The 72,089-nt window shown below is 34.9% G+C and overlaps 2 protein-coding genes across 9 annotated transcripts in view; both read left to right on the top strand.

Moving 5' to 3' along the window:
• The first annotated feature begins 35,974 nt into the window (after positions 1 to 35,974).
• On the top strand, positions 35,975 to 62,018 carry Eip74EF (Ecdysone-induced protein E74). The gene is made up of 5 exons (XM_036360389.2): positions 35,975 to 38,368; positions 55,013 to 55,402; positions 55,549 to 55,764; positions 58,724 to 59,534; positions 59,631 to 62,018. The coding sequence occupies exons 1-4, from the start codon at positions 37,249 to 37,251 to the stop codon at positions 59,452 to 59,454; spliced, it is 2,457 nt and encodes an 818-aa protein (XP_036216282.1). The 5' UTR covers positions 35,975 to 37,248; the 3' UTR covers positions 59,455 to 59,534; positions 59,631 to 62,018.
• Positions 62,019 to 69,503: 7,485 nt separating this feature from the next.
• Positions 69,504 to 72,089, top strand: part of CycT (Cyclin T) — an 11,447-nt gene continuing 8,861 nt past the window's right edge. For 3 of the 8 annotated variants that reach the window (XR_011397201.1, XM_014237214.3, XM_014237215.3), the window contains exons 1-6: positions 69,504 to 69,945; positions 70,015 to 70,252; positions 70,365 to 70,693; positions 70,755 to 70,800; positions 70,916 to 71,006; positions 71,071 to 71,539. Coding sequence is in view for 7 of the 8 variants with exons in the window: in XM_014237214.3 (XP_014092689.2) it covers positions 70,065 to 70,252; positions 70,365 to 70,693; positions 70,755 to 70,800; positions 70,916 to 71,006; positions 71,071 to 71,539 (1,123 nt within the window). In the remaining variant the exon portion in view is untranslated. The remainder of the gene's footprint in view (positions 69,946 to 70,014; positions 70,253 to 70,364; positions 70,694 to 70,754; positions 70,801 to 70,915; positions 71,007 to 71,070; positions 71,540 to 72,089) is intronic. The other 5 variants (XM_014237217.3, XM_014237219.3, XM_036360392.2 and 2 more) reach the window with 4 other exon arrangements.

Genomic DNA, 72,089 nt, shown 5'->3' with positions numbered 1-72,089 from the left:
TCCTAATATGTGCACAGTGTATCTTTGTCGACAGCGACACAGCGCTACGTCTGGGATGGCACCTAGCCGCTTTCCAATTAGTAGACCCTCTTCTGCCGTACGCCTATGATTTCGCAGCCGTTCTCCTTGCTATTGATTATACATAACCGTGTGTGTGTATGCCTAGGGTAGCACCTAATCATCCTACGATGTCTTTTATTGTGTGCGTTTCTGTCGGTGTGTTTTTACGATTTCGTGTGCGTGCCGTCATCGCTGGTGTGGGTGTGTCAGACAGCAGAACCTAAAAATGAAATTGTGTCCTTTTTATACCAGTATACTTAGACATGCCGACGATGACGACGACGACGACGACGCTTGTCGGTATTGTGGGCTGTTTACCCGATGTGCGTGTACTACCCTACGCATCCACAAATAGCTGTATGTAATATGCCCTTACGTATGTGCGAGTGTAAACGTCTGTCTGGGCTACGTTTTGTTCAATTTTCGGGCGGGTGTTTAAGTATAGGATATTCTACGTCAAAAAAAAAAATGAGGAATCATTGAACGGCTGCCTTGGAGTTTTCCGTAGGCAGGGCGTCGCTTAACCTTGAACTTGAAATTTAGTATTTCAGTCAACAAAACACAAAAACAACAAACTTGAGTTCTGTACAAGTGTGTGTTTTGATGCGTGTTACACTATATACATATTTTCGTGTGTTTTGGGTGCAAGTGTTCAGACTTTCGGATAACTGTATATGTACTTGTGCTAACAAATCGATGTCTGTGTTTTTTTAACGCCGCGCATGATGGCGTACATTGGCACCAGCTGGGCGGTGGCCGACAAGTTTGGCCTAGTCGGAGAATGGTTGATGTTGCTGAACCTTTGAGCCTTTATAATGTGTAATTTGTAAAGCAAACCTAATATGAACACAAGGAAGATTTTCTTTGTTGGCAATAGAATTGAGTTTAAGTTGGAGGCATTCGATTTTTCTAGGGTAATATTTTAAAATAAATGGACCTTATTTGTATAATAGACTTCAGTACTTTACCGGTATATGTATTTATTTATAGATATAGCTTTGTAAAGGGTTATCAATTTTCTAGGATATTATCCTGAAATTTTATAATTGGTCCGAGGTCGGATAATGCTATTACCCAAATCCGTAAGTTTTCTCAAAACCTTCTGGTTTGTTTAGACTTATTTACCTAGTTCGCGAAGCCACAGAATTTTTCTGTAAGCAACTGGCAGCGAAGTCAGCTCGTAGACTGAGGGAATAGCTAGTTTCCGTTCCTACCTAATACCCCGGATCTTCGAAATCCTTTAGAATTAAACTTAAATTCCGCAATATTTCCTTCCCTTTCAGAGAAGATTGAGGATAAGTTGTACGGATGGGTCCAAGCTAGATAATGGGAGGTGGTATAATTTCAGCAAATTAGATACCAGAATAACCTTCCGACTACCAGACCACTGCAGTGTCTTGCAAGCGAAGGGCACAGCAATTAAAGAAAGCCTTCTTGTTCTGACAAAGAGCGCGCTCAAAAGAAAAAATGTATTTATACTCATATATACAGATCACCAAGCGGCTTTGAAATCTCTAGAGTCTCTTAGAGTTTCGTCGAAGATAGTGAAAGAAGTGAAGTGCATTGCACTCTTAGTGGATCTAACATCCTATATCACGATAAACCTACAATTGGTTCCAGAATATAGTGATACTCCTGGCAACTGTGAAGCAGATGAACTAGCTAGAGCAGGCACCACCTTACAATTAGACTCCGATAAAGAGGAAATATATGTATATGTCTCTGGCTACTTGTAGATATTTAATCGACAAACATGTAATAGATATAGATGAGTCTTTGTGGAGAGGATCCATAACTTAATCAACAAGCCACATTTGTCGCATGAATGGAATATGGGCCGTACATGCCGTCTATTGTAATTCCAAAAGAATTACCTAAAAACTCTAGGAAGAGTGATAACAGACCACTGTCTTATTGGCAGAAATGCCAAGGGGCTGGTGATACCATAAAAAGCATATTGTAGAAGCTTTCAAGTGGTAGAAGAAGAAGAAGTTATGAAACATCTACTATGCGAATGCAAGGCTCTGTATAGGAAGAGAATCGCAACTATCGGTCGACGGTTTCTTAGCGATGCACATACTTGTATAAAACTTTTTGTATTGAAGAACTTCATCAGGAGCACATAGTTGTTTAGAGAGTACATAATAGAGGGAGGGGATTTTAGTCCAGGTGGTTTTACAACAGGCCTCGTAAAGGGCTAGTTGCTTTGTCAGACATCCACCCTATCTACCAACCTACCATAATATACAATACGTAAGACTTGAGAATTTCAGTGTATTCGGAAAAAGAATTTCGCCACGTGTGCAGAGTACCACTGTGTGTTATTTTAAATTGCTTATTGATAAATTGGCTTATAATTAATTTTTTTTTTCAATATTCTTTCAATGCAATAAATAAAATAAAACGCTTCAATTCCAGGTATATGTTTGTGTACACTAAATGCCTACATATATGTAAGACATTCTAAAGACCGAGCACAAATTGACCTATTTTAACTCAATTTTCTCAGTATGAAATAGGCTGAGTACTGAATACAAGTGTGCAATTTTAAAAATTCTGACTCTGATTTTAGATTTAATTCGGGTTGCACTGTAGAAAAGAGAGATTTAGCAATGTAAATAAGGTTGTATCTCGATATTATAAAATTAGGTCGAAAACACAGACATGCTCTCTGCTGAGGAATTGTTGTTTGTGAAACGGTAATTTTTCCAATTCAATACAACTGCTCTAGAGAATGTTCCTCCTAAAAAACAAATGCATAAGACATTTATATCCTCATCGGACTTAGTATTGTCCCGGTCACCGCCAAATCTGAAGCTTCAAAATGCAGTTTGTATGTATTAGTCAATGCCTAATAAACAATGCCAAATTTCGAGAAAGTTTCTGACGGGAAATTACATGCAAAAAAATCTTAAAATCGTTCTGGGACTTGTCCGAGCTTCCATTTATCATATACGTATTCCTTCTACACATATGTACTTATACATATATATATTATACATTTGGGCGACTAAGTCAGTATATAAACTTCGCTATATTTCTAATGACTATTGATACGACACATCAGTGCCCGGAGTGTTTTGTGAATGTATGTACTTGTAGATATGATTTAAATTTCTAACATATGTATGTGTGTATATGCATTAATCATGTACGAGAATAATATTAAAATAACAATAATATGTATGAATGTACATATGTCGACTTGTAGATGGTGATTTGTATGTGTAAGTAGTCGTCAAAGGACACACACATGTGTGTGCATGCGAAAATGTAAATTCTAACGGCTGTACTTGAAAGCGGCTAATAACCTCCTCATCCGTGCGTACGTACGTACATATGTAGATGTAAGTGTCGCCAAGCGACTGTGCAATGCGAATAGGCGAAAAGGCGTATTTAGCGAATGCGAATGCTCTCGTGCAATGTTATTCTATGAAAGTTGATATTTTCAAGGGCAATTTGATTATATTTAGTTGTAAAAAAGCGTATCAATGCTCGCATACAAATGTTTGTGCATGCATACATATATATGGTACATGTGTACATATTTATTTATTTATATTGTATGTATGTTGAGAAGTGTTCTATGAAATGCATTTTATCACAATAAAAACTAAATCACAAATTGTCTATTGTCCCGATTTTCCAAAGTTTCTTCTGAAAATTTACATTTGTTTTGTACTATTGCAACAAATGGAGAAATTGTTGTAGAAAGATTTGCAGATTTGATTACCTTGATGATTTGACAGCATTGATAAATTGTTAAGAGAGAAATTTTTGAAGCCCGATTCATATCGCGACTATGGTGAAATATCTTTAAAGTAATTAGGGTTTGTTCAAATCTTGCATTAACCGCCTTAATGTATGTGCGTATAAATTAAGAATTTTATTATTTTTACTATGAATATCACGTTCCGGATTATTAAAAAACAGTTTCGATTGTGGTTTCATGTCCATCGAAACTTTCGCCTGTTTAGGGCAATACCTCTAAAAGACGGATGTGGCTCCTCATATTTCGCCTAAGAATAAAAACTGAAAAGTTTTCCCAGTAAGCAAACTCATGCTTCGTATAAAGGCAAGGAAATCTATTCGGTTCTCAATTATACTTGTAGTTGCTAGTAGAAGTTTTAAAAAGATAGAGGAAGTAACAAGTAAGAAGGGGCTAAGTTCGGATGTAACATAACCGAACATTTTATACTCTCGCAACAATCAAAGCCGGGAAAATACTTTAGGTTGTTAACAAAACTTTGTATTAAAAAAATGTGCGTAAGAATTTAACAAAAATTATTCGACGAGAACGTGAGTTGAATACAATCGTATTTGGTATTTTTTTTTTTTTTTTACAATAATTTGCTTCATGTTTCAGATATTTATATTAAAATCAACCTAATTAACCCAAATAATATATGTATGTAATATAAAGGCTACCAAAGGAACGAAATTTAATATAGAGAATATGTGAGGAAAAAGTTAAGTAGAGAATCCAAAATTCATTAGAGATATGTAAAACGTGTAACGTGTCATCAATAACACATTTTGACTAACTTAAATGGTTTAAAGCCACCTGGAAAGTGGAAAACCACTATATTAAGTTCATTGGAGTTAGAAAAATCATTATATGCAGTATATGAGAGCTAGCGTAATTCGCAGACCCCTTTCTCATAAACATAAACTATAAAATATTCAGTATTACATGTGAACTTAATTTTGCTGTGATATCTTACATATTGACCGATGTATAAAGCCAATCGGAAGCTTGAAATTCTTATATGATATGCATATTGAGGCTAAGGGTAATATTGACCCGATAGTATATTTGGCATCAACATAATTTTCTACATAAAGATGCTATCTGAGTTTCTGGTCAATAACCAGTATATACGGTATAAAGTCAACCGGAAATTCAAAACTTTCTATATTGGATATATAGAAGTTAGAAGACGTGTTGACCCAATTTTAACCTTTTTTGACGCAAGGGCACATTTTATCGATAAAAATTCCCTCTAAATTTTAACAACATATTTCAGATATCTCAGAGTATAACCAATATTTTTAGTAAAAAATCAACTATAGAGTACACATATTCGTTATCTGGGAGGCACTGTTTGTGTAAGGTTTTATTCCAATAACTTATTGCTGCTCGATTTATAATTTTATTCTGTAAAATAAAATAATCATCTGAAATTCACAGTTTTGATATAAGGGAAGTTCCTCTTCTCTTTAAATTGTTATTTACAATTTGTAAAAAATCAATTTTTATAGCTTAATAAGAAAAATGCTACCTTTCTCCGTTGCTTGCAACTAAATTTGTCACTTGGGCACTTCTAATAAAGTTATTTCTAGCCTGTATTTCTAACATTTGTGCATGTGGTTCTCGTATTTGATACATTTGATTTACAAATATGTATTGAATACATAATCTGCTGTGAACTTCCATATTATTCTTAAACATAACGCGGGTATATTCGGGTTATTGGAGCTTGAGAAGATTAAAATTCAAGGCACATTTACGTTATATAAAAAGGGTATGTGTATAATCATGTTTTGATATAAATTAGAAACCGACCAAGTCATATAAAACCTTATTATTTCCATATAACTTTGAATGGCTTTTTAATACTCTGTATAGTTTGCCACGAAGTTTATAACATTCAGAAGAAAACGTCGCAGACCCAATAATATATATATGCATAAATGATCATCATTTCGAGTTGAGTCATTTGTTTGTATCACGTAAAACTAATCGAGATAGATATAGGGTTATACATATATTTATATAAATGATCAAGATGACGAGACGAGTTGAAATCCGGGGACTGTCTGTCTGCCCGTCCGTCCGTGCAAGCAGTAAGTTGAGTAAAAATTAAGATATCTTGATGAAACTTGGTACACATGTTCCTTGGCTCCACAAGAAGTTTGGTATTGTAGATGAGCGTGGGTGGTGGGATGCCATTAATCTAAAACTTTTCAAATGCTATAACTAAGCACTAAACCTGTAATTTGGTACAGGGAATCGCATTACGGAGGGCCATTGAGGGTTGAAAAAATATTAACATTAAGTTTGATGTATATATCTTCTAAAGAAATTATGTGTTGTTAAATATATTATATAAAGTGCGATAAATCAATAAAAAAGGTCGTCAGAGACATTAAATTTTACATCCGGGATTTTACAAGGAGGTTTTATAAAAGCCGATGTCGAAATAGGTAGGTTGGTGAAATCATATACCTCCGGAACTACTTAACCAATTTTAATCAAATGGTACACAGGATTACTTACCATGTTACAGTGTGAAAATGGGAGAAAGCGGACTACAGCCACGCCTACTTTCTATATAGCACAATTTTAGATTCCATATGATTCTTACACTTTCCAATATGCATATGAAGCACCCAAAAATATGTCGGAACAAAACTTTGCACAAATAGTGCCTTTGAGGTATACCATCTCAAGTTTAAAAATTATCAAAATCGGACCATAACTGTTCAAGCCCCCAGTTACCGAATATGGGGACCTGATGTTCACTTTCTATCGAAATTAACGGTCAATTTGAGAGATATATTATTGCAATTCGGGGAGAGTCTTTTTCTGATAATAGTTTGCATGTGTGTCAAAAATGGATTGAATCGGTTTAATACTTAGCCCCCATATACCTTATCGAAAGATTTTAATTAATAAAATTAAGTGGTTGTATTTTTCTTATAATGAAGCATTTTTATGTCTAAAAGGAGTAAAATCGAGTGAAAACTTGCCCTAACCCCCATATAACTAATCACGGAATTTTGGTTGATTTTACTCCATATATATGTGTTGGTGACGATATGTGAGGTACTTTAATGAGACTCAGGCAGCATTTTATTCTGTTAATAGTATGTTGTTGCCATAAATCGATAAAATCGGGTCTTAGTATGACATTATCTCTCATATACCTAACATAAGCTTTTCAAACTTCCGGTAGGCCTTAGGTATACCATATATGTATATCAGTCAATATGAAGATATCTTGGAAAAATTAACTGAACTTATAATATTGGATATACTATATGTGCTCTTGTTTAATGCCGAAAATATATGAAGTTAGTCTACTCTCAAGTATTACATACATTGATTTTCGTTATTCTAACAAACCTTATGCCGAACGTGTTATTCAATGTATGAGTTACATATTTATAAAGTTGCTTGAAAATATTGTCTGTATGATAATTAACGACTTTCCATCTGACAAAATGTGTGATACTTTAATGAAATGAAATGAACAGTTTTCTTAAAAATTGTGTGGGAAAGTGAATGAAATTAGGTTAGACTTTGATCCCAACCTTATATCCCTAAAATAAAGAATTCCGATCCTCTGTTAACGTTTTCACATCAACTGATTATCTTAAATTTAGCATCTTCAGTTGAGTTTTATCCCGTATATCTTATTTGATGATGATTTTAATACAATTTTAGCTGACGGGAAGTAAAATAGAGCAATAAAACTAAGTGAGTCTGTGACCTATAATATAACTTAATAAAATACCAAATTTGATTGTAATCCATTTATTATTTCGTCGAATAATGAATGTTGAGTTGTTTCGCAACATTTTTATACTCCCGCAATCTGCTGCTACAGAGTATAATAGTTTTGTTCACCTAACGGTTATTTGTATCACCTAAAACCAATCAAAAACAAATAAATTGCCATAACTAAGCTCCGCAATAAGATACAAGACTGTTATTTGGTACACAGAATCACATTAGGGAGGGGCATCTGCAGTTAAAATTTTTGTTTTTAAAGTGGGCGTGGTCTCGCCCTTACTAGGTTTAATGTGCATATCTCCTAAACCGCTAATGCTATAATAATAAAATTCACTGGGAGCAAATGTTTTTAGAACTTCTACCTACAGTGTGAAAATGGGTGAAATCGGGTGGAAACTCCGCCCACTCCCCATATAACGGTACTGTTAACAACTACTTAAAGCTCCACAACAAGATACAAGACTCTTATTTGGTATACAGGGTCACAATAGGGAAGGGCATCTGCAGTTAAAATTTTTTTAAAGTGGGCGTGGTCCCGCCCCTACTAGGTTTAATGTGCATATCCTCTAAACCGCTAATGCTATAATAACAAAATTCACTGGAAGCAAACATAAAAATTAGAACCTCTATTGACGGTGTGAAAATGGGTGAAAGCGGGGGACAAGCCCGCCAACTCCCCATATAACGGTACTGTTAAAAAATACTAAAAGCGCGATATTATCTCTGGGATGGTATGAGATGACTTTATAGGAACCGCGTTCAAAATTAGTCAGTGGGCGTGGTACTGCCCACTTTTAGGTGAAACCCCATATCTTGAGATCTGCTTAACCGATTTCAACCAAATTCGGTGCATAACGTTTTTTATGTTATAGTGCGAAAATGGGCGAAACCGGATTACAACCACGCCTATTTCCCATATAACACCATTTTCCATTCCATCTGATTCTTTCACTTTCCACTATGCACATCAAGCAACAACGATTATATCGGGGTAAAACTTTGCGTGAATAATACGTTTAAAGTATGCCACCTTGTGACCAAAAATTGTCTAAATCGAACCAAAACTGTTCAAGCCCCTAAGTACTAAATATGTGGACCCTATAGTTGACCTTCTACCGAAAATATCATTCAATCCACAAAGAAATCTCAAACGAGTATACCATTTGACTTTGCGAGAATATAAAATGTTCGGTTACATCCGAACTTAGCCCTTCCTTACTTGTTTAATATAAAGTTTTCCTAACACCTTATGGTATTTTGCTGCTTTGGTCGGTGCAAGTTGCAAGAGTATAAAATATTCGGTTATACTCGAATTTAGTGCTTCCATACTTGTTTTCGAATCATACTATCTTCTAAATAGCAAATTGATGACGTATGAGTAATGTTATCATCTGTTATGGAGGAACAATAGGCTTCCACTCCGTTCTTACTATTATATATCTGTTTTCTTTTTATTCAAATCAGGGTAACTTTCATTAGCTTTATTTCTTATTCACGTAAAAAATACTAAAATCAAACGAAATTGGGAAATATGTACCAATCGATACTCTTTCGAGATAGAATATCTCACAAATTGAACTCCAGGTGGGAATTATTACATTCGGTATACAGAAGCGAAGGGACGTTTTTTACCAAGTCTATCCGTATTTCTTAAAATCACATTATGCTGAAAGAAAATTTGGTTTCGCAATTATAAGATTATAGGATTGGATTATTAATCCTGAGGAGCTGAATGTATTAATTTTCATACATTTATGCAGCAAAGCCATATTTTTAAACTATACCTAGTGTTTACTAGAATTGGAAAATATTATCTCCTATTTTTTGTGTGAAATGGAATTTAAGATAACGGTTGCATGTCCTGCCACTATAATATCAAATTAAAGAAAATCTTTTTTTGAACAAAGGAAGTGGTTATAGGCAAAACTCAAACGCTGTAAAATATTATATTATGTGGTAATGGTATGGAAGTTGATTATGAGCTTTGATCTTTGGGTGAATTAGGCTATTGGTATTTTCAAATTGTCAAATGTCAAAAACTGTAGTCAACGAAAGTTATTGTGCTTTTAAGCATTACATACCATACAATCTCTAATACATTTGTTTTACGATTATGCAAAAATATTAGACTACTATTGTTAATAATATATATATATATTGAATAACATTTGGTCAAGTAAAATAAAACTTTTGCCAATAAAAGCTCACCATTCTGCGAATTTGGTTTAATATGTTTTGCATAAGAAGTGCAAGAATGAACAATATTTCCACTATTTTTATACTTTGTTCTACATACTAAATAGATAACTACACAAAATCAATTGCAGACTAAAATTGCATTTTTGCACACTTCCTGGGTTTTACCCATCTCTCAAATTATGCAGATGTGAGTACCACAAGAACAACCAGTTGTGTGGCTGCAGTGAACAACTTATAAATTTGTTTGGGATTTCCAAAACTGGCCACATCGGAATGTTTTTTCTACAATATAGCGTTTAAGCTCTGATCAGAGTTTTAGAGCTAAAACATTTTTTGCATCCGTACCTAGATCCGAAATGTGTGTGCATCACCCACAGATCTCAAACTTAGCCGCGTCAAACAGCCGCAAAGCAAGTAAAAAAAACAAAACAAAGCAAGAAAAGGTGTCTGAGAATCTTAGCTGATTTAATGAATAAACTATTGAATGCATGCATTTACTCGCAGTTTTTGTTTTTGTTTTAACTACTTATACTTAGACACATGTACACTCACTCACATGCATACATATGAACATGCACATGCAGTCAAATGCATGTACACAAAAGCAACAAGCAACTTAGGCTCTAACACTGATTGGTGTCAAGGTGTACCGCATAATTTATAAGTGCGTTTTGATTATTATTAAACTCAAAACTGAGTTGAATTCAGTTCGGCGAACACCCGAACACCCCGCATGGTGTAATGCAAGGAACGCAAGCAAGCATATGTGTGCTTGTGTGTGTGACTACCTGTATGTACTGTCGTTATGTGTATTTTTCTGCGTATGTTACATTCAAATTCGCAAACGGAGCATTAGATAAGTAAAGCCGGGGCAACATTAGATTCTATTTTCAGTGCCGATGCTGCCTTCATATTGTCGATATTCATTTTGCGTAGACCCAGGACTACTAATCAGCTTCTTTAATGTGTGTTACTTTGAAATTTCATTAATTTTGAATTTTTATACCCTAAAAATGGTATATTAAGTTTGCCATGAAGTTTGTAACACCCAGGAGAAAACGTCGGAGACCCTATCAAAACTATATGTATGTGATCAGCGTGACGTATTGAGTCGATTTAGCAATGCCCGTCTGTCTATCCCTAAGGCTGTGTGTATTCAAGTATAGGAGGGACAGTTCTCGGACAACTATGGCATATAGCAGCCATACAAACTGAACGATCAAAAGCATGTCTTTGTAAGGAAAACGAAATTTGCCAAGAGATATTATTTAAGACAATAGGGCAATTTCCAAAGAAATTGTTTAGATCGGAGCGCTACAGCATATAGCTTTCATACAAACTGAACGATCGGAATCAAGTTTTCGTTAGGAACCTTTTGTATTTGTGAAGGGTTAACGAAGTTAACGTTTTTTCTTGCTTTACTGACACTTATCCACACAACATTCGCTATTTCAAAACGTTTACGCTTCTAGCATTTTTACGCTATACTATATCCGTATTTAAATATAGCAGTCGTAATATCTTCTCAGAGCATTGTTTTAAGTTTCCGATTGTCACTGTCGACAATCTGTGAAAAGAAATGGGTAACAATTTGACTATCCTGTTAGCTTCGTCGCATTTCTTTCGCCATATATTTAATCAATATCATTAAATTTGAAACCAGTCGTCAGGAAATAAGCGCATACAAATTGTTCTAAATTTTGAAGATAATTGATAATACCCGATAATGTGGTAAGTAACTCCTATGAAGTTATAACCATCATACGCTGCACGTTTTAAGCCGAACCCCAATTGGTTTTTCATGTCAGAATTACGGTTGAAGATTTGTCATTCGTTGCGAGAGGAGGTCAATGAATTGAAATATTATTTGTATTGGATAATTAACTATATTCGTACCAAGAGATGGCGACTTGAATATTATTCCTTTGTTCCAATATTGCGAACATGCGTTGGAAAGATAATATCTTTGTGCGTCACAATAACTTTCGCTCAAATACGTCGAAGTGTTTTTGGGAATTTCTTCTTAATCTTCGATTTAAAAGTGGTCATTTTGGCTTGGACGACCAAGAATGTTCTGGGTGGACAAAAAAGTTTGATTAGAAATGGGATCAACAAATTGCCAGAGAGATGGAAAGTTATAGCTTCAGATGGGCAAGGGTTTTTTAAATAGAGAGTCTTCTGAAAAATGCTTATATCTAGTTATAGCCCCAACGGCTTTTCGCGATTCATCAAAAATGTTACTTTTTATGCAAAGCTTTAGAATTTTTACGGCCAAACGAATAAGGAAATACTCTAGTAATTATATTAAACTTTAACTGAGTAGACGTGTGATCTTTTTTAACTCAGTCACTGATATATTAAAGATGGTTGTGATATTCTCCTCTTTGTGTTCAAAGTCGCATATTTTGTTTTACGCACTTTTGTGACTAAGACGAAATGTTCGCTTATGGCTACATACATATTTCTGTATTAGGGTGTTTATTATTATTAAATTAGACAGAAATTAGGAAGAAACATTAAAAAACTAACGTTTTAAAAGTAGTAAATTACAATCTTAACAACAGAAGAGAAATTACAATTTTAAAAACCTCATCTTGACTAATTGGAAATTGAATCCTCGAGTATCCTAAGTTGAAGAATCAAGAGTCTGTTTCATATGGTTCTACGCACTGTGCGTACTTATGCCTTAGAGAGAGGAGCGGTACTTGGCTCTTATTGCGGCATTGTTAACCAAACTATAGCTGCTGCCCACGGATGTGCGTGTGATCCGCCGTGTGTGTGGTGTGGCAGCACAGCAATGAACGCAATATTCTAACCACTGCAATATATTTATGCGTGCAATGCGGCACACATGTATGTACATACTGATACATTTTGAATTCCATTATGTATAGGCTTTAGTATGTCTATTTGGAAAGCGTGCGCAACATTATTGCTGGTTTTAGAATTTTGGTTTGAATTTATTAGAACTTTACGAGTTTCGTTCGTAATTGTGGCAACAGCTTCAGGATGTCCTTGAATATTCGCATAATGCCTAGCCCAATGACCAACTGATCGCAACATTCAACTAAACTCTGCGTCGAAGCTGTGAGCTATCAGACGACAATAATTGATTGTTGTTGAACTTTTTCATTGTAAAAGTTGTAGTTGAAGGCTTTAAAATATGATTTTTGATTACAGAATACGGATTTAAGTGTATTTCGATGCTCTACATATGTGCAAATAGTTTATATTTTTCAGCTTTATATATGTATTGTGGATTTGAGATTAGTTCTATATACTTTTTCTATTGCCACATTTCCAGATTTGTTCTCGTAACTGCGACAAGCCTATCCCAGTATGAAAACCTAGGAGACTAAATTTTAATCTTAAATTAATAAACAATATATTTTCAATGCCGGTTGTTTATTGACTAGCGATGTTAATCCTCCGATTGCATTTAGTAATATCTATCAGTTACACACGTAATAGGATAGCAGAATCTTGTTTGGAGCAGGATTGCGAATTTTTAAATTAAAAAACAAGAAAAAACGTTAACTTCGGTTGCGCCGAAGCTATAATACCCTTCACAAATACAAAGGCCCCTTACAAGAACTTGATTCCGAACGTTCAATTTGTATGGCAGCTATATGATATAGTGATCTGATCTGACCAATTTCTGTGGAGAATAATTTGTTGCCTTAAGCAATAACTCGTGCCTAATTTCGTGAAGATACCTCGTCAAATAAAAAAAATTTCCATGCAAGCACTTTACTCCGATCGTTCAGTTAATATGGCAGCTATATGCTATAGTCATCCGATCTATACAATTTCTTCGGAGATTAGATTAATGCCTTTAATAATAATACATGCTAAATTTCGTGAAGATACTTCGTCAAATGAAAGAGTTTTCCATACAAGCCTAATTATATGCTTGAGATAAAAATTTTTCGATTTTATTTTTCAGACCGGTAGTTGGGAAAAAGCGGGAAAAAGAATACGGGTATACGGGAACAAAATATTCCTAAAAATTATAACAATAAATGTGTTTTTTCATGTTTCTATGATAATTTGTAAAACAAATCTTAAACACTTCTAATAAAATAAGAACTGGTTTATTTGGAAAAGTATTAGAATTTTTTTTTAATAAAACATTTTATTAACTATTTGATTAAAACAGAAAGTCTTACTTACAAAATGATGTAATTTGAAATTAATATCAGCGTTTTAATTGATTTGGATAATGAGAACCATAGCAACTGGGGCCGAATTTCGACGTCTACACAGTGGCGAATCCATCGGAATATGAAAGTTCGGTAATAATAAATGATTTTTGATTATTTAGGAGAAGTATCAATAACAAGGATTCCTGAGCTTAGTTTACGGTCACTTGCTTGAGGAAATTGATAAGAATTATTGCATGTGCGAAGTAGATCGATTTTTAAAGCATACTGTCATAAAATCAGATCGCGGAAAAGAATTTTAATTAAAATTCAGAAGGATTTACGAAGTATCATTGATATTAAAAATATGTAGAATTCCCACCCAGAAAGAAATTCTGAATCCGCCACTGCGTCTAAATATTTAATATCTCTTCCATTTTAGTCCGAATATAAAGATTCATTCGAAATTCTGCTTGGCAAGTTCAATTAGATAATTTTATTATAAATGTTCATGTCAACGTGGACCGAATCCTCGATTAGACTGAGTAAGTATTCGGGATGCAAATTATTTAAAGAAATTAATTCGTTAGTTACAAGAACAAGTTCTTCCACAACCGATTGTGCTGGGATAGAATCTTCTTAGTCATAACATATTTTGCAAATACCTAATTATTGATACTTATATTAAGCAGTTGGTGATGTTCGACGTTCGCATTTTACAATTAAAAGCTATTAATGTAAATAATAGAATTATCCAAGTCGAATCATGAAATTCCCAACGCCCCACTAAAAAGTTTGAAAAACCCCCGCCATTACAATATTTGTTTAGTTGAAAAAATCCAAATGTCCCTCTGATTGTTACAGTATCACGGATGGGAGAACTAAAACTACAGTGAGCGCTATAAAGTGTTCGGCCCAACAAAATCACGTTTGGTGCATTCGGCATTTTCAGCTAAAATAGTCACTCAAACAACACAGCTAGCACATGACGCGGCAGCGTATGCCAATCGACTAATTGGTCACGTTAAAACGGCAATAGAGTGTCGCAGCTGAAGTCAAGACGAAAGAGAGTCAATAGAGAATAGCGAATTACGAAAGCGCCAACCGTGAGCAAATGCAAGTCGGCGTGCGAGCGAAAATTGCTTGGCGGCGAGAAATGCGATTTGGCTATGCGCGATGAACTTGTGTTCGAATACAGGCATCCACAGGCACACACACGCAAACAACTGCACGGCAAAAGAAGTGTGTCTAACCCGCGCTGCCCTCATCTCTAACGCAACACAGCGGCGGTCTCAGCGACTGTTGCTGCGACTACTCGCCATTAGCCCCTCAGTGTACATGCAAACATGTACTCCATTCCACATATACACACATGCAATCTCTATTAAATACTCATGCATTTCACATTGCTTCAAATACACATGTCTGTATGTTTGGATGTGAGTTTGTATGTATGGCGGTATGTACCCGGTAGCCCCATCGACTAATGCACACGCACACTAGCGCATTGCGGATTGTTGTTGACTATTGCCTCTCAAGATACAGCACATAATTCACATGCATACATATGAACCAAATGCAACAACAATTCGTATGGTATGCGCAGCCTTGAATTAGTTCGCTGCACTCGCGTGACGATATATAGCAAACGGCGATTGGTGGAGGAAGAAGCGGGTGCGAATGAGTGGCGGTATCGGCAACCAGCCGCACACACAATCTCCGCTCCTCCCAGCACCGACCCCCATTTATACAAACTGCCGGCCTGCATTGCCCATATGTATACGTGTGAGTACAAGTATGTAGGCATCTATGTACGTGGTTTACTTCTTCTTTCCTTTTGCTTTTCGTGCCTTTCCTCACCTTTCGCCATATATTGTACAGTTGGCGTCGCTGCTTGCTGCACAGCAATGAGTGGATGCGCGACGCATGCATCGTTGCGATTCGTTGGCTTTGTTTTGTTCGGACTGGGTTGACTTGTTAATAGCAGTGACTGAGCGACTGTTGCAGTCGCGTTCAGTTGCGGCAGAATCAAGTTAGGCGATTACAATCAAAAGTTTTGTGACTATTACTACTATTGTTGTTTCGCTGAAGTTGGATTTCAAAGTGTAGTGTTGGCGCTAAAACATGCGTTGACAAAGGGGCTGCTTAACTGTTGCGACTCCGCACAACAAATAGCATCATCGTTCTTCACTGCAACCGAACTACTCTGCTGATAGCTTGGTACAATAGGACAACCGAAATGCACACCAACAACAATAACAATCTTCTTTAGAAGGTAATCAATAATTTTATTTTTGGTAATTTTGCATTTCACAGGACGATTGTAATATTTTGATGAATGTTAACACGATAATATGTAAAAGTATATAATGAGTAGATCATCTATTTAAATTTATTTTATTAATTTCTGTTGCCACCCGTCTCAAAAATATCTTTTTGTCTTTTTGCAATATTCACTTGTGTTTCTGTATTTAATTAATTCAAAACTTTCGAAAACTTTAAAAAAAATATTTTAAATTAAATACTCGTTAATTTACTTTAACTTGTAATACAATTTCATAAAATGATCTACTAAATAATTATTATAAATCGCAGCTTTTTAAAAATATCTGCCACAGAAGTCTTTCCTAAACAAATTTATGTTTCATATATATTCTGACTATGTAAAGTTATAGCTTTTTCATAAATTTAATTAAATAAATAGTGTTAGAAGTTGGTAACCCTTTTCGCAAATATTTTTAATTGCTTGCTTTAGTCTAAGGCAAATCTGCAGAGCCTTCCATCGAATTATACAAAAAATAGTTTATTTCAGGACCCGGGTAGATCCCCCAATCTCAACCCCTCTCTCGTTCACTGAATCTGAATGTTTGGTATGGACGTGTTTTATATACTGAGATACAAAAATTTGAGATAAACTTGTTAATTCTGATATGTAGTACAAAATATTGATCAATTATGTATGGACGATCGAAAAACGATCTGATAATTAATAGTTTTACAGCTGCAGAATGTAGTGAAAAATTTCTAATGTCGAATGCTTCCAGCAATGATTATCTGCATATAATCATCACAATATATTATATTAGAAAGTTATGTTGACAATTTTGAGACAAAGTTATGTACTCATTATGGAGTCTGTCCCGCGACCACACCACATCTGAAATTAAATTTCCAAAATTTTTCATTCCATATATTATATGACTTTTTTTGAACGAAAAGTTTGTGTTTTTGAAATACTATAATCCACCGAACTACATTAAAATAAAATTTTTATTTACCAACATTACCTTGTAAGACAAAACGTTTTTGTTTTAGTTATTCTCTTAAAAAATCTGGTAACTTTAGAGTGGATTTTGTTTGGGTTCTTCGAATAGTTAACTTCTAAAGAGTGGCAGAAACGATTTTTATTTAAGGAAGCAGATTTATATTTATCGAAGGCATTTTTTTCAAATAACCATTAGATGACTAAGATATTCTTATAAGCAATAATTATGTTCAAGATAAAGTTAAGCTATTGCATATCATTTTTTCTCTCTGTAAGAAGTTTAAGGAGTTTTATACCAGATATGGAGAGCCGACTATACTTATTGGATATTAGAAGCACATTCGTCCGGCGTACGCTCTTGAAAGTATTTTAACTTCATCCATACATAGAAACTTAGAACTAAAAGAATTATACGAGAATATATTATGCAGAATAAAAATGCGCGTAAAGAGCAAATCTATATCATGTATGCATACATATATACACCAAAACAGAGAATTTTTAGAATGTGATTGTGCATCTGGCCTAGACCTAGAAAAGGAAATTTTGCTACCGTTGTTGCTAAAAGCTTTTTCTGTTCAACAATTCAGCGATTTATGCGACTGTCGATGTGGTGGTTGTTGTTTTGGTTTGAGTTGTTGCTCTTTGCATTTGCAATGCAATTCATTATTTATTCTCCTTCCTCGCAATTTAAAAATATGCCTAAGAAAACATTAAATTTGCGCGAGCAAGTGAATACAGGTCGGACGCTTGGTGGGTGGACGGAAGGTTGTTGGTGTGAGCTTCACTGCTTGTGCGACTGATTTGGCTCTGCACTTCATTAGTAATATTGTCGACGCGACAACACAGGGTGTGCAAATATTAGCGTATTCTCTAACACCTCGTCAACCCACTCGAACAAATAATTGATAAAGCTGCGACCTACCGCAACATAAGCAATCGAAACTGAAAGTTTCTACTAAATGTATTAAATGCACACAGTAAACTGGAATGATAGACACTCTTATCGCAATCAGTCGCTATTACAATCGAAGTATGGCTTCGTCAGAAATAATAAGTGATATGTGACAGTGAGCATAGCTTTTATAAACCTTACGACTAAGAGTTATGCTGATAGATACTGATTTATGTACATCCAAATTTCCTAAATCAATAAAAAACCTTTAATTTTTATGTATATGGGACATTCCATCGAAAATTTACATCCAAAAATTTTTCTCGTACAAAAATTTTTTTTTTTTCTTTGAGTTAAAATATTGGACACGTATTTTTATTTTTATTTCAACTCAATATGAAAAATGTTAGAATTATCAATTTTCAACGCTGGAATAAAGTACTTTCAAAAACTTGCGTATACGAAGAAAAGTGTTTCAATATAAAAATAACTAGTCAGCCTAGTATTCACGGTTTCTTCTTAGCTTTCCAATGAGATACAGGGTGGCACACGAAACAAACCGTAATAACTTTTTTTTTGATCAATTTTTTCTATTGTATAGCAAATATAATTTTATTGTATAGCAAATTTTATTTTATTTTATATAATTAATTATTTTTAAAAATTATGGACCGTAAATGCTCAGCCACGCATATGCGACACCTAATTAGAAAATTATTCATTGAGGCCTGAAGGGTAGAAGTCGGGATGTACTCAATTATCGATTTCCGCCTTCGGCGGACTGCTGGGTAAAAAAACTCATTCAACATCTTTAAATAACGGTGCTCATTGATAGTTGCTGTTACACTATCCAAACTATCTTATCGGTATCCCAAACATTCATTTTTAAAAAATTTAAATAATAACCGGCCAAATAAAAAAAAGTACGTCGATTACTCACACAGGAAAAAGTTAGTACGGTTTGCGTTTGTAGCACGATTCGTGAACCACCAGGGTTGAATTTTTTTAACTTCTTTTTTATAAACGAAAGATAATTTATTTGTTTATAAATTTTTTTTTTTTTAAAGCTATATTTATTAAGTTTTTTTTAAAGAAAAAAGTACTTCAGGCTCTGCAGTCACGACTGTATAAATTTGAGAATAAAAAAACAGCTCACTGCGCTATTCGCAAACGCGAGAGGCATAGTTTCAAAAAATTGTCAAAATTACAATTTCGTACGATCCACTCCGAAATTCATAAGCTAATTATGATCTAATTCAGTGTTATCCACCGAACCGAACTGACGATATTCCACCATTTTTACTAAACGCGGCACTGAAATCTAATAAAATACACGTGTAAAGGCATGCAACTGCAGAAGGATACTAAGATTCTACGAAATTCAAAGAAATCTGATTGCAAACTTCAAGTCTCTTATCTCTTATCCAAAGAAACTACTTAATTACTCAAAATGGAAAAAAACGTATCATCAAAGAATTCCAAATTGAACTTTTTATTGGTTACGATTCTTCTTCTTTCTTAAAATTTCTTTCGAAACGTTAACTTTGGTTCACCGAAGCTGTAATACCCTTCACAAATACAAAAGATTACTTGCAAAAAGTTTGATCGGTCAGCTTGTATGGCAACTATGCTATAGTGACTCGCTCTGAACAATTTCTTCGGAGATTACATTGTTGCCTTAGACAATAACCCATGCCAATTGTTCTATATAAGCACTTGACTCCGATCGTTCAGAATCTAGAGACTAGTTTGTATATAAGGTGCGTACCAAAGTAAACGGTAAAAAAGGAACAATGTAAACTCTAGTGGCGCCATCTATATGTCGACTAGTGCGTTAGAATCTGCTATCCTTTATCGACTTCCAGTAAAAATTTCATGACATTTCATCTACTGGAAGTGAAGGTATTGCGTTTTAAGTGTCAGTATGTTTTGGTCATCGGTGCGAAAATGAGCTTCGAACAAAGAGCCAACATTAAATTTTGTTTTAAAATTGGTAAAACTTTTTCCGAAGCGTTTCAATTGATGAAACAAGTTTATGGCGATAAATTCCTATCCCGTAGCAGAGTGTACGAGTGGTTTCAACGTTTTGGTCGTGAGGACATAAATGAGAAATGAGCCGAAACCCCAAAAATCGCGCCTGGAGAAGTCAAAAGTGAAGACAATACTGATTTGTTTTTATGATTCCAAGGGTATTGTCCACAAAGAGTTTGTTCCACCCGACCAAAACGTTAAGGCGGTATTCTACCTTGGAGTTTTAAAGCGTTTGGTGCGCCATATTCGATGTGTTCGGCCCGAATATCGCGAAGATGAAAGTTGGCGTTCGTTGCACGATAATGCGCCGTCTCATCGATCGACGCTTGTGCGCACCTGATATGGCACCGTGCGACTTCTATCTTTCTAGGGGCAACGAGCTAAAACAATCTGTATTAAATCAGAAGGAGACTCTTTTGAATAAAATTAATTGATTTTGCCGATAAAACCATTTGTTCTGTCGTTTTTTTTAAAGTCCTTTTTACTTTGGAACGCACCTTGTATACTCGTATACAGACGGACGAAAAGACAGACGAACATGACTAAATCAACTGATCATTAATGTAGATTTGAGCTTCTAAATGTAAATTTGAGGCGTAATACAAAGCCTCGAACTTTATTGTAGTATTTTCGATGAGATACAAAAACAAATGGAATGTACAAAATAAAAATTACAAGAGTGGTTGATGCCTGACAGTGGACTGACTGCCCGTTCATATTCTTTTCTGTTCGTTCATTTTCTTCGTCATATGTCGTCTAGTGCCTGATTGAAGCTTCTTTTTTAATCAACAAAATCGCGGCTTCAAGATAGTTTTTGCACATTTTCGAGAACAAACCAACAGTTAATTGTTTATAAAACGCGAGATAAAAAAGCTCTTTGACCAGGCACTAGTTTTTAATGTTTTGTATTATTATAATTACAGAACTTTTATCTCATATAGTTTCCATAACTGAAAGCAGTTATGTAAAAATAATACTTGTTCTTGCGATACCAAAATAGATACTCGTAGTGACTCAAGACGCAAACCTAAAAGAAAGGGTTTCATTGAAATGTTTTAATTATATTTAGTCGAACTTTTTTGTCTTTGGTCCAAGATTCCGTTGCTACACATGCACAAAAATGCTTCAAGATTTTGATTTCATTACATACATACATAAAACGAAGGCGGGATAGAGGCGAAGTCGGGGACGGGCTCCCAGTCCTGGAGTTCTCAGGATGGCCAGATGTTTTGCCACAATATTTTGCAGATCTTTTTCTCCAACAATTCACTGCAATACATATATATTTGTATTGGGTTGTTCTTTAACTAAAAGCGAGAAAACTGAAAAAATAGTTGGCTTTGAATTATTGTTTCACAAAACTAATAAATATATCATTTTGTTTGTTTCCCAAATATTTCGTTGCTTCAGTGTGGATCTTTTTATTTACATGAATACCTCAGTTGAGCTGAGAGAACAAAAACTTGACTTGCAAAGAGAAAACGAACTTTTGTAAAGGGGGACTGTAAAAACCTGGAAACGCAACTTTTTATTTTAGCAAAACACACCCTGCCCTACGCAACAGTAAGGAAAACTTGATGTTTGTACATAGCACATCATTCACTTCCTCTCAGTCGATGATTCGCTTTACATGTCGACCAATAGTGATATAAATTATATAAATATTATTATTAAATAGCGGAATTTTCTTATGTTGTTGTTGTGTATTTTATAAAATAATTTGTAATTATTACCAAAGGTCACATTTTCCCTGAACATTTATTTTGTCTTTGCTTGTTTGGTTTGCAAGATAACATTTATATGGATAAGTGCTATTTTAGACCTAAAACGAAATATGCACTCAGTTGTAGCGGCTAGTTTGCTAAATCGTTAGATAGTTTTAAATAAATAATTTTGAATTTGCTTTCACACACACAAATTATAACACCTAATTCTCTAATATTTTCCTGAAAGAAATACCCTCTGTGAACCACATAACCAACGGCCGACACTCACGTCAAATGCACAGCAAATGCAGCAATGAATTTGTTTTTTAAAATTGTTCAGCCTTGATCTCATTCGAACTTCCGAGTGGTACCACTGCACCATAACAAACCACGTCGCTAATGGTCACCCTGTATGCCGACTATGCGTTGCGAGTCGACAATTTGTAATATTTTAGCATGCAAACCGTTTATTAACATGGCGATGGCGCTGGCGGTTGAGGGGAACGCTGTAGTGTGCACCATATTATACGGGCATACACACCTTAACACTTCAACGCGCGTCAATGTGCGCTGCCTGCCGCTGCGTAACTGCAGCAAATAAAAAGCACCAAAACACAAGCTGCAAAAACGCACAATGAATTCGAAAAGCGCAAACGTCAATGCACAAACACAGCAACCAAACCAAAAGCACTGAAAAATGAACGAAAATGTGCAATTGAAAAATGTTTTTCTATCGAGTGTAATATTAGAATGCACAAACATTGCATGGGTGGTGATCGGGGGACGCGGCGCCGTCAACATAGAAAACTTAACGCACAAGCAGACGAACCAACATTCTGTCAGCCGAACCGACGTGTGAACGAGCCGACGGCTGGACGTGTAGACAAATGGGGGAATGGCTGTTGTGTTCGAATATGAGCGTACGGGGGTGGGTGGTGAATTGGAAGGCCGTCCGAAACGAGCAGTCGTTAGTCGTTTCGATGACTGCTTTGGCATGCACCGATAGCCCACTTACATATTAACAAACACACATACACATGTAGAAACAATGCATGCGATTTACGTGGCTGCCACACCAACTGCCCGACTGCCTGGTTGGGTGACTGTCGACGGTCGGCTAACGAAGCGGGACCGGCGGTACAAACGGAGCGCATGTTGTCCATGTCCCCATTTGAGTCAAGTGACGTGCTATCTGTTGCCTTCTCTCAGAACTTTGACTCTATCAGTTGAATGTCGTCGCTGCTGCCGGCTGCGACGGTGACTACTTCTGATGGAGGCGCCGGCGGTGGTGGCGGTGTCGGTGCAGGCGCTGGCGCGGCAACGAGCTATGGTCGCGTCTAATGCCAATACCCCAAAGCACTGCCATTGCCATGTATTCATGCATTGTTGTTGTTGCAACTTGTTGTTTGTTTTGTGGATGTGCGTATGCATGTTGTTGCATTTATTGCTTGAATTGTTTTTACTGTGATAATAGTTGCTATTGTATTTGTTGCAATTTGTTGTCACATTTTACGAATTCACTAGTAAGATCACTAATTGATCTCACTATGCGGCTCGTGAATCCCGCCCGCCCTTCGACGGTCCGTTCAACCGCGTGCATATGTATTCTCCAATTATGCAGATATATACACATACATACATGCACATGTGTGCAATAATAGTGTTTATGCACATACAAATCACCATATGCTTGTCATTGTTGCCGTTGTTGCCGTCACTGCATGACATTCAGTGTCACTGTGTCTATTATTATTATTTTTATATTTTTATAGCTTTGCCACTTCTCCGCGTTTGCTGTAGTTTCACTGAATGCTTGCCACAAACAATATCAGCAACAGCAACTGCAACAAAAACAAAAACATTAAACAAACTGTACATACGTATATTTGCCTGCATTGTTGCTACTGCTATTTATGTTGCTATTTCTAATAATCACACATGTATACACATGCCTGTATGTGTGCGCCTTGAAAATGAAAATGCAGCCAACAAACTTTACAATTTTACAATTAATAGTAGATCTACATATGTACATGAATGAATGTGTGCAAAAAGTCGATGGCTTAGACACAACAGCCAGTGGAAACGCCTGACTGGTTGAATTTCTACTACGTTTCTCCTTCGAGACACCCCACCCAACCGCCTTTCATAGTAGTTAGCGGCTTGGACAGATGGTTAGCTGCTTGACTGCTTGTTTTATTGCTTGGCTTCGTTGGATTTGCAAGATGTCCGCGTGTTGGGCACTTTCCCTCTCATTGCTTTCCATTCCGTGCTACTACAAGTTTTTGCTCTTCACTAAAACGCCAAGTAAGATGCTGACTGCCAATCGCATTTTTAACTGTGATAAGTATCTACACATATGCACATATGTACATATGTAATAACTACATAAATGTATAATACGATGTACATTTTTTGCTCGCTGGCTCAGTTGCCGCTAGTCTGCAATCTTCATTTGCCGCTATGAAGTTTTTTGGGGAAACTCGTCGCAATATTTGTGTGAAGCCGTTTCGCTAGAGGTTACTCATACGCAGCGTTTCCCTCAAATATTATATTTAAGAGACTTATGAGTTACATATGCGGTGTAAGCCTCAAATAATTATTTCCTTTATATTGTTATAGTTCAAAAACTATTTATTACATATTTATGTTTAGATGTTAGTATAATGATATTTGATTAAAACTGTTACTGGTTAATACCTGAGGAGGTAAAGTATAATATTTTTACTGGAGAATCAAATAAGCAATAAGAAGGAAATTGGTATCTTAAGTTTTGCATGCGATTTACAATTTTCGGTCTTCAAAGGGCTGGTGGACTCTTTTTCAAATATATGACAATTCCACTATCAATCTATTCCCAAGTTAATGATTTATTTTATCAATTTGAAAAAGTGAAAGATAAATTGCACCAAAATCTAAGTTTGGAGATCAAGCGCAGAATAACTCTTGTTAGTAGGTGTTACTTTGAAATCGGTAGGCAATTGAGAAGCAGATCACTCTCTCAATGAACAGAAATTACGCTCTTTAAGTCTGTTATCATTCCCGTCCTAGTTTACGGCGCAGAAACATACAGATATCGAACAGAGATAAGAAATCCCTTGAAGTATTCGATGGTACTGTTCTCTGTAAGGCCTTTGGAGCCGTCCGCATGAGCAAAGAGTGTCGAAGAAGATGGCACCACGAACTCCATGAGCTCCACGACGGCATAGATAACTATTAAACGCATAAAAACCAACAAAATCGACTGTTTATGTCATGCCGTACTCATGGAAGACGATGCTGTAGCGAAAAGTCCCTTCAATTCGAGACCCATGTATGATCAACGGAAGCATGGGCGCCCACGCATCTAATGGAAGAACCAAGTGCATAAGGACCTGCCCGCACATTGGACGTGCAACCAGCGTGGCCTCGCAAAGTATAGACCGACCCACGGCTCTATCGTCAGAGAAGAAAAAGAAGAAGATGGAATACCTCAAATTTGTTCGTTGTTTGGATATTTACCTACTTCAATATACTGAATGTTCATAATTAAACCAAATGCGAGTGCAAACTATATACATATAAACATATCTACTCGTATATGAAAAGCTAGCCAAGCATGAATACAAAGTAGCATGAGCCCCAAATATACTTGTGTAGAAATGAAAAACGGGTCAGTAGATCATCCTGATTTTAAGTGTGTTTAATAAAATTAAATTAAAAGCCAATTTGACTTTTCAATAAGCTCACATATATAGACTTGTGGGTCCAATTGTTGTCTGAGTGGAGTTTCATTGTAACTTTCCGAAGACATTTGCCCGGCCACCTATTCGGCCGACTAGGCTAAGAGGCCGCCAAGCGCACTCGCTTGTTTATTTACTGCGGTTGTTGTTGAAGAGTTTTGCATTTCTATTTTCCAATAATTTCTCGAAAAAAATGTTTGCATCACTTTTAGTTTCGCTTTTTTATTGGAAACAAAAAAGTTTACGATTTCATGTGGAGTATTTTAGTTGCACAGATTTTGTTGCTGGCAACGCTATTGTTTACAACTAACTAGCTGGCTTGCTGGCTATTTGGCTGATGACTCGCTGGCAGGTTTATGTTTTCCATTTCCACTTTGGTATGCGAGCGTGTGCGCGAAATTCACTTCACTTTCATTATGAAGCGATGCGATGCAACCGGTTGCAATTCTACTTTGGCGCTAACTGTCTGTTGCTGTTGTTTTCTGCTGTCTGGCTGCAGTTTAGTACGGTGTAACAATTTCAATACTGTCCCCTTCCCGCTGCCGCTCCTAGTCCACACTCCACTCTGTTGGCATAGTCATCAACAGCGTCATTGCCATATCTGGGCGGCGATGAGTCGGTGAGTTTTCATGCCACGTTAGCTTGTTACCAACAAAAACAACAACAACGTAAAAAGCAATGATAATAACGTCAACAATCAGCAATGAAAAGTTGTTACACAGCAGCATAGCAAAAGCAAAAGCAAAAATTCACTATCGCTATCACTTCAGCGCCTCTTTCGTCGCCTCAATCATCTTAGCTAATTTTCATGCAATTTTACTTTTATTTTGCTTTTACCGCCGTTACTTGTGCGGCATTGTTGCTTTTCTTTTTCATACTCGTTGCATTGTACTCGAATCGCAAAACACCAATGGCAACAGCTGCAACAACAACAATTGTAATAGCACAACGTTACAACGAAGAAAATGTTGCTGTTGCTGCTGCAGCAGCAGAGAAAAACGAAAGTTTTCTAGTCCATAATGTAAATAGAAAGTGCAAGTGCAGTAACCAATTGAAGTCACAGTTAACCTATAAAAATAACTAGTCATTATATACAAACACATGCTTGTGTATATATGTATGTAAATATGATATAAATGTATTTGGTATGTGTTGGGTTCGACTTTGCACATGCAGCTGGAGGCAGGCTCACACGGATGCACACAGAAATGCCGCTACGAATATGAGGGAAACTTTAGTTCATAACTAGACCTGTGCAGATCAGCAATCTGAAACAAGTGTGGCCATTAAAGCGCCTAACTCGTATTTCTCATTCCAAAAATGCATAAAATTGCATTTTTTATGGAAAAAACTAATATATTGGTAAAAAATCAAACTTTTATATTAAGTTTGGCACGAAGACTGTATAAAATATAAATTATCAGCAAGACGAGTTGAGTCGATTTAGCCATTTTCATCTGTCTGTCTGTCTGTTCGTCTGTATACACGCAAATTAGTCGCTTAGTTTTTCAGATATCGATCAGAAATTTTGCGCACGTCCTTTTCTTTCTCAGAAGCTGTTAAATTGTCAGAATCGGACTGCGATATCGGACCACTATAGCATATAGCTGCCATACAAACTGAATTACCACAATCAAGTCTTGTATGAACAACTTTTTCATTTGAGGAGATATCTATATAAATTTTTTATGAAACCGACCAATCAAAATCAAGTTCAAGTCTAAGGAATCTTTTGAAATTTTCTTAAGGGTAGCTTGGGTGCAACGGAAATTAATGTTTTTTCTGCTTTTTATGAACTTTGATCAGGTCGAATGAAATCGTAACATATATTCGAGAGTAATTTATACCCTTGTTTGAAATTAATAATAATTTATTTTCACTTCTGCATTATTTGTTAAATTTTTTTATTATTTGCGTTAATAACGGGCGACTGGGAGTATGTATATAGCAATTAGTAGAAAATAAACGGCAACAAAGGCATTTTTATAAACCTTCGCTCTCAAGTATATTAAAAGGTTAGTACGACCCGATGACCCGTTTTTCAATCGGGATATCTTTAGGAATCCTCGTTTGCAGGTAAATCTCGAAACGAAATAAATGTTTAGACTACAGAACAGTTTTTTCGAAAGCATTCACAGCTCAGCAATTCGGTGGCAAAAACCAAAAACATCCAACTTGTAAGTAGTGACATTATGAAACTTATTAGAAAACATCTTATATCACCACTTTTATGTTATTGATACTTGAAACTTTGGACCATTTTATTGTAGTTAAACCAACCTTAAAAAAACTTAGCAGACGCTAATTACCATTTCGACTTTCAACAATTTACTTGACAATTGATTCAAACACTAATATGGTAAATACGCTTTTAAAGCACTTCAAACTAAAAAGTGAAAATAATTCCTTATATAAACTGACAGTATGTTAATATTGACCGAAAAATACTATTTTTATTGTGAGAAAAGTGTGATATGCTAGATATACGAAAAATATGGCACAAACCATCCCACGCTTTTCTCACAATAAAACAATATATACAATTTTTGACTTTTTACACCTCCTCATGTATAATAGCTCTGATTTTCCTCACAGCGTATGGCAAATTTGGTTGAGTTAGCTTTAGCGGTTTGGAAGATATGCATGTACATTAAACCATTTAGGAAACGGAGCTACGCCCACTTTAAAAAAACTTTCGGTAAATAGGTGTCGCTTGTTACCGCGAGATCCCCTGTACCAAATGACACTTTGGTATCTTATTTAAGTGTCTAGTTATGACACTTTATAGGTTTTCTTTTAATGGCGTTTTGTAGGTGTGACAGTGGTGAACATACACACATACAAACACACAGGTGAAGCTAATAAAAGCGTTATAAAAGGAGCTTTAAAACAAAACTCCTTACGTATGGTATCTCCGATACTTCATAAAAAATATATCACCGTGTTCTAAGCAATTTGATTAATAGGTATCTCAGGCAAGTAATTGTTCCAGTGGCAGAAAACCTTCACCAAAAAATTTTGGGGAACGCTGTCAAGTTGACAGTCCTTAGCGTGATAAAAACGCACGTTCATTTCGGTTACCTAGACCTGACTGTCGTTGAAAAATTCGCAGATTTCTGTTCTAGCAAATTCACTGCTGTATTTTACTGAGACTAAATAGAATTGAACTGGAATGTGTTAGAACTAAATTTGCAAGATGTTTTGATTAGCTGATTCGTCAGACTGGAAGCTACCTCTATTGAAATACCTTCGGACATGTCCTTGTTTATATAATAATTGTAAAAGTTTCTATAAAATACTGTTGACTGTTGCATTTTCGATGGTTTTTGTTTTGCTTTCTCCAATTTCGCTGTGGTTTCTTTGAGCTCACAATCGTATTTCAAAGGTCTTCTACGCAGACGATATTAAACAGCTTGAACAAATACAAAAATACATTTATAATATTCGTTGGAATAGAGATGTAAAGCCATTTTGGAAATAGCTACGTATTTTTTACAGTTATCTTTGAGTCTACACAAGCAAATTTTGCTTTTGTTTTTAAATGAGTCGGTGCCGGATGGCGGTCAACTGTTTTCGATTTTTGTGGTAAACACGGTTGCGAATTACCAAGCTCTACAAATTGCAAGTAGCAATGTCATTGGTAAATGCATATGCGAATAGAGAAGTGAAGTTACATTGGCATTGTCTTGCAAAGCTGCAAAATCATCAAAAAATTAACCTTTCAACAAAAACCAAATAGTACGATATTTTCGTTTTATTTTTTTTTTTTTTATATATAATTATACTTACTCTTTATAGGCATATTATCTGTATGAGGGGCGCTATGATCAAACTTTTTTATCTAATTCTGACTATCATATACCCTAAAAATATATTTACAGACATTGATAAAATATTGGAGGTTCAACTTTCAAAAAGAAGAACCTACCATCAGTGTACTCAAGAGGAACATAGCGAAGCCCAAAAGGGTTAAACACTATATTGATCTAAATTAGTTTTAAATACATATAGTTAAGATTTTGTTACTTATCTTTACCCTTTGGAGATTTTTTCACAAACCTTGCCCCGTTGGTTAACATTTGGTACTTATTAGACTATGTTCACACGAGGCACAGGTCTATTGTCGCACAAACAACTTGGCTACAAAAAGTGGACGATGAGAAAAAACGAAAAGACCGTGCCGCTTATGTTCGGGTGGCACGCTTCGAGTTGTTATTCTTAACAGTTTGCTGCTCGGTGCATTAAATGGAAATTTAACTAAAAAAAACAAGTTACTTGAAGCATAAAATAATGGGTTATGAAAGAAGACGAAACTCGTAACTACTCCAGACCCTAAAATAATGGTGTGTTCACTGTTGTTAAGAATGGTGTGGACTACTAAAATTTGAAAAAAATATATATCTGAATGTTTATTTTAATATCTGTAATAAACTCGCTCCACTCTTAAAACATTAATTTATCACAAGTGACACAACCGACTTGATTAAAGTATTCAATCGACAGTAGAGTGTGGACAGACAAAAAGCAACAAGATGTGTTATTCCAGTAATCAATTCTAACAATACTTTTATTTAAGAAATATTTGTGACTACAAGTACTTCTATACTTTTCCTAAAATGTTATGTAGTATATAGACGGCGATAGCCCTCTACTTTCTTATATACTTGTAGTAAAGTTTAATTAACTAAATTATTAGCAATATCCAAAAACCGTACAGTTGTAAATACTGTCTGGCCTTTACTGAGTTGATTCTAATGACTTTTGCTGCATTCTATTATTTGTATCTCTACACATGTATATTTCGTTAATATATATTTACATATAAATATTTGACAACATGGTAGAAAGAGAACTAAGCGTGTGTTATATCGTAACAGGTCATTCACTGCTAAATGTTGTCTCGTTCATGACTCACCTATATAATTTCTTCTCAAATCTAAACACCCAAAATACGAGTCAAAAAATTGTCGTATTCATCGACCGTATACGTATGTATGTATGCGTTAAAGTGTGAATACTACAAGCTTGTAAATACGAGTTCGTATGTGTACAAACAAAGTCGAGCGCAGCCAAGCCAATAAGAGCTGTTAAGACATTCAACCGGAAAGGGAATTGGGGAATGAGTAGGAGATGTCTGTCTGTTAACTAACGTCTACGCAAACAATTTTAAAACGGCAATTTATGCGCTTGTGTTTCCATTCTAACTTGTGTTTATGTATGCATATATAAACATGACAATCTAAAGATACAAACCTGGGTAAGCTTACGAATATGGTACGTTTAAGCATTTTCGAAATGGTTGGGTACTTCGAAATAATATTGCAAACTGCGATCAGTAGGAAGGAATTGGATGAAAATCGGGGGGAAACCTTATAAATATTGATTTTTTTTCAGAAAATATTATAAAATTACGTCATTTGCTTAGCAATAAAGTGGTCAATAATGATATTTATAACTTAGACAGGTTCTTTAGGTTGAATCGAATCAATATATGAAATTTGAAATTACCATAGATTGTAAGATTTTAGTACTAGATTTAAATTATTTAAAAGGCGTGTACACTTAAAAAAATTAGCTTGTTATTTTTGGCTTGCAATTATCTTAATTCCACTTACTCGTCTTGTTGTATATATGGTATTTGACTCCATATACACGAACATCCCTTTCTTAAACAGTAGTATTTATTGGGGTCGCTGGTTCGTTGATGGTCATCTGTCTGTCACCCTAGTTCTGTTCAACTTTCTTTATATTTTATTTTATGCTTTATATTTCGCATTTCGGCATTTGCACGACTACAACAAAGGAAGTTGAACTAGTCAATCGCCGATGTGTATGTGTGTACATATGTATTGCATTATTTCTTATAATATTTATCAATGCACTGGGCTATCGTCCCACTAGTGTTGAAATAACGTCCAATTCGCGTTGGAACCTCTCAGGTCAACCAAGTTACAAAGGCAAATACACATATACATATGTAAATAGATATTTGCACCCAACTGAAGGCAACTTTATGGATGCGGCCGAATCGAAAGTGAGGGTAAGGAAGAGAACATTGCGTGTTTGAAAGCCGAACTAATCTCTACTCGGGCGCTAGTCACTCGTTAACGGAAAGTGAAAATTTTCGCAACGCTTCGGTCGTCTCCGTCGTCGGTCTGCGCTAGCGCAATGATGCAGCAACAGCAGAGACTGCGGAGCTTAGACATAAAGACACACTTACATACATTGTTGGTAGCCCCAAACATGCCGCACTTGCCGATGTGGATGGTATAGCACAGCACAACTGGTAATCACAGCAATAACATCATCATCCTCACACACATACATATGTAATGAAAAGGGTACCCTGCAACAGCGCCATTAATAAGAGAAAGACAAATACGTAGTACAATTCGGGCTTCCTTAAATTTTTGTTGTTTTTCACTTAGATTGATATTTCATGTACATTTGTATCTGCCTTTTAGGGCTTCGTCTGCTAGACTACGACAAGCCAGCAACAACAATGAGAACAGGAACTCTAAAATTGAGAGGAAATACCAGGTGGTCTAGCTGCAGAACTAATTTTCAAAAGTCAAGAGCTATTAGCCGACCCAATAACCTTACTTCCAGCATCAGTAATCTTTTATTATATTATCGCTAGGAAATAAGCTAGCTATAAAAATACAGCTAAATAAGTAACTATAAAAATACAGTTTCGCGTAACTAAACACTCGTTACTTCGGCCTTGTCACTGGTCACGAAGTACACCGCTGATGAATGAAGTATGACAATGTTTAATGCTACTCCAAATTATCATCTTCAAACATCTAAGTAGTGAAGGTAAATTATGGTTGTTTGGCTCTGTTTTCCAATTTTATTTATATTCAGATTCAGTTATTATTTACTAAAATTTCTTTTATGAGAACAATGCTCTCTCACCTCTAATCCTTTGCATAGCGCAATGCTCGATGTATTTATACTCTCGCAACCTGTTGCTACAGAGTATAATAGTTTTGTTCACCTAACGGTTGTTTGTATCACCTAAAATTAATCGAATTAGATATAGGGTTATATATATATAAATGATCAGGATGAAGAGACGAGTTGAAATCCGGGTGACTGTCTGTCCGTCCGTCCGTCCGTGCAAGCTCTAACTTGAGTAAAAATTGAGATATCTTTATGAAACTTGGTAGACATGTTTCATGGTACCGTGAGACGGTTGGTATTGCAGATGGGCGTAATCGGACCACTGCCACGCCCACAAAACGCCATTAATCAAAAACAAATAACTTGCCATAACTAAGCTCCGCAATAAGATACAAGACTGTTATTTGGTACACAGGATCACATTAGGGAGGGGCATCTGCAGTTAAAATTTTTTTTTTAAAAGTGGGCGTGGTCCCGCCTCTAATAGGTTTAATGTGCATATCTCCTAAACCGCTAATGCTATAATAACAAAATTCACTGGAAGCAAATATTTTTAGCACTTCTATTGACGGTGTGAAAATAGTTGAAATCGGGTGGCAACTCCGCCCACTCCCCATATAACGTTACTGTTAAAAACTACTAAAATCGCGATAAATCAAGCACTAAACACGCCAGAGACATTAAATTTTATCTCTGAGATGGTATAAGATGACTTTATAGGAACCGCGTTCAAAATTAGACAGTGGGCGTGGCACAGCCCACTTTTAGGTGAAAACCCATATCTTGAGATCTGCTCAACCGATTTCGGTGCATAACGTTCTTTTCATGTTTCTATGTCATAGTGCGAAAATGGGCGAAATCGGACTACAACCACGCTTACTTCTCATGTAACACCATTTTCAATTCCATCTGATTCTTTCACATTCCACTATGCAAATCAGGTAAAAATGATTATATCGGAGTAAAACTTTGCGTGAATAATGCAATTAAAGTATGCCACCTTGCGGCCAAAAATTGTCTAAATCGAACCAAAACTGTTCAAACCCCTAAGTACTAAATATGTGGACCCCAGTGCCTATAGTTGACCTTCTACCGAAAATATCAGTCAATCCACAAAGAAATCTCAAACGAGTATACCATTTGACCTTGCGAGAGTATAAAATGTTCGGTTACATCCGAACTTAGCCCTTCCTTACTTGTTCCTATATATTTCCTTTGGGTGTGAAATCGACGCAATATTTCCGAGTGCATAAACCAAACTTCCGCCTCTACCTCAAATGTAGCCGGTTGTTGCAAGTTCTGCTGAACCTGTTCCCAAAGTGCATGCGCGTTTCCTCTGCCTTTCCTTTTGAGTGGCGTGCGCTTCACACACCCATCTAGAATGTAATCGGATGAAGTGGCAGCAGTAATGAACCAACAAATACACAAAAGTACTTTATAGTGTTAATCCATATGTACATGCCTTCGTATATATGAGTACATACATATTTATTCGCATTTGTTTACACACAAATGCAAAATCATTTAAATATAAAATACCAAACACTGAGGTGCATATCGTTGTACTATATCTGTATATATGTACGTATCTACATGCATATACAAGTCGCATACAGTGGCTTCAGCGCAGTGGGTCTGGGTCGCTTTAGTGGCACTGCCGCCTTACGCTGTGCGCTTGCGACTTCGTTTATGTTGTCGGTTTTTCTAAATATACATATATGTTGCTTTCAGTTTGTGTGTACATGTGTTTGACTAACGTCGTCCACGACTGGCGGTGACAGATATGGCATGCATTCAAATAAATTTAAAGCTGTGAAACCAATAAAAACAAGGAACAGCAGGCAGCAACGGCAAATGGCAAGAGCGAACAAGACAAATTTGCACTTGTACTCTGATGTTTAGCGGATGTATTCCCCCTGCGCTCTTCACAGCTCCAATTTACGATTTCCTCTCACATTTATTTCTATGTACATTAGTATTCGTATGATCCCCCTCCCTCCATTTTATCAATATATGAATTCTCTCTCACAAGAAGTTATGATTTTTCTGTCTCTCTCTCTCTCTCTCAAATCCTCAATATCAGCTGTCATTGTTGAACAGTGGTACAAACAATAGAGTCATCAAAATAAATGCACAATTTTATTTTTAATTCATTTGTCAAACTGTATTGAAATAAAAGCCCTCACGGCCCTCACGTTTAACTTACGAAACCTTTGTTGCACTTGCCACACAGTTTGGCTGTTAAAGTAGGTATATAGGTAGGATAGTCATTGTATTGAATAGCAATATGACTTTTTAACATGGTAACTAGCATATATGTATAGTATTCACAAACATTCATATTTTAACAGTGAAGCGAAGAAATCATAGGGTAGAGTTCTTTGGAAAATGGATGGTTGCAAATCTAGTGAAAAAGTTTTAAAGTATAAAAAGACAATGATTGTTTAACTTCAATCATTACTGGACAGGTGAAAAAAGGTTTACAGGATTATAAAGGAATAACTTATACAGTATTAAAACATTCTTCACAGTAATTAAGTTAAGAAGTCTATATGTAACTAACTATATTCAGAAATGTCAAAAGTCAACTTTATGTTAGTAATGGATTTTAGAACGTTTATCAGCTCTCTTAATTTTTAGAAGGCCTGTTTTATTATTTAGAAAACCAAAAAACAAGATTGCATAGAACAGCGGAATATACTCTCAACCTCAAATAAAATAAAATAAATTCATAACCTCTGTTCTATTCTAAAAAAATAATATGAGTTCACATTATTTACATACAAATTTACAGTAATTGTTTGGTTTGGTACTATTGTATGTGTAAATGCATTTGCCGCGTCTGATAATTTTAGAGCATTTTACTCCGACTAGGTCTCCTGTATTCGAATTTGTTTTCTGTGCTCCCCATTTCCTCATCGAATTCTCCATCATTTAAACTCTTACTGCGCTCTCAACACAAATATGCAAACCCACATTTATATATGAATGCCGCTGCTTGGACATTCTGATCGGGGTTTGCAACACATACCTAGTCATGAAGACCACAAAAGTCGACACTGCTCTGGCGCTCATCGCTTGCTGTGCTACGAAAATGCATGCGTGTGAGACTGGTGGAGCGCTAATACGAGTGTGTCTAGACTTTACCGTGTTAGCAGTAAATAAAGGTATGCAAAAGTATGTTTCTATATTTTAGTTATTTACGCATGTGTATGTGTGTATACATATATTGCTCGCGCAAATCGGAAAGCTTCGTCGTTGATGTTGGCGCTGTCGTTGGCGTCGTTGTCGTCATCATCCCCAACACATGAGTGCTGTTGTTGTCTGAAATGCGACTGCGTCTATATGTGCCACTGAGTATACACGAAGTGTTTCCTTTGCTCTGTTGCTGTTGTTGTTGTCATTACCATTGCTGCTTTCTGTTGCTGTTTTCGTTGTCGTCGTCGGTGAATCGTAGCAGTTGCTTGCTTGCTGCTCGCTAGCTACAGCGTTACTTCGACTGTAATCGACTTAGAGTTTAAACTACAATTTCAGTTTCGCTGATACCGTAAGAGATAACCGACGTTTGCGTTCGACATAACAATAATAACAGAAAAATTGCAATACGCGTATGGTATCTCAACAAACTTGCCAGCAAACAAACTGAACTATTTGCAACTCGCAAATTGCGATATACAATAAATACATATATGTATATACGTCTTTAAAACTAGTTGTATTTGAAAAACAACACAACAACATATGTGAAATGAAAGATTGAAAGAGATTTGTTTAAGTTGAAGAATTGTGTCTGCATTCTAATTTGATATGGATTCTATCGCGGAAATAAAAGTGACCTATAGCATGCTACTCAGTTGTAGCTGAATTATAAAGTGACTTGCTTAGTTATCGAGTCAATTTAATTCCACGTAAGAATTCCGGCTAGCAGTGTGTGCATTCTACAATTGATGGAGTGCATCCTTCCCAATTAGGCTGCGCCAGCTGGGCAAGGAGCTACTACTGACATACTACAGTGAAATTAATAGCGCCAACTGAGACATGCATTCCGAGCAAAAGACAGCAAATTGGATTAGCGCTCGAGCAAGGATGCAACAACTTTTACATTAAGTGTTATATACATTTTTGTGCATAGAATATGCTTTAAAATGTGACAATTCCGCTAAATAACTGCTTGACTATCGTGTATGTATATTTTATCCTCAAAAATGAAATTTGGCGTTGTTTAAAGGTTCAACACGTAAACAAGAATAATTTTTCAGAATTATACATACGTCCTATCCAAATGTACAAAACTAACAAAATACCTCAAAAATTGTAAATGTTGACAACGCTCAGGTACAAAATTTGTAGAAGTAACAACAGTGACACAAAACAGTGCAACACAAATTTTAAAGTAACATAATGCAACGGGAACTCATATTCGAACATGTGATGATGTTAAATCGTTAAAAATTATCTTTAAAAAAATAAAACAATTGGAAATTGTCAACCTTAAGTGTATGCTACTAAATTTTTAAACGGTTACAGTTCAAAACTCTTAAAAAATATCCGAGCAAAAAAACTTGTTATATTAGATAACGGTGCTTAAGCGCGACCTTTGAATGGAGAATCATCACAACATCACCACAACATATTGATTGTATTCAATGGAAAAATTGAACAGTGTAGACCATTGCTTAGAAAAGAACACCACAACACAGTTATAGATAACAGAAAAACCCGCTAATAAATAGAGAAATTTTAGTTAAAGAAGTGGTAACGAAATTCGCAGCTAGTGGGACGCAGTTCAATTCAAGTTTCATAATGATTATGGTGCAACATCTGGTCACAGCCAACGCAGCGCACACGCTCGTCAGCCAGGCAGCATTATCCTCTGCTGGTTCCTCATCGCCCATACCATCATCACCACAATCCACGCACAATGTATCTTCCTCAGTGTCATCGCTATCATCGTCAGCCTCTCTAGCGTCGAATGCGTTGTCTTCACCTACACGTTCACCCTCTCCGGTGGCATTGTCCCAACAGAGTGTTTCCCCATTGGCATCGCCCACCATCGCCACTACTAACGCCAGTACAAGAAGCAGCTCGAATGATAAGAAGTTATTAAACTGCTGCATTCCACTTGCAAAAGAGGACAAGGAGGACCGAAGTTTCGAACGCAATGAGCAAACTTGGCGCTCGCCCAGCAACAGAGGCGGGGACCAAATAATAATTCGTGCCATAGAATCACATAAGTCCACAACGCAAATGCGGGAAAGTCCTCTGCCAGAATCAACATCACCTGCCACCAACGAAAATAACGATAGCAACGTTTCCACTGCATCCAGCCCGCAGGTTTCGCCTCCACTAGCTATCGCTGAATCTACTACCGAAAACAATAGGCGGCTATTTAGTTGTCCTGAGAAATTTACGGTACTTTACAATCATTTGCGCCAACATAAATATTCCACTACAAGCACGGAGCGCACGTCTACCGCATACGAGCGTAATCGTCATAGTAGTTCACCAACTGCTAAGGAACGTGAGACTTTGGGCGAGTTGGGTCAGCAGGTGCGTCGCACGGTAATCACAAGCAAGTGTCAAAGTGATGAGGAAGCTTTGGCAACGCGTGTATGTGATACGCCCAAACGTAGAAAAAGCTTAAAAGCAATAGATGCGATGCAGGAGGAGGATGAAGACGAGAATATTGTTGCGGAAGAGGATGGCATAGCCTCCATGGATAACTATAGCGAGGAGGAAGAAGAGGATGATACTGATTGTCCATTGGATCTTTCGGTAAACGCAACGACGCTACGCAATCGCGATCGTACCTACTCAGAAACAGAATCGGAAGATTCGGGCTCTGGTGTAACGGAAGGAGAGCATGCTCAACTTAAAGCAGAACAAAGATCAGCATACAAGAAGAATTTAATGAAACGATATTGTAAGTGAAAAAAGTGACAATCAAATATTGATTTAAGAACTTGTATATAATTTCTACTAATGTATCGATATATGAATAGGAGTATAATATTATATTAAACTTGGATGCCATATATTCAACAGCCTTTTTGAATTAATTACTAAAATATTAACAAAATACCCCTTCCATCACTCATATAATAGGTTTTAATGGATACAAAAAGACCTTCTCTAATTTTTATGAGCCCATGTAAAATATAAAATGCTCTTTTACGTGTGCTAAACATAAATTATGCACAAAAAGCATCTTGACTTGAATATTGACCAGAAGAGAGAATGATCGTTTAAATTATCTGACAAGTCGAATCCTTAATATCAACTCGTTTGAACATATTCCATCTAATGATGCACTCAGGGTGGTAATCTAACGCAAATATTGTGTAAGACTATACTAGCGCCTATACCAAATTACATTATACTTGGCCAACCGGTAAACGGTTTGCATCCAAACGGAAACGTCTTGAAAGTTCTTTTTAATCATGTTTTTTGATATAAGTCTAATTAAGGTTACCCAATAGGAAAAAAGATCTTTACATTGATATTGATCAGTAAGTTTGTTCGGCAGCTATATGCTATATCGATCCGATAATGGCGGTTCCGATAAATGAGCAGCCTCTTGGGGAGAAAGGACGTTTGCAAAATTTCTTTAAGAGACTGAAACCCCCACTGAAACTGAGGGAACAGGCAGGTATGGCATCGACTCAGCACGTCACACTGATCATTTATATATACACTTTATAGGGCCTCCGAAGTTTTCTTCGTGGGAAACTTAATATACCCTATGCAGGGTTTAAATATGTAACCTTTATTTTTTGTTTATTTGCGATCGTTTCCAACGGAATCATAAATAATTTGCCAAAATTACTGTCAATTGAAAGCTTTGTAAAATTTTCAAATAATATTTATATCGTTTCATAGCTTTCATAATTGGGAAATATTTGTATCTGCGTTTTTAAGTATACTGGCATCAGTAGCCATACGCCAAGCAAATCCTGCCATAGTTGTCAGGCAAATAGAACGACAACTATACTTTAGTAGCCTTACCCAAAAGAGGTGTAAGTTTTCTGGAATAAATATTTTGTTTAAAGAAGTGCCAGTGTAGTTGACTCAAACTATATCGAATATACTTCAAAATTATAAATTTTATAAAAATAATTATTTATTATTACTAAGTTATGTTATCGCAAACATTATCAATTACTTCTAGTTTTAGTTTATAAGGGTTTAAGTGGTGTTAGTATTATATTTTAACATTACTACATCCGCTAGATCGTTATCAATGCCTTTGATATCCTTAGCACTACTCCTAAGAAGGCAAAATCACTTTCTCTCCTTATAAAACATTAATTTTTACTTATTTCTCTTTAATTTCGATTTCGTACTGTACCTAAGACAACTTACTACATTTTTAAAGCTTTCAAGATTTCGAAATACTGCTCATATGAACGTTCAAATGTAGGCATATCGTACAATAGTTGCTAAATTTAAAGTTTTTCTGCACTTCCAACATTGTATTCATTCAACACCGTGACTAAAGCATGAATGGGAAAATAAATAAATAAGTGAATCGAAAATTTTCCAGCTAAGCAGGAAAATATGACGAAACCACTGAATTTGCCAACCACCGACCGACGAATTACCGTACCCAACAGCCAGCTAACCCAACAGCCAGCTAACCCAACAGCCAGCTAACCCAACAGCGAAATATACGGGCAGACCGACATCCAGACTATCAGCCAGTCAACAGACCAACTAACCAGCAACAATTTCGTACTTTTTGTGTAAAATAAAACGACGAACTGTAGGAAAAAGCACATACAAAACAAAGTAAAAAAAAATATAACAAACAAAATTATAGTTTGAAATATCGTAATTTCCGCTGCGAAACTAAGACTTGCCGCCGCATTTTTAATAGTCACATACGTACTCGCACTTTTGCATGTAGTAAATATTTAGCCATGTATACGTATGTGTATCTATAACACATAGATCTCTATTCAGTTTTACTTTTGGTGGCATTCGCAACTGAGCCGCATTAAACGAAAGCAGCGTGCGCCTCTCTTAACTACACTGAGCGTGGCCGTTATTCATATATATGCACATATATTTCTATATATATATGTACATATATGTATATGCATGTAAAGCTTATGAACATACATTCATACATAAATTAATTGGTATGTGTTGATTCGTTTCGTACTCGTAACAGTTTCCTAACCCACCTCAACAATTTTATCGATTATTTTAGGTAGTAAACAAAAATGTTGCCAGTCTTCTTGGGTATTTATGTATACTTTTAAGTCGTGTTTATGGTAGTGTCAGAAGGTTGGGCAGTGGGTTAGCTGGTGCACAGGCCGTCAAAATACTGACTTTATATACAAATGTATATATGGTATATGTATATATGTTCTAAGAAATTCATTTGGATATATTCCATAACTGCTTGGCACATTTCAGTGAAAACTTCGGCAGTTATTTTGGCGTGGGCGCGGATGAAGCTAAAAGTATTCAGAAAATCATAATTTGTCGGGCACATTGTATTTATCTGGAAAAATAAATCAGTCTGCCATTTGATTTGTAAGAAATTTCTGATGAATCAGGAATGATAATTCAACATATTTTTGAAATTTTCTAACTAGTAATACTTAAACGATCATATTTTGTCGATTTCGAAGTGAATGAGGTCAAAGCCATTGTCGAAACAGTAATGTATGTTAGGTCTTATTTATTTTTATGAAGTATCTCCAAAAATCAGTATTGTAATATTTTTGTGTTATCAAACAAAGATCATTATAAACGATTTTGGCACTTTTTCGGACAAAACATATGTATGTATGTAAGTGCAATTTAATATTACAGATATGCAACAAGAAGCTGTCCTAAAATCATTGAACTCGTATATTTAAATAAGGGTATACCTGAATACAAATATTATTTTTTATCTTCCTAAAAATTTATATATAATACCAGTTTGAAATCATCTTTTGCCAAGGTAATATCTCATTACAAGGTATGTTTTTATTATCACAACAAGAAAAAGCGTTAATTTCGGCTGCATCGAAGCTATAAAACCCTTCCCAGAAACATTTTTTATAGCATAAAAGGGTTTTAAAAGATCTTTATCTTGATTTTGATCGATCAGTTTGCATTGCAACTATATGCATCAGTGGTCCGACTGTTCGGGAATTATAAGGTTACCTTGTACAATAATTCATGCTGAATTTCCTGAAGATATCTTGTCAAATTTTTCCTTACAAGGACGATTTAAGCAATTTGTGTGGAGATAGTTTATATACATATGTATATACCTTATAGGGTCGCCGACGATCCCTCTTGGGCAAGAGACATTTGTACAAACTTCGTGGCAAACTTAATATACCCTGTATAGAAAATAAAGATTTGAAAAGCAGATCATCAGATTAGATCAGAATTGTTGACCGGTACAAGTAAATACGTCATTTACGGCATATAAGCAATAATTACTCCACTGACAAGTCGTTCTCAAAATAACTGAAATGACTTTGCAATTATATGAAAGAATTATTTTGTATTTATTATTATCAGCATTAAAAGCTTATTAAATATTGTAGATTGCTTAAATATTTAGCATATTCATACAAGTTAGACTTAAAAATGGAGATATCCTAATGTTTGTACGTATGTATGTACATCTCGTGTGCTTATTTCCATCGGCATTTTCCCTCCGAAGTTTAACTAGATAAATATGCTCTCGGTCACGTGTGTGTATTTCTGTGTGTATTTCATTCTGGCCAAAACGAAGGCAGTAGAAGTTTGTGCCCCACTTGCCAGGGCATATTATATCCAGAAAACTGTGTTCGTTGTATGTACTCATATACATATGTATGTATGGATATACTAGCAAAGTTACGCTGAAACTGAAAGGAAATGCGCACAGGGAAAGTATCAACTAACACACGAATGACACATACACACACACAATCTTATATACGTAGTATTTACCATCATCTGCAGAATATGTAAAATGACACTAACAACACAAAGTTACACAAATATAACAACAAATAGCACATTTCAGTTCACGACACCATCAACGTCGGCGGCGACTGCGCTGCTATAAATGGTGGACTTGATCCATATAACAAATCAAAAAGCGGGCTAAGAAGACAACCAGCCAACCGACGCTCTGAAAGCCTACCAGCCAGTCGGCTCATCAGTCTGAGGCCCAGTGATTGCGCATACAAGTGTATGTGTGTATGCATATGTAGTTCGCGAAAAGAATAAGAGAAAAATAAAAGCAAATGAAAACAGACTTTGCGGTGTAATCGTTTGGTGTGTGTTTGTGCGCCTGCAAAGTGAGAAAGTGAAAAAGGCCTACAACCAGTCAACAACAAACACTTTACAAGAGCAGCAATAGCAATTGCAACAACTACCAATACACTATATACATAAATACATACATGCATACTCTATATAGATGAGTTTATGTACAAGCTGGTAGTTGGCTGAAAGGTACTTTGGGTTAGAGTGGGCTTGATGCCTTCCTGACGCGACTTCGGCATTTTATTGTAGTGAACGTCTGTGTCGCACTGCCGGTACTCACAAAGCAGAGATGGTTGGGGAAAAGTACTGAGTAATATTTTCATCAGAGTATAGCAAAGTCAGCTAGTCAGACAGAAATTTCGCTGCCAACTTAAAAGCTGAACGACTAATACCCAAACATAACAAAAATTTTCTTGAGGTAGGTTGGGAGCATTATATACACTTTTACTTTTGTGATATGATGTGTGTATGTATTTATGTATTTATTTATTGTTTAATATAGTTATTTGATAGTACGGAATATATTGTTTGTAGACAAGATAGTTGGCAGTTCAATGTTGTTTCTTACTTCTTATTATACTTTTAGTCATCAGCTACTGCAATATTTTTGTGACTGCGACTAACATTGTTGCTAGCTAAGTCTAATTGTTAAATATTTTAGATTCTTGCTATTTTCATGTTACCAAATATGGCCAAAAAAATTATTTAATAACACATGACTTAATTTAACAATTTTTTTTTTAAACATCAGTCAGTGTTTTAGTGTTTTGACAGCGTTATTATGAATACTCATTCAACCAAACGTTTATACACACATGCATATATACATACATTTTAAGCTTACATTCAATATTCAAAATTTATTAATTTTAATTCAAATTTTTTGGATTAAAAATTAGATTTTCAATTTTTTATATTTATATTTTTAATTTAATACTAAAAGTTTAAATTTGAAAATTAAATTTTTAGTTCCCAACGTCTTGGTACAGAGTATAATAGTTAACTAATCGAGATAGATATAAGGTCATGTATATATAAACGGTCTGAATGACGAGAAGAGTTGAAATCCGGTTATGTACGTCTGTCCGTCCGTCTGTCTGTGCAAGATGTAACTTGAGTAAAAATTAGGATAACATAATGTAACTTGGCACACGTAAAAGTAAGTTAACGAAAACCTATAAATTGCCATAACTAAGCACTACATTAAGATACAAAACTTTAATTTGGGCGCGGTTCCGCCCTCCATAAGGTTTAATGTACACATCTCCCAAACCATTCAAGCTTAAATAACCAAATGGGCTCAGGACAAATTCCTTGAGCACCCCTATCGACGCTTTAAAATAAATAAAATCTTATGAAATACCCGCCCACACTCCATATATCGGTACAGTTATAAACTACTTAAAGCGCGATAAATCAATAACAAAATACTCAAGAGACATTAAATTTTATCCCGGAATTAAATTTTATGCGGACCCCAGTACATATAGTTGAATTTTTACTGAAAATATCGGTCAATGTGTGAGATATATAATTGAAATTCAGAGAGGATCCTTCCCTTATAATAGTATGTCTGTGTGTCAAAAATGAGTTGAATCCGGTCAATATGTCACTTAGCTCTTCCCATATACCTAGTATAAAGATGTTCGAACTTCCGGAGCCTCAATGAAATTGAGAAAACGTGTTTTACTAAACACAGTGTATATTTGTGCCTAAAATGGATAAAATTGGGCGCAAACTTGACCTAATCCCATATAACTAATACCAGGATTTTCGAACATCCGGCTGACTTTACTCCATACTGGGAGCATTAGTCTGTGGTATGTGGTATTGGCACAAATTGATAAAATCGGGTGGGTAGTATTGACCAACCAACCTCCATATACTACTTATAATGATTAAAAATATGTTCTCGCCCATCCCTTTCTCTATCCCCAATATGCCCCACTTAATTATTTCCGTCTTTCCACCTGAGTTTGAATCATTCAGGTTGGTCAAAATGTAATATTTTAATAAAATTAAATGGACAAGTTTTCTTAAAAATATGTAGTTTAGCGCTGAGTTACAATGGAATTGATCTATACTTTGGTCTAAAGCTCATATTCCTAATATAATGAATTCCGATCCTCTGGTTGACGTTTTCCACATCAACTCAATATATTAAATTTAGCCTCTTCGGTCGAGTTAATATCACATACATATATCTCATTTCAAGTGGTTTTTAATATAATTTTAGTTGACGCGAACTAAAATATAGCAATAAAACTAAGTAATTTGTAAGTGGTCTGTAATTTATTCACGATTTCATCAAATAATGGATATTTAATTCTTTCGCAACGTTTTTTAATATAAAGTTTTGCCTCGGCTTTCATTCTTGCAAGGTGCAAGAGTATAAAATGTTCGGTTACACCCAAACTTAGCTCTTCCTTACTTGTTTAATTTAAAAATTGGAGTAACAAAGTCCAAATGAAATGCTGAAATAAAAAAGTATAAAAAGTCAAGATTTACATGTTTCTAACTGAAGCACTACAGTTAAAAGAACAGAAATATAAATACGACAAAAAGAATTTTACTATGTTAATTTTTTTTTAATAACCCTGCATACATGTGTACATATACAGTGATTTGTTCTCTTCAAATTACTACCTCGAATTCGTTTGTTTCAACGCAAATTCATAACAACAGCTCTTTATTATACAAAGATATACTATAAACATGTAAGCAAATATACATTTATACAAACGTGCATATGTATGAATATGTATTGTATATAGCTTTCTTGATTTCATGATTTTATCTCCTGTAACTGTATCTTCACCAAATACAACTTTTTGCGCACGAATATTTGGCAAATCGCATTATTAACAACGCTAAACGCCATTTAAACCTGAATTTTTTTTGGTTCAATTTAATGCATATATATGTACATACACATAACAAATAACTAAGTAAAGTTAATTAATTATGAGTTAAATTTTCATTCCTTAAATGCGACTTTCTTAGAAACTTTACTCATAATGCTAGAGAAGGTGTAATCGAGTGCTGGTTATTAATATGTATTTATACATACACATATGTATATAGTAAAGTATTAAGTCGGAATCAGAAATTATACGTGGAAATTGAGTACGTATGTACATACGAATATCCAAATACAAATTCTTGATACAACAAATTTTTTTCAAATCGTATAGGATGAGATATTTACAGGAGGAGTACATATGTATGTACATATATACGGCAAATATAGTACATATTTGTATGTATATAAAAAGTATGTACACATATAATACTAATAATTGTATTTGTAGACAAAAAACCATTAAAATAATACATTTCTATCCGGAAGACAAGAATAATTGTTGACACATACATGGTTATGTACATACGGCATTCACTAAGTAGACGTTGAGCGAAAAAATCGTATAAATGAGAGGTAAATTTCTTTAAAGCTTAGGAACGCCTCTCAGAGTTCTTCCAAAACACAGCTATATGTACATATGTATATATAATTCAGAATATAATAAAACGTAATCCACCGTGGTATCATCAAAAAATTGCAATAACAACAATAAAATACAAAAAATTTCCAAAAAATGCAAAAGAAACTCTCCGTCCACATGCCTGTACAAATGTGCATATGTAGTTATATTATCCGAAAGACCTTGAACTTGAGACAAAATTTCCAAAATGCGCGCATTCACACTCGCGCTGGCAACCGAACGGAACAACAAAGCAACGATTAAGCAACAGCAACAGCCGACTTATCGAAGAATCCAACAAAAAATTCACTTTATTGTCGATGGCGCTCTTTCGTCACACAAAGCCACTGTACATACTTATGTTTGTATGTATGACCGCATCAAACATGGGAGTACGTATGAAGACAATGGAAGCAAGTGCTCACACACACAGTGTTGGCAAGGCAGTGGCTCTTCAAAGAACAGGAACTGTATTTCAGTCAGAGCAAATGTGACGGCAGCTTTACGACATAGCCGAACTCCCACCAAGCAAACAGCAAACACAATCACACGAACAGATATTCGTATGGCCGAAATTATCTGCTTGGTTCCCCCGCTAATTAATGAAATAACTGGCAGAAAACAAACAATGCAGATATGCTCTACCCACATACATACGTACACAAACATACATACGTACATACATGCCTTCTTCGTTAGGTGCTGTTCCTGTTTGTTGTGTTCCCTTTCGTTCCTTGTTTATTCGAAGAAATTTTAATACTTTTCTATACATACATATACCTATATATATTTTGCTGCTTTGAACGCAGAACTCGTGTATATTATAAATAAATTATTTTTAGTTAAGCACCAAAAAGTAGGAATAATAATTATTGAGGCGCACAAAACGAAAGATATTATACCTTTATATAAAACACTGCATGCTTAGCTGATGTATGCTGAATACATACTTGCACCTTCACGTCTTATTGCCTACTGTCTATGTATGTATGTATGTACAAATATAGTGCCAAATAATTGGTTAAGGACATAATGCGGAAATAGAACTGTAAACGAACAATATATATGTAATGAGACGGCGAAAATCAGTATAGGTATTTATTAGGAAATGTGCACAAATATACATATGTAGTCTGTTTCAAGAGTGTAAAAAATAAGCAATAATTAAAAAGTCGGCGTTCATATTTCTGTATTAATCATATACAATATTGACGCACAACCTTAATTTTTTAGAGCATAGAGCTAATACACTCTAGGCGACAAACTGATCTTTAAACTATCCATAGTAGACAAACAGTCTCCTCCTTTTCGTTGAAGGTGTCTAAAAAAGCCAATGAAATTGGCTCAATGGTTTTAAAGACTATTAAAATATAGACATATTCAAGTATATACACAGATTCGTCTAAATATAATACACTTGTTGGCGCTGATATCTCTGCTAGTTGACCCACTATTATAGCAAGATGCACTTTAATCACTAAACACATTATTAATTTGGGCGCTTACAAATAAAAACATTTGACCGGTATCAGAAAAAAAATTAGATCTTTTATCTCATCTGCTTAGTGAAAATCACAATTTACTCTTATTAAGAAATATTTTAAACATTTCATTATAACATGGATAGCTGTTGTACTATAAAAGTAAAAGTACTATAAAAGCCTCGTTATTTTGTGTTTTTGATCGTGACGTTTTGCATAATTGCACTTGACGTGTTCCGATAAATTTTCCTTCAAAAATATTGGAAAGAGAAGCATAGAATTATATTAAGCAATTTTTAAAGAACACAGACCAAGGATCTAATACCAGTTAGATACTTATTTTAATTAGGTCAAATATTAACACAGGCAGAGAATACAAATTGTGGCTTAATTGAAGCAATACACAAAATTAAATAAATTGCAAATTTACTGTCTCAAGAATGGCAAATAAATATATATACCATATACAACAAAATAGTTTATTGTAGTGAAGTCAAGTATTTCCAATAACTTTTATGCAAACTCCACTCTTTTCTAAATTTTGAGTTGAGCTCAGTGCAGTTGAGTCTTAGTAATTAGTACATAGTACGTACTCGTATATATCTAATGAGACTTATTCAGTTAATTTATTGTCGATTTGTAAATCAATTTACACATACAAAATGGGGAGTCATAGGTTGAAAGCATGAGATGTGACTCATATACAGATACAACCGATGCATTTAAACTAAAATTTCAAAAAAATGCTATGCTTAAACTCCGATCACTGAATAGCTGATAATTTCTATTACAAGGAAATGAGTTATTAATTTTCCTCCCTTTTAAACCCACCTGGCGGTAGCATATTCGACCACTACGGAGAAATAGTATGATGGAACGTGCATACGACCCTGTGTATACAATAATTATTTACTTGTAAATAAGCCAGTCAGTCAGCTGCGCACGTGTAATTGCTTCAAGTGAAACATAAATGTTTATACTATAAACATGTAAAATATTGCAAATACTTATTCAGGTTTTACAGTTCCCTTTTTGCGTTCCTCTATCTTCCGCCTCTGTGGTTGTTGTAAGTTTTGGCGTTGATTTTTTGCTTTAACCGTTGCTGGATTTTTATTCATTGACCTACTATCCAAATTGTGATGTAACCGAATCAAGCGCGCTGAGTACAACAAAATTTAAGACCCAAGTAAGGAGTAACGGCAACTCATGCCGTGAAAACAAACACCCGCAAATATACACCGTCAGAAAAAAGTCTGCAAAAACAACACCTGCAATAGCAATGGCAATAAGCAAAATAACAAAACAAAGACACTCCATTAACATCAGATAAGGAAGCCACGAAACAGGTAGGAGAGTTGCTTGTAGTAGCTGAAATGGGCCATATTGGCAATAATAGACAGAGCGTGGCTTGAACAGTTCGATACATGAAAAAGTGGGTGTGCCACTTCAACTCTGAGAATTTTTACGCTCCTCATCAACAGCTATTTGCCGAAAACATTTAAAGGTCACAGTATAATCCAAGTGGGTTATAGTGCCTTCATTGGCGAACTGATAGTATGCTAGGTATGTACGTGCAATAAACATTTCCGCAACAAGTAAACGCTCAGTTAACTACATAAGTATGTTTGTACATACATACATAAGTATGTTTGTACATACATATGTATGGCATGCTCTATGAGCTGTCGTCGTTTTGTCTCGTGTGTTATGATTCTTTGCTTCAACAATATGTACAATATGTGTACTCGCACATATACATCTAAATTTTGAATGATTCATTTGAATTGCTTCATTTCATTTATTATTTGTTGACTGAAGGGTCAACAGGTGATAAAAATAAAGCAATTAAACGACATGAAACACCATGAAGTAACACGATCCTATTAAAAGAACGTTTTAAATAAAATATAGTATTCATTATTACAATCATAGACAAGGAGTAGCATTGTTATTAGAAAGAGATTCTTTCGGAATTTCATGAAGATTTCTTACATATTGATCGATAGAGGACAGGAGTTCGAAAATATTTATATTAGTTATATGGGGACTAAGGAGGTATTGACCCGAATGTACTCATGTTAAGTTCATGGGAATATTGTCAATACTAAAACGATAAAAAATCAACAAATTACACTGGGGTCCAGATATTTAGTGGCTGGGTCCTTAATGAATATCCCGATATATTCATTGGTGTTTCATTATTATACTGGAAGTGAAAGAATCAGATGGAATTTAAAATTGTGTTATAAGGGAAGTAGGCGGGGTTGTTTTCCGATTTCGCCCATTTTCACAGTTTCAATTTAGTTGAAATTGATCGGGTAATTTATTGTCCAATTTTTACACCTGCTCCCATAAAGCTCTTCCCCGCTATCTTGATTATGAAATTTATATATAATATTATATAAATATTGATAAGAACGTCTCAAAGCAATTAAACAAATTTTTATAGATCTATATAAGTAATAGACTTATATTTAAGGACTTAAATTGTTTTCTGGAAGAAAAAAAGCGACATTTTCATTTCTTTGACCTTTTAGTCGTTTCACTTTAGAGAAGTTGCCAACTATTGGCTGTGACGCCTTTTACCGTATTCAACCCGTAGTCGCTATCGATTGTGTATTGTTATTGTTAGTTTAACACAAACCACAATTTACTTGCTGCAATCAAGCATTGCTTACAAATTTATATACATACTTATGGTACATACATACATACATATATATGTTATTAGATGTAAGTTCATTACGTTTGCAAAACTTACGGGTCCACCCGCACCGTCAAAACGTAAAGAGCATGAAACATGGATTATAGCAGTTTATAGCTAAAGTGAGGCGGCAACAAACACTCACAGCCAAATGCATGGTTCGTCTAGAGAAGTCAAAGAATGGCTACAACAACTATGAAGCAACCTAGCGCAACATATTCCGAACACACAAACAACAACAACAATAGCTATAATAGTGGCAATAAAAGCTAGTGTATGTAAACGCACAGCAGCGGCAGCGTAGCGATTGCAAAAAGCAAAATAACAACATGCAATAATGCAGCCAACAAAGCATAAATTGTGAACGACGACTACTATGCCGACAAGCCTTGACCTGATTTCTCTTCCTCTCTCGCGGCCACACGTTCGTCGTATGCACATTGCTGGGCATTTAGGTATTTGCATGGATGTGTATATGTATGTACATGTGAATAAGTACATTTGTGTAAGTGGATGTAAGTACGAGTATATGGCTTACATACACAAGTGTGTGCAGCACTCGGGCATATTTTCATATTAACTATATGAAACACGTACACACATACGGATGTACATAAATACGAATATAAAAATATATTTATGTAAGCATGAGTATATTACATCGCTTCTACCAACTTATCCGCTAATGTTGGTGCGCTGCGTCTCTCAGTTAGTGGATGTATGTGCGAGACTGGAGCACAGCGAAATTGCACGCGCGATGCATCGCAGCCAGTCAAATAAGCGACACAGGTACATCGGTAGGCACAACGTCAACACGCTCTCTCCATAGGCGCAGTACTCAAATGTATGAATGCAATCGAAGCCTCAGCTGGCAGCGCTGCCTCACAAGAATATTGCAGTCCGAAGAAGAGCTGTCACATCTCAGCCATTTCCTCCCTGCAACGTTCGCTTGCACTTTCATGCATTCGTTCTGAAGCGTTCAAACAGTGGACTGATTAGAACTCTTCTTTGAAAAAAAAGAGTGCCTTCGTCTCTCCCCAAAATTAACAAAAAAAAAAACAAATCATATAACCATTCACAAAGACAAAATATTCTTGACAAGAACTTGATTTTGAGCGGTCAGATTGTATGGCAGCTATAAGCTATAGTGATTCGATCTAAAAATTTTTTTCGAAGATTGCACCGTTGCTTTGTAAAACAATCCATGCCAAATTTCTCGTCAAATGAAAAAGTTTTCCGTACAATCACTTGATTCCGATCGTTCAATTTGTCTGACAATTAAATTCGACTTAGCTCTTCATGCTGATCATTTATACATATATAATATATATTATATTATGGGTATCCGTCATTTCCTTCGGTGTGATAGAAACTTCGTGGCAAACTTAAAATACCCTATTCAGGGTAGGTCAGGGCTCACGATATCAACATCTCAAATTGTTTTATTTCAAATCAACATGAATACACAGATGCTTAGTAAAGTAATATTATAAAATAGAAAACTGCTTCATAAATTTTAAAATTACTGGTTTTATCTTAATTGACTTGTCACATTTACAATATTTCATACTATGTGGCTTTAAGAGATTAACTATTTTCTTACATCACATTTAGAAATTTGCTATTTTCCTTCTTTTGTTCGAACACTTGCTGAGAAAATTTAGACGCATTCTATTCGTCCCACTGTGCATCACTTGCTGCGCTGCGTTTCGTTTTAGTCAATCGTGTGCGCCTATTCGAGAGTATTTGTACCGCAGTGAAGTGCAATTGCACCGATGGAGAGTCAACCATTTAAGTGTTGCGTCCACTAATACCAAATCACAGCATCTGGTGATAGAAAATAGTGAAAATACACTTTTACTTTCCATTTTCTTCGCTGCACTTCAATGGAGATGATAATTGCATGTAGTCATTGCTTTTGCCACTGGTGGCTTGGTGTTTGCTGTGAATTTTTGGTATTCGTTTTTGTGACACTACTGGGGAGAAAGCAAAGTGGCAGGCGACGACCACGCTCACGAAACCCGTTTCACAGCCGTGATAAATTGCATGCAATACCGTACCCCGCCGTCACTTTTGCTCGTGCATTTTTCTCTTTTATTTTTTTTGCATGTTGCTGCAATTTCGATTTCATTTTCATTTTGCCGTTCGCTGTTCGCTTTTCCTTTCTTCGTCGTTTGAATATTTACAATTAATTTAAAAAGTGGTGTCCGAGTCAGGCTACTATGCTGTGTACAAACATACTTGCATATTGTTGCTCGCGTGCCGTTGTGAGTGTGCTTTGCACTATGTGTTTGTCGTAGGTTTGCACTGACTTGGGAAAAATAAATATTTTCATTATTACTAATTTAGTCCCAGTTGACAGTTGTTTGGCTAGTTGCTTAGCTATTGGCTGGCTGCTAGCAAACCGGGTCAATGTCACTGTGGATTCGCTGGTCGCTGCGATGGCGCATTGTTTTTGTTTGCTGCTCGCTTCGACGCGCCTCTTAGCTTAGCCGAGCGTAGTTTTGAAATGTTCATTATAGGCGGCGCTGACGAGACTTAGCAGTTTCTTGACCGCACACTAGCTAGTTAGGCCAACTTTAACTGCACTTTAATATAAATTATGAGCGGAAACGGAAATGGGTATCATATTGGGCAAATTTTTCTACTTATACAAACAATGTGAAGCCAAATTGTTTACTGTTACAATTGTTTCTACCTTTGTCGCCTTGTCACATGCAGATATAGTAAAACCAGTATATATACATACATTAGGGTGTCCGTTATTTCCCAAGTTGATTCTTTATTTCTGCACATGCCCCCTGAAATTTCAGTTTTTTCCCTAAAGAAAAGGACCCAAGTTCTTTAATTTAAGTTTAAACCATCCCTAAATCATTTTACTTTTCGCATTTACTTAACATAAGATTTTGATATTTTGTAAAAAACGTTTATCTCCAAAGCAAATAAACCTATATCTTTGGAAAAAATATATTCTAATACAAAATTTTCGGCTCTACAAAAAAGGGATATTTTTCGTAAAAACATTCCTCTTAAGGCTATACGCAGTTAAAGTTATGCAGAACTTTCTTGTAGAGCGGAAAATTTTGTACTAGAATATAATTTCCTTTATGTTGTAGGTCTACGTGTTTAATGCAAAACATCATGTTATATAGGTAAACGGGAAAAGAAATATGATTTAGGCACGATTTTAATTTACAACAAGTAGAGGAGGGCTAAGTTCGGGTGTAACCGAACATTTCATAATCTTTCAACTTGCCAGAAACAAAGGCAGAGGAACACCTTCAGGATTTGGCAAAACTTTATATCAAACTAAGGAATAAGGATACACTGTTATTAGAAAAAGATTATTTCTGAATTTCATTCATATGGTTTACATATTGCCCGATAGATGCGGTATAAAGCGAACTGGAGTTCCGAAAATATTTATGTTAGATATATGGGGGCTAAGTGAAGTGTTGATCTGCTTTAACTCATATTTAGTACAAGTTATAGTGTTTTTAGGACGTCAAATGAAATACCTTGAGGGCACTATTTGTATTGTTCTGACAACTTTATTGATGTTTGTTTTATATACTGTAAAGTAAATGAATCAGACGGAATTAAAAGGTTTGTTATATGGGAATTAGGCGTGGTTGTCATCCGCGCTTTTTGCAGTGTCAAATAGGAATTTTTGAGCCACCTCACACATCAAATTTGGTTAAAATCGGTCGAGTAGTTCCTGAGATATAGAATTTCACCTAAAGGAGGGCGGTACCAACCCATGCAACCTTGTCCAACTTTCACACCAGATCATATAAAACCTTTCTCTACCACCCTGACTGTAAAATTTAATGCTTATGACTCATTTATTCAATGAATTATAATACTTTTAGTAGTGTGGAGTGGGCGTGGTTACTATACTTCTCAGCAAGTTTGATTGATATATCTTAAGCGGTTTGGAAGATAAGTATGTACATACATTAAATCATAAAGGAGGCGGAGCCACGCACGCTTCTAAAAAAAAGTTTAGCCCAAGTGATATATGTTTTAAGTGATATAAAAAACCGTTATATGAACAAAACTCGTATACTCTATAGCAACGTGTTGCAAGAGTATAATAAAGAACTTGTCTACTTTGGATCCTTTATTCGATCAAAAACTGAAACTTCAGGCGGCGTTTGCAAAAAAAATCAACTTGGGAAATAACGGATTCCCTAATGTTCATATGTGTGTAAACACACGTGATGCTTATAATGGTTGGAATTCTTAAGTTTCTATGGAACTGCCGATATAACGTTATTACATATTTCCGTGATGTGTCAACTTGCAATTTATATTTCCACCTAACTTCAACTATTTCTCAAGCCGGGAAACTACCGTGACCATAATAGATGGGCGCAGCCCAGTCGCTTGTCTCCCAGTAACCTGCTGCCTCATGTGAGCACACGCTTTTCTCAATCAAACCGGTTAGCTGAGAAACCGATTTGTAAACTAATTTCTTTAGCACATATATTTGTACGTTTTTCTATTAAAACAGTTGAGAATAAATTTTAATTACATGCATACATGTGTCTACGTACATTAATGTAGTTACGTAACAAACAGTTTTGCTATTTGGCTTTTTATTAAATATTTTTTATTTCTTCTCTTCACAGATACTGAAATTCCAGTTATAAAGCAATCAACAAGTCCAGGTCCTCTGCTGACACACCATCAACATCATCATCAACAGCAACTGCAACAGCAACAACCATCACATCAGCAACCACAGAGCACTACGTACGCGGGATCTCCAAGTGTTATACACATAAAAGCCGAACAAAGCGTTGTACTTTCTCCACCACACCTCCAGCAGACAGCCCAACAACAGCAACAGCAGCAGCTTGTTAATGGTCTATCACAGCATGGCGGCCCACTCTCAGGGTCAGGTGCAAATAACCAGCTCCAACCACTAGCCATACCACACCGACCACTGCTACACAATCTCCTGAGTGGAGGCTCGATACACAATTCACATCATAGGACCTACGGATCAGCTACAACCGGTAAGGAACACACTCTTATATGTTGCTCATAATTTCGTATGAAACCAAAACTTTTTACTATTTGGTCTCGTAGTTAGTTGAAGACATTAATTCTCCATTATAAAACACAAAATAATATTTTATTTAAATATTATTGTATATCAAAGGTTCCTTTCCTCCAAGTCCAGCCGATAGTGGAGTCTCTGACGTGGACAGTTCTAGCTCCGGAGGTCAGCCGTGCAGTGATGAGATAAAAGCGAGGCTTGGAATACCGGCCCATTGCCACCCGCATGCATCTCATATACCGTCTGGAACTTTTCTACATCCCAATCTCTATCAAAATTCAGCATCCTTACGGAACATATGGAATCGAAGTGTTGGAAGTAAGTGAACACTATTTATAAAGCTTTTATTCACACCTCTTGAGCTGAACTTGAAGTTAGTGAACAGAATGTGGTGTGTGTATATATAACACGTTCCCTCACACCCACTTGTTTAAATTGGCATTTTTTTCCAAAGAAAATCCTCCATTTAATCCGGTTTTGTGACTCATGGGTAGACATTAATATTGCAATTCCCTACACGTTTAGATTTTGTCTTGAATTTTCTGGTCAATTCATACTAAATTTTTCAAAACTTTCTGTAAGAGAAAAATGCAGATAATAAAGTTCTCACGTTCCCTCACACCCACTTGTTTAAATTGGCATTTTTTTCCAAAGAAAATCCTCCATTTAATCCGGTTTTGTGACTCATGGGTAGACATTAATATTGCAATTCCCTACACGTTTAGATTTTGTCTTGAATTTTCTGGTCAATTCATACTAAATTTTTCAAAACTTTCTGTAAGAGATAAATGCAGATAATAAAGTTCTCAGTTTCGCCGTAAGTATGTGTTTAGGAATGGAATGCAAAGAAATTTCTCCGTAGTCCTTTGCATGGGTGTAGTTTATTTGCTCCAGTGAGCGCATGCGTAAATGTCGGAGCCGTCGCTAAAGAAGTTGTTTGGTTTGTAAGAAGCGATTCACATTATGTACATATACTATACATACATAATTTTATATGGATGTACTGATATTTATTTTGAATTTTTTACTACAAGCGTTAAAAACTGTGACTGGACGAATTTACCATTTTCGCCATGCAATGTAAATAGCTTCCCAAACGCCTGCATAGTATTTAGCAAGAAACACACACCTAAGCAAACACAAAAATTATGTTCCCTTACCGCTCACTAATATGCACACATGCGCACGTATGTACATATGTATATATCCCCCCTTTCGAACGTTGCCTCGCGTTAACCGCTATTCTCCAGTTATTGCAAAAACTCTCACTCTTAGCCTCGTCGCACACAAATGCAGACCGCTGCATACTACGGCAAATATTTGAGCGTGTATCCGCATGTGTATATGTGTATGAAAATGTGCATAGATATTTCCACATTCGCTGCCGCAATTGGCGCTTACGTCGACGATAACTGAGCTGGCATGCAATCCCACTGACGCGTCGACACCCCTCCTCTAACGCTGACTATACGAAAAAGTCACGCAAAATCAAATGCATAAATATGTATGTACGTGTTTGCGTGTGTATATGTGGATATCGTTTACGTCAGTTTGTATATATTCCCATATGCGTACTGGCTATATATGCATTTCGCTAAGTTCGTCGTTTGTTGTTTATATTTTTGTATGTATGAATGAATTTGTGGTCATCGACACATTGCCTTTGCACGAAATCTGAAGGTCACAACTACAAACATTCAGCGCCATAGCAAGACGAAGTGATGCAAAGTGAGCGCCAAAACAATGAGAACGAGAGAAACGCGATGTGAGCAATTGACGTTCAAAAGAGGAGACAGAGTATGCCAGACTAGCCCCCTAAAAATAAGGTATCTCTTTGAATTCTACACATTCGCCACATACGCATATGTACTCGCACTCAGTTGTTTACAGGAATTCTAATAGTCGGTGCAAGATAATTGCGTCCAAGTAAGAAAGCTAACATAATGTGAGCGCCCTTCCTTAAATTTTCATAAGGGCGGTTTTACAAATGATATTAAGAAAAATAAATTTAATTAATTATTTCGCAATTTTGCTTAAAATATAATATGTACAACTACCTGTTACATCATCGGACCATGCAAAATCCTTTAATTAGTTTTTGAAAAATTAATATATGCATATGTATATATATTATGTAAAGATTATTATATTCTTGCAACATATTGCTTTCGGTTGCTTGTATCACCTAAAAATAATCTAGTTATATATGGGGTTATATATGTATATATAAATGATCAGGATGAAGACACAAGTTCAAATCGGGGTGTCTGTCTGTCCGTCCGTCTGTCTGTGCTAGCTGTAACTTGAGTAAAAATTGAGATATCTTTATGAAACTTGGTAGACATGTTTCTTGGTACCGTGAGACGGTTGGTATTGCAGATGGGCGTAATCGGAACGATGCCACGCCCGCAAAACGCCATTAATCGAAAACCAATAAACCAAATTCACTCAAGACAAATATTTGTAGCACCCCTATCGACAGTATGAAAATTGATGAAATCGGGTGACAACCCCGCCCACTCCCTTTATAACGGTTTTGATTAAAGCTACTAAAAGTGCTATAACTCATTAAATAAAGCAGTCAGAGACGTTGAATTTTACACATAAGATGGTACAATTAAGCTTTATAGGAGCCAAAACAAAAATTATACAAGGGGCGTACCACCGCCCACATTTAAGGGAAAACCCATATTTCGGAACCTGCTCGACCGATTTCAACCAAATTCGGTATTTAATATTCTACTATGTTACAGTGCGAAAATAGGCGAAATCGGACTACAACAAATTACATCAGCCTGCTAAAAACTCTTTGCGTGCTGCTCTTTTCACTTTCACACTACAACTGCCAAACTTCATCAAACTATAAGTAGTTGACCAAAGGCATAATCACAATGCAAACTGTTAAGCTAGTAATTTTCCATCATACAAAAAACGGCTTTGACGAATGTGCCCCACTTTACCCTAAAAGTTTATGAAAAATTCTTCGATCAGGCGATATTTTTTCATGTTTAAAAAAAAAAAAGCTGGATAAATTTAATTGAAATCTGCCGAAAGGTTTTCGAGCTACACTGGTCATCAGTTCAAAGTCATATTTTTGAGAAACCGCATTTGAAGTTTTACGCAAAGAGAGTTCCATAACGCCCCATAACTCTTTGCTAATTATCGAATAACTCGAAAAGTATTTGTCAGATTTAAAAATTTATTTAAGCTCTAACCCCTTAATGATAAAATATTTACCTTTCCTACATACTTATGTCACAACTTTTATATTTTTTAGTGCCCGATGGTTATTACATGCCACTAGGGAGCAGCACTAGTCCATCGAATAATGCGTCGGTGAGTAGCAGCAGTGGCCCGAATAGCGGTGCAGTCGGCACCCTGAATAATGGAAATTCAGCAGCTTACTCCACGTCACCCTATTTTACAACACCTTCCCCGCCACGAGCTAACCCCGGTCTAACGCCACATCATTCCCTGCACGCACACCAACAACACCTACACCATCATCAGCATTCCACGCTAGCGAACAGCCCAGCGACCGCGGCTGGCGGTGTGCTGCATCAACCGAGTGTGATTCAGCCAACAACGTCCAACGTCAACTATGATCTCTCGTACATGCTGGAGCTTGGTGGTTTTCCACAGCGCAAAGTGAAAAAACCACGAAAGCCAAAAATCGAAATGGGGGTAAAGCGACGCAGCCGCGAAGGCTCCACAACATACCTGTGGGAATTTCTCCTTAAACTTCTGCAAGACCGCGAATACTGCCCCCGTTTTATTAAATGGACCAATCGTGAGAAGGGTGTATTTAAACTGGTGGACTCAAAAGCGGTGTCGCGACTATGGGGCATGCATAAAAACAAACCGGATATGAATTACGAGACAATGGGACGAGCATTGCGGTACTACTATCAGCGTGGCATACTGGCGAAAGTCGATGGCCAGAGGCTGGTGTATCAATTCGTGGACGTGCCAAAGGATATTGTGGAAATCGATTGCAATGGAGTGTAAATGTTTGGATGCATGCATATGTAATATGTAAGAAAGCTTACAAAAGGAACAACATTTGAAGGGCTGGGCATTCCATAAAGGTAAGTGTTACCATATTCGTACATATCTATATTCGAAACTGCCTTTTTAGAAAACTTGGAATCAATATCACTCAGTGACGTTTCTGGTATTTTCAGAACGCATCACATCACTTACAAATGGATTTCAAGGAATGTACAAACAGTAGAAAGCTGCTCAAAATCGCAGCCAAATTTCGGAAGTGCAATTCTGCTTACACACACACACAATATATATATATATAATAATTCGCGGCGTACAGCAGTTTTTAAGGAAAGCATGAATGCATACTGTAAAGAAATTGTATTTATTAGATCTTTTTTTATGTTAATAGTAGTTATGGTGAATTATTGTAATTGTGTGTAAGGCTCGCTAAAATTAACTGTATATTTTAAATACACAATGATATACAAAAATATTAATAATTATTTTTATGTTTAAGGACAGATATGTTAATTACAAAATGTTGTAATATTTTGAAATTGTTATTAATGATTAGTAAAATTAAAGAATGCAGAAGAATGATGAAAATGATCCAAGGATCATCTTTAAGTATAAGTCTATATAAATATTATATAAATTGTATGTACATGTATGTCTAGCTAAAGCATATGAATACTATTAATTTGTTTTTGTTGCTTATTTTATAGTAAACTCTAAAGATTATGGACACACATAAATATACTGTAATATTATGTAATATACATACATAAGTCATGAATGTTGAAATTTATTAACACTAGTTTTACTGTCCGTAAATATTTTGCCTATAAATGTTTTCTTGATTTTTCTTTTGAATTTATTTTAAATTTTTAAATTTCCCATAGAGAACAAGAACAACAACAACAGGAATATATTTCTCTCAATATTCTCTCTGCTTAGCTTCCAGATGAAAATTTCGCTCAAACCAACTCATTTGCTGCGCTAGTTATGACATAAGTATACCGTTAGTTGGCAGTGCGCTTTTTGTCAATCGGTTAGTATGGACTACCGGTTAGTTATCCTAAGTATTCGAAAAATATTGGCAATTTGTATATTAGATTACATATAAGAGGGAAATTCAAAAATACAACTTTGCACCCAGTTGCGAGCCTAAGGATATTCATATTATGTAATGGAATCGTTTCAAATGGAAGTAGTACAAATTAAATTAGTCATTGGTCACGTGTGATCATAACGTGTATACTCAAGTGCAAGTAGACGTTGAGTTAAACAAATGGTGATCGTGTTACACAGGGAAATTAGAGACGTAACAGCAAATAAATGAAACGAGCAATAAGCAAATAAAAAGTTATTCGAAAAGGTCAATAGTAAAAAAAAATTTTAAAGGTAAATGTGATAAATCGTGATATTGGAATTTTGAAACTAAATATTAAATATATGAATGAAAGATGGGTGAAATTTGGCGACATTTTGTGGGAAAAGTAGTATAGTTTAGAAAGCAACGCAGAAAATTCTGACACATATTTCGACGAGAGCAAATATGTACGGGAATATGTTGAATTTGTATTAGTGTAATTTTTCGTCAACTTTTTTGCTGTTGTTGTTGTTGTAATATGAATGAGCTCTTTTATTACTGGAATTCAATATGGTTTGAAATTGTTTTAATTTTTCATAAAAGAAACTAACGTATTTGCATTTTTGTTGGACTCGAGTTTTTATTTACCGTCAAATGTCACTGCCGCATGCAAAAATAGCAGTAATTGCAATTTTTGAAAAACAACTTAAAATAATCTTCCAAACTATAAGAGGACAAAGTCCTGTGGCCACTGCCCATATGTGCAATTTACACTTTTTTATTAAAGTAAAGAAAAAGAAAACTTAATAATGTTAGTATCATTTAAGTAATGTTTAAGTTGAAAATACAAAAATCAAAAAGCTGCATACTACATATGTATACGAGCAATATACAAATTCGTTTTCGATTTTTTCCTGAAACTTTAAAGAATTCGAGCAGTTGTTTACTGGTTCTTATTTGTTTTTCAAACGTTTTTTTTTTTTGTTTTAATTTAGATTGTGAGTACACGAATAAGTTGAAAGTATACATATGTAGTTTTTTTTATTGTGACAACTTTTTCTTATTTAAAAATAAAATTATCATTTCAATTTATTTGTGTTTTATTTGAGTTTGAGACCCAAAACATTTAAGAATGGCATAGCAATTGGAACAATGTAAATTTTTACTTCTAAATCGCATCTTTTCAAACGTAATCAAAAAAACTAAGAATATTCACGAATTATCAATGAAGAGTGATCGAATGGTGATATAAAAAACACAAGCAATCTGTACAGAATTTGAATATTTCATTGTAGAGAATGTGAAAAGTATTCTACAGATCATCAACGTGCCCGAAAATGAGAGTAGAAGGTGGTAAATATGGTATTTTAGAATACAAACAGACGCCTATGGTATTATTCATTTGAAACAAAATTTAACTTAAAACTGATTTGAAAACCTTTTATTTATTTGTATGCAATATGTAAAATAAATATTTTTTATGTTAATACGCCAGAAAGTGTATTTATGTAAATGTATGTTCACAAATATACACTCAGTTGCTTAAGTAATGCAATTATAATCCTTTGCATACATAAAACTATAATATTACATGATTAGTCCAAAATTCAAGCGTATAAGAACAATTTGCATTAGCACAGAAGTGCATATTCATATATAGACATATATAAATATATAAAAACCCAATTACACACTCAATTACTTATCGAGTTAACCCTAGAATCAGAGCGGTAAGTAAAATGACGTTTGTCATCATGGAATAATTAAGAAATACCTCCCAATTTACGCTATGATCAATACATATGTACAAGTTTTTCAATAAATAATAATATTTAGAAAATATAGATGATAAATTTAAAACGAATAAATATATATACATATATATATATCTATACATTGAGAGGATTTTAAAAAGAGTATTTATTAGAAAGTAAATAAAAATTGAGATACCTTTTAAAAATGTGTGTGAAAAAATTATAGTACGTTATTAAATAAATTAGCAAATTAAAATACCACATAACTAACAGGTAAAACTCACAAGGCCTCAGGTTTGGGGTTTCAAAATTATAATGAACCGATTTGCAACCAATTGGAGGGGATATATGAGAGAAGAGAGTGTTGAATCGAAAACTTCTTAGCCTATGTATCATACATATGTATGTACATATATGTATGTATATCAACCAAATACCTTTATGCATTCGGTTTAACGTTAGTTGGCAACAATATATACTTACACGTTCTTACATAAGTGCAAGATATGTTTCGAAATTAAATGTACAATAAAATTTAGTAAAGCATAGTTCAACTTTCTAAGAGTCTACATACAATTTACCTTACCAAATAAGAAATGAATGTTTATTTATGAATAAGAAATTTGTAAGCAACCGCGTGGATAACTTAATTGTGCGCATTTATTCACATTTACTCAGAAAAACACAACGAAACTGTCACTTGCGAATCGTTAGCAAAGCAGACTGCGCATCCTAACTGTTCGAAATGTTCTTTATTTGTTTAGTATAGGAAAATTAGTTAAATTTACTTAATATAAATTTATTAGTTTATATAATATGAAAACTTCACATAAACTATGCGTTTCTGTAACGAGAATTAATCCAAACAAAATCGATTGAGGAACGAGATATCATTAAATAACATCTGAATTAAACGAACGATAGGTCATACAAATTCTGAAATAAAACATTGTAGATTTTCATATTCAGCAAGAAATTATATATATGGCGTGTTGGTTTCATTCTTGCCATTTTGGATGTTAACTCGTATTGCGGAAGTACAGGATGAAGGAAATTGCTAATTAATTTTAAAAACTAAAAATCATTAATAAGTCCTTTCCGAAAAAACTTGAGTTGCATTAACAATATAGATTTGAGTTAAATTTAAGGTTAAGTAAAGAATTAGCGGTATTTTCGAATCTAAAACCTTTTAATTTTCATTTTCATTCCTAAACGTGTAATTCTCTAATTTTTAACAAAATGTGATCCTGAAAGTATTATCTCAAAATTAAATTAATTTGACCTACTGACAGACAATTTATCACTCTTTTTTTAAATACAATTTTGATGCAAAGTGACATATTCAAAAACTATTTGGATGACAACATTTAAAACTAATAAAGCTTGAAGTTACAACTACATAAACACATAAATAAGTATGTGAATAAACGGAAATTCACAAAGAATGATCATAAGAAGTATTATAGATTTTTATAGTAAATGGCAGTGAAGCCGACATTTCTTAAGTATCGTAAATTTTAGAAATACTTATGTAAGTAATATAATACGCATTTCAATGATGAATACGCAACATTTTAGCAAATTTTTTGTATGTTTCATCTCAAAAATAAAAATTATTTTATAAAAAATGATTTGCTTAAACGTTATTTCTGGTTAAAACTACATTGGCTTGGGAAATTAATTATATATAATATGTTCTAAAATCTCTTCAGGTAGCTGCACTCATTACTTTTTGATTTCTGATGTTGAAAAAAACGAAAACGTTATTTCCAATGTAATAATAACCCAGCGGATCATTTCAAAATTTAAAAATGATTGATACTAATTTCCTTCGATTTGTTATTAAACACAAATACACATAAATATAATATGTTGATTTTTTTGTTTTATTAATTATATATTCAAGTTTGAAACTAATGAGTAATTTTCAAAGTTGTTAGTTGATAACATTTCAGATAATGAAAGAAGCTATATCGTTCTTAAAAAGAAGCTAGATCATTCTTAATTTTTAACAATAATATATATAGTTTTTAATTATAAACATTTTCAAATTAAATTTAGTTAAGCTCTATTTGTATCGTACATTCTGACAGTATCATTGAAAAACGTGGCAAAAAGGACCATTTCTCCATAGAATTTTCCAGTCAAAATGGTTTGCTACAATAATATTTCTTGTAATATTTTTGATTATCAAAGGAGTACCGTTGCATAATTGAGGTGAATTCAAATAACTCTGAATAATTTTCAACCGAAGATTATGTGATGTCATTCCGAGTATATCTAGATAATTTACGTTTTCATTCACATTAACTACAGTAGCGAATGATTTAAAATAGACGATTCTAAGCTATCTCCTCACCAATTTAAAGCCAAATCGGTTAAACCGTTTTTGCGTTATAAATATCGTAGCTAACATGACTCTCTTTTATATATATATATAATATTACGAATTGTTTATATAGGAATATAGAAAAGTGTTGTTTTTGGGATTTTTCAGAAAATTTTTAAGTTTTTCTCTGCGTAGAAAACATCCTCGTACTTTAGGCAATATTCTAAAAAAAGATTTAGCGAAATCGGTTCAGCTGTTGTCGAAATTTGCGCTTAGCAACACATTCAGTGATTCATTTCTACAAGTATATTACATTAATTAATGATCACTTTATTATTAATTATTAATTATTGAGACCATTAATTTAAGAAATAACTATGCTATACTTAAGTTGGACCAAATTACATATACATATATGCCAACTCTCTTTAATATCAGTTGACTCGTTTTTGAGTTCATTCGGAACATACACACGGACACTGAATTTTTATATAATTCAGGGTTTTTTTTCAAATTAGAAATGATCGATTTTCAAACATTTAAAAACAAAATTTTAGGCAAGATATACATATCTTCCAGTTGTCTATTTATAGGATGTAAAACAATGCCCATTTTTATGATATTTTTATGAAACAGTTAAAATCGATTTAAAAATCATTTAAGACAACACAAATTCGAAAAAAAAAACTCAAAATACTACTCATCATTAAAACAACCAAAATTGGAGAATGCATAATAATGGAAAATAAGAAATCGAATAGCTTTTTTAATCTTTTTATAGGTTTGGTTTAACAAAAAAAATAGAGAAGACAAGTAAGGAAGGAAAGTAAGTCGGAAAGATCAAATCAGATGAAATACTTTTAGGTGTTGCAAAACTTGTTGCGAAACAATTCAATCTAGTTAACTCAAATGAGATGTATGTGATATAAACTCAATCAAAGGTCAATTTAGTGTATGGGTAAAATGAAGAACACATCAACCAAAGAATGGGAAATCCCAATCATTATATGTAGTAAAAGGAAGCTGGAATTTTCGGCATTAAACTATAAGTAATATATCCAATAATACACTTTCATTTTGCTAAGATATTTAACTTATTGGCCGATGTATACGGTATAAAGCCAACTGAAAATTTTAAATTTATATATATTTCTTATAAATTTTCTTGTGTAAGGTTAGGAGGGCTAAGGAACATTTAGACCCAATTTAATCCAGTTTTGGAGTTACGACATATAATTACCAGAAATAGATGCCCTTTGAAATTCATGAGGAAACCTCACAGATTAACCAATACGAGTATATGTATAAGGTATAAAGTTAATGTGAATGTTTGAAAATCCGTATATTTAATATGTGGGAAACAGAGAAAGTAATACCCTAATTTCATCCATTATAGGCAAGGGGATATGAATTTAGAAATAGATTATTACTGAATCTCATTAAGATTTCTTAACGGAAGCTCGAAAATATTTATATTAGGTATAAGATGGCTAAGGGAAATACATATTAACTCAATTTTACGCATTTTTGGCACAAGGGTATGCTGTCATCAACAAATTGCTCTCCCCAAATTTCAATACTAGACCTCACAGATGGACCGATATGTTCGGTAAAAAATTAGCCATATGTCTGATTCCTGAAAAGTTATAGTCCGATTTCGACTATTTTTGAACTTATTGATAAGTTAAGAGCTCTATTTATGACAAGTTTTATTCTGATAACTTTATTGATGATTTGTATACTGTAAAGGGAAAGAATTAGAAGAAATTAAAAAGATTGTTATATGAAAAGTAGGCGTGGTTGATTTCGCCCATTTTCATTTATTTGTTTAGCGAATTATCGCAGTTATAGTAGTTTTCAACATAACCTAGTTTTCAACATAACATAGTGGGTATAGTTTTCATCTGATTTCATCTCTTTTCACACCGTTTAAAGAAATACTGGAAAGACTTCTTCTCAGAAAGATTGGTTAAAATTATTTTAAAGGAAGCAACGTCCACTTTTTAAAAATGCCAACACAGCCAATAACAGTTTTATATCTTTATTTGTGGCTTCATTATTATTTGCTCTTATTAATTTTGGCTTAACTACATTTGGTGGGGGTGGTAATAGTCCGATACCGCCCATACGCAACACCTATACCAAGTTTCATTGCGATTTCTAAACTTTGACTCAAGTTATCGCTTTAACGGGCCGAGAAACACCCGAATTTCAACTCGTCTTGTCATCTCGATCGTTTATATAAATGTATACAACTTTATATGTTTCAATTAATATTTTTATGTATCAACAGGTTGATTAATATTACAAAATATATACATATGTACAACTAGAGATATAAGTGAAATTTAGACGGAATAACAAATACAAAACTATTTTATTATAGGAATATACCCATAGTAAACAAGAGTTTTTTCTTGTTTGATTAGGTACTTTTCTCAGCAAGTCACGACTACCGAAACTCCAATACAAAAATTAGAGTGGAAACTTACACATATAGTAAGGGAATGAACGATCACCCTTACACAATAGTTTCTGTTGGATTTGTCAAAGAGATATCTCTAAAAGCACTCACTTACAAATAAAGTTACAAAGCGAAATTTTCGTAACCCTTATTTCTACCAAGCTTAGCTAACAGTTATTCAAACTAGCAGAACTGTTGCGCTGAAAAGACAATTATTATATATTAACTACAACCAAAAATATAGGTAATTATGTAGGAAGACGTCATCTACAATAATTTATGCCAATTTTGGAGAACTATTTTAATATGGTAGATAGGTATCAATGCCGATGGCAAAAAAACAACAAATTTACTCATCGGAAATCAGATATGGCAATGTTCTATATAATATAGATAAAGACAACAAAGTTACAAATTAATTTTATCTGCTTCACCGTGGCCGGCCCGTAGCAAAAATTTTAGGGTAGCAATTTAACTAATTTTCTTTACATATTTTATTTTTTTGTTTATTTTCTTTTTATATTTTATTTAAATAAAAATAAATAAATAATACATATTATATTACAAACAACAACCGGAGTATTGTTAATAGTAGCAACCAGTGGTTGTTGTTATATGGTGTACGTTGCTATGCGTTGATGATTCGAATCAGAAACAGCAAGAGTTCCCTTGACAAAGTAGAAAAGACAGTTCAATTATGAGGAGGCAGATAAGCCGATTCGGGATGCCAAGAAAAATTTTAAAATTAGTTTCTAATTTAGCCTTATTGATTCTGCATTGTCTTCAATCGATGAAAGATACGATTAGTTGAAACAAGTTACTAAAACTTTTTGATTTTTAGTTAATATTGATAAGCTGCAAACCTTTACATACACAGCTATTTTTGAAAATTGTAAAAAGTTATTAGTTATCAACTCACGGTAGATTGACGGATATATATACAACAGATTTACTCAACGAAGTACAAGCAATTGGGAGAAAAATTGCTCATAACAGTACTCCACAGTAGATCAAAGTAGATAATTTATGCAAACCAAAAATATCATAGTACGGCGAAACCCAGCGGAAATGAAAGATAAAATAACAAGCATTAGGAGAAAAATAATTTATGGGCGATCTTTGGTCGGGAAAAAGAAGGGAAAGGACGTGGTTGAATTTTTAAAGTCATACAGAAAAAAGTTTAATGGTAATGTTGTAGGTAATGAAAAAATGTATGTAAAAAACTCATACAACCAAGTTTTAGGGTAATTTGGTGTAAACTTACGTTCTTATGTCGCAAACCATCTGTACCTGTTTTTTTTCTTTTGTTAAAAATAATTATATTTCCCTTATATAACCTTACCTTACCTAACATCAAGAAAAACCAAATTTTCAACCAAAAATTCTCACGTTAAAATATCAGATTTTTTTTAAATGTAAGTAGGATGTAGAGCTTTTCGGTTTTTCTATTGTATTATAAATTGAAACTTATCAAAATCTACCTGCACTCTACAATGTGTATTAAAAGACTGGCAGGCTTGGCAATATTATCAATTGAAAATAAAGTGGCACAAAGTGAAAATGTTATACAATTAACTTTTTTTATTGTACTAATAATTATAATCTTTTTAAATAATTATTTTAAACCTTGGAATATGAGTGCTTATTTTGATAAAATAGGCTTAGAAGGGCGGTAAATTGTCTCGGGACGGCCCTGTGCTTAACAACAAGTCAAGTAATTTTACAATAATGGAAAAGCATACGAATCAATACGCTTAAACCACATATACATATGTGATATATTATTTGGAAAAGTAGTGTTATCATTTTTATAAAAACAGGGGAAAAAATATATTTTGTCTCGTAAATAAACATTTTTAATTATATATATAATTTTGGAATAAACTCTATAAAAAATATGTATATAGTTGTATGGATACGGATTTTGTTTCGTAAATAAATATTTATAATTATATATTTAGTTTAGGAATATACTATATAGAAAGTAAATAGTTTTATAGATATTGTGCTTTAAAGTTAAGTTAATTTAGCATTTGAAAAATATATTACATTTGCAATATAAATAAATATTTTGCAGATGACAATAAAACTTAACGAAACAATCTTGCCTAAGATTGCATTAAGGTTTAGGCAACTCTGGTTTAGTTTTGTAAGTTGGAACCCTGAAGACATGTGTTTTAGGCTTAATGATGCCGTACTTTACTATTCTAGTATTGTATTAGTACACAATAAAATAGTACAGCTTTTCAATAAATTTTTAAATTCTTAAGCACTTCTATTACAAAATTTTAAAAAACTCTTTTACTGGCATTAGTTGAAAAACATGTCTTGCAATAAATCAATTCTGAAATCTGTAAGTTTTTAATTCTACTCGCAAAACGTGAATATGGCATCACTATTAACATTATGCCTCAGCATCCCTGTGTTTCGTGAAAAAATTTCTTTTTCGTGTTTCGTGAAAAAAATTTTCGTTCCTATTTTTCTAAATTGTGCTAAAAGTGTAAAGTGAAGTGTATTTTCGTTGAAATTATAATAAAATTCTCTATAAAGAGAATTTATAAGTGCTAATCTTATACTTGTATATTGGCAAAGTGAAGGAATTGCATATACAAATGGAATTACACTGAATTGTATTCGGGGAAGTTGTGACGACTTTGTTCATGATTATTCTCCTCACACACACACACTCCCTTCCCTGTTAATGGTATTCGCATTTTAGCCAAAACTCCTTAGCCTATGCCCCTAGTTTTGAAATGAAAGTTTAAGAATATCTGGCTTTGCTCTGGTTGACTCAGTTCCCAGAAGCGTTGCGTTTGTTAATATACATACACGCTTACGTTTTCACGTTCGCAGGTAGATCGTCCATCTGGTAAGTTCAATATAGTAATATTGATATACAACATTATGAAAACATTTATGTCAATGGCACAATTTATAGCTAAATACCTGTTCTATAGCAGTCGGGGGGAATTCATTTTTTTTGTCAAAATGAGTAGTGGCGGTACTTCAGCAGGGCCTGGAACTTCCGATAAGGACAAGGACTCACATTGGTACTTCAGTGCTGAACAGCTATCGAACTCACCAAGTCGACGACAAGGAATAGATCCAGATGCAGAACTCTCGTATCGCCAAATGACTGCCTATCTTATTCAAGAAATGGGACAGCGCCTACAGGTGTAAGTTGAATTTCGCAAGCTAATAACTTCAACTAGTAAACAAATTAATTTGTCTTCTTTGAAAAAATGTGCATTTCTATACTGATAATATATATATGTTGCGCACTTACAGCTCGCAGCTTTGCATCAATACTGCCATTGTGTATATGCATCGTTTCTATGCTTTCCATTCCTTCACTCATTTCCATCGCAATAACATTGCGGCTGCGAGTTTATTCTTAGCGGCTAAGGTCGAAGAGCAGCCTCGAAAGCTTGAACACGTTATAAAGGCTGCTAACAAGTGCCTTGGTCAGTCAACATCCTCCACTGCAGATGCGTATTATATAGAACAAGCACAAGAGCTGGTATTTAATGAAAATGTTTTGCTACAAACTCTTGGGTTTGATGTTGCTATTGACCATCCCCACACTCACGTGGTAAAAACTTGTCATTTGGTTAAAGGTAATACAACTTAAACATTAAAATATTAATAAAAGTATTAATAATACATTTTTATTTTCAGCCTGCAAAGACTTAGCACAGACTTCTTATTTTCTGGCTTCTAATAGGTTTGTTATTTTTTTTACTAAGTTCCCCGAAAGAGTACACCATTATTACTACGGTTAAATCCTAAAATCATGAATGATAATTGATTTTAACCCGAAATTTGAATTTTCTATGTAGCCTTCATCTGACATCTATGTGCCTACAATACAAACCGACTGTAGTTGCTTGTTTCTGTATCTACTTGGCTTGTAAATGGTCACGATGGGAGGTAAGCATACAAAAATAGTGTTAATAGCTATAGAAATAGTTGAAAGCGTGCATAATTAAAACAGATTCCACAGTCAACGGAAGGCAAACATTGGTTCCATTATGTGGATAAAACTGTGACTATGGATCTTTTAAAGCAATTAACTGATGAGTTCATAGCAATTTACGAAAAGAGTCCATCGCGTCTCAAATCCAAATTGAATTCTATAAAAGCCCTTGCTCAAAATGCAAGCAACCGGGTAATCAATAAAGAGAAGAAAGGTGCACCCGAAGAGTGGAGAATGGGGGATATGATGAAAATGTATGCACACGATACACCTGGCAGCGGTGGGAGCAATAGTAGTAACAGTAATCAGCCTTATGCTATAACCTCTATAGCTGAACCATCACAGCAATCCTCGGCGTTGTTGCCACCACCACCCCCACAGACGCAATTGTCGCGAAAAGGCGATTTGCATTCCAGCCAACACCGCTCCCATCACAATTCAACGTCTCATCATTCGAAGATTAATTTCCCCCCTACCGATGTTCTTGGTAAGAAATTCATATTGCATTTATTCCCATCAATTTAGAATAGAAAATGTATAGGTATTTCAATAGGCGACTTAAGCAATTACCAGCGATGAATTTGCAGAAGTTTATACTTATATAACTGTTAATATTATTTATTATTGAATGTTTTATCCATTACGTCCTTTCTACCAATGCGCAAGTGATTGTCAACCAACTTATGTGTTGTACTCCATAATTTTTTTTAAATGTATAAATTATATACTTTGCGAGTATGGGTTCAGAGTAGTATCCGCTTTGGATAATAGATAGATAGATATAATTTATAGAGGTATAGATCACAACGACTCATCTAGCCCCAGCACATTGACGAACTCCAATATACTGCTAGGTGCTAGTGAACCGATGCGATCCCTGTTTGTTACCAAGGTCCTCAACTTGTCGATGGCCACTCTTCAAATACCCGATGTGTGGGAAGTCGGAAGAGTGGTCTTACTACTGAAACTTGGGAAACCCGCCAATAAAGGGGAGTCTTATCGTCCGATAACTCTCCTTTCTTCAGTAGTGAAGACAC

The sequence above is a fragment of the Bactrocera oleae genome, chromosome 6, assembly GCF_042242935.1.
Source record: "Bactrocera oleae isolate idBacOlea1 chromosome 6, idBacOlea1, whole genome shotgun sequence".
Taxonomy (NCBI): Eukaryota; Metazoa; Arthropoda; class Insecta; order Diptera; family Tephritidae; genus Bactrocera; species Bactrocera oleae.
The sequence above is the reverse complement of the archived record's forward strand: the minus strand, read 5'-3'. Positions and strand labels throughout refer to the sequence as shown.

What these genes read in the sequence shown, in the direction of transcription:
- Eip74EF (XM_036360389.2), top strand. Translation starts at nt 37,249, where the DNA reads ATGATTATGGTGCAACATCTGGTCACAGCCAACGCAGCGCACACGCTC. An exon ending in CTACGGATCAGCTACAACCG is followed by an intron (nt 55,403 to 55,548) that starts GTAAGGAACACA and finishes TGTATATCAAAG; the next exon opens with GTTCCTTTCCTCCAAGTCCA. An exon ending in ATGGAATCGAAGTGTTGGAA is followed by an intron (nt 55,765 to 58,723) that starts GTAAGTGAACAC and finishes TATATTTTTTAG; the next exon opens with TGCCCGATGGTTATTACATG.